At 42.5% G+C, this 55542-nt stretch overlaps 7 protein-coding genes across 7 annotated transcripts; 1 reads left to right on the plus strand and 6 right to left on the minus strand.

The window, feature by feature from the left end:
* Positions 1-308: 308 nt before the first annotated feature.
* Positions 309-5889, plus strand: LOC306936076 (E3 ubiquitin/ISG15 ligase TRIM25-like; the record flags this gene model as incomplete). Its single annotated transcript, XM_079519509.1, has 2 exons — positions 309-552; positions 2803-5889. 2 exons carry the CDS (start codon positions 309-311, stop codon positions 5247-5249), a joined length of 2691 nt encoding a protein of 896 aa, XP_079375635.1. The 3' UTR covers positions 5250-5889.
* Positions 5890-7728: 1839 nt separating this feature from the next.
* On the minus strand, positions 7729-13832 carry hagh (hydroxyacylglutathione hydrolase; the record flags this gene model as incomplete). Its single annotated transcript, XM_079520929.1, is given in 8 exon segments — positions 7729-7774; positions 7776-7807; positions 8196-8311; positions 10109-10139; positions 10141-10208; positions 12525-12544; positions 13438-13499; positions 13824-13832. Coding segments are annotated over 8 exon segments (384 nt in total).
* Positions 13833-14590: 758 nt separating this feature from the next.
* Positions 14591-22537, minus strand: LOC306936077 (E3 ubiquitin/ISG15 ligase TRIM25-like). The gene is made up of 2 exons (XM_079519510.1): positions 22163-22537; positions 14591-17498 (listed from the first exon to the last, which is right to left on the minus strand). Exons 1-2 carry the CDS (start codon positions 22410-22412, stop codon positions 15151-15153), a joined length of 2598 nt encoding a protein of 865 aa, XP_079375636.1. The 5' UTR covers positions 22413-22537; the 3' UTR covers positions 14591-15150.
* Positions 22538-24204: 1667 nt separating this feature from the next.
* On the minus strand, positions 24205-26438 carry LOC306936079 (uncharacterized protein). The gene has a single exon (XM_079519512.1). The coding sequence runs from the start codon at positions 26348-26350 to the stop codon at positions 24854-24856; it is 1497 nt and encodes a 498-aa protein (XP_079375638.1). The 5' UTR covers positions 26351-26438; the 3' UTR covers positions 24205-24853.
* An 814-nt stretch (positions 26439-27252) lies between these two features.
* On the minus strand, positions 27253-29926 carry LOC306937263 (E3 ubiquitin/ISG15 ligase TRIM25-like; the record flags this gene model as incomplete). Its single annotated transcript, XM_079520930.1, has 2 exons — positions 29657-29926; positions 27253-27935 (listed from the first exon to the last, which is right to left on the minus strand). The coding sequence occupies exons 1-2, from the start codon at positions 29904-29906 to the stop codon at positions 27253-27255; spliced, it is 933 nt and encodes a 310-aa protein (XP_079377056.1). The 5' UTR covers positions 29907-29926.
* Positions 29927-31535: 1609 nt separating this feature from the next.
* On the minus strand, positions 31536-42236 carry LOC306936257 (uncharacterized protein). The gene is given in 6 exon segments (XM_079519748.1): positions 31536-34300; positions 37054-37291; positions 39057-39064; positions 39794-40026; positions 40028-41516; positions 41848-42236. Coding segments are annotated over 6 exon segments (4602 nt in total). The 5' UTR covers positions 42098-42236; the 3' UTR covers positions 31536-31916.
* Positions 42237-45948: 3712 nt separating this feature from the next.
* Positions 45949-49032, minus strand: LOC306936087 (cerebellin-1-like). The gene is made up of 5 exons (XM_079519524.1): positions 48874-49032; positions 48628-48774; positions 48458-48532; positions 47891-48022; positions 45949-46698 (listed from the first exon to the last, which is right to left on the minus strand). Exons 1-5 carry the CDS (start codon positions 48953-48955, stop codon positions 46409-46411), a joined length of 726 nt encoding a protein of 241 aa, XP_079375650.1. The 5' UTR covers positions 48956-49032; the 3' UTR covers positions 45949-46408.
* Positions 49033-55542: the final 6510 nt, after the last annotated feature.

Genomic DNA, 55542 nt, shown 5'->3' on the forward strand with positions numbered 1-55542 from the left:
TCGATACAATGTGGGTTTGTGCAGGGGCGGAGTTTAGTGGTGTGAGCTGCCATTGGCCCGTTTAGAGTGTGTGTGTGTGTGTGTTTTCATAGACGGAACAGACAACGAAAAGTACTGACTCATGTTTCAACAGGGTGGCAACATTTCTTTTACCAGTGGATCACTGGATCCTCCCCCCCCCCCCCCCCCCCCCCCCCCCATGCGCACACACACACACAAAACCAATAATAACCTCCCATTTCCTTGTCCTGTGATATCTGAGAAAACGCAACCAAACTAAACTCTTTCAGTCAGTCAGTCGTACTGAAATGGAGGGAGTTCAACTGGATCAGGAACAGTTGTGTTGTTCTATCTGTCTGGATCTACTGAAGGATCCAGTGACTGTTCCCTGTGGACACAGCTACTGCAGGAGGTGTATCGAGAGATTCTGGAACCAGGACGATCAGAGAGGAAGGTTCACTTGTCCACAATGCAGACACAGCTTCATCCCAAGACCTGTTCTGAAGAAAAACACCATGTTGGCTGAGGTTGTGGAGAGCCTGAAGAAGACAGGTGAGACTAATTAAAGTTCTCTTGTAAAAACACCACAGTTCTCTGTCTGTCTGTCAGATATCTACACTACATTTCTACACTAAATTCTCCGAAAAATGTCTGTCTGTCATTCTGTCTGTAGCCTACACTTCCTTACAGATCACGTGGCACCAGTGAATATGCACGTAGGGAGGGACACAGATGAATGTATGGTCACAGTTTTCTGCGCAACATTCCCCTTGCCTTCCCCACCGCACCGGCACCTGGTTTGATCAAGGTGGACGCTCTTGTAAACAAGTGTAATGCTTAATTGGGTCGTCCACTCACAGTTTTTGTGTTGAGTTTGTGCTTGAAATATAGTACTGTAATTCGGCAAACTGTTAATAAATATTTCAATCAATCAATCACCTCCCCTTTTGGTTAGAGCAAACGGTGTGCTGAGCGGTTAGGGACCGTCTACAAAGTGCAACACCGAAAGTGAAAATATTCAATAACTTTCTACGCAGAATATTACCACCAAATTTACATCAAACATCAATGGTGTACTTATGATTGTACTACAGCATTTATTTGCGAAAGAAAAGTTTAATTTATATAGGCCTACTATTAGTGAATAGATTTTTCCCATTTAGTCTAGTAGCCAGAATGTGAACCCGGGCATGTTGAGTACACCAACGTTTTATGTTAGAAATGTTGAGTATGGGTCCCCAGCATGTAGAAACTGCCGGATGCTAACTTGCATATGTTAAGCAATTTTCATAATTGGCATAATATCTGACCATACCATTAATTAACAAGCATTAGTTTTGCACAACGACCATAGCCGTAATCACAAATGTGATGATGTCAGCACATTTGGGTAGTAGCTATGGCCGTGTATAGCCCAAGGAGTGTTTTTTTTGCAAAACTAATGCATGGAATGGATTCAGCATCATGAAAACCCCCTAGATTGACATCTCACATGCTACATAAAGCATGATGAAATTTTGAATATTTTGCCTTCTATAGGTTGTTAATGGTATGGTCACATATTATGCCAATTGTGAAAATTGCTCAACGTATGCAAGTTAGCATCCGGCAGTTTCTACATGCTGGGGTCCCATACTCAACATTTATAACATAAAACTTTGGTGTACTCAACATGTCCGGGTTCACAATGGGGCTCTATGGGCTGGCTACTAGACTAATTGCCTTGCATAGGACAATCTAAAAGGCTTTTGGTTTTATTTGATCGGTTCACCAGTAGCCATTAGGGTTAACGGTTGGCCACTCAGCAACATCATCTATCCGTCCGTCCGTCCATCCGTCCATCCATCCATCCATCCATCTCTATTAGCCTACTTTTGTGTCCAACCCAACTTCCCACTATCAGTAATGTGATCTATTACCCACACTGAACATAATTTGCTGTTCATATATTCAGAACGGGTAAGGACCAGTAATTCATAAACCAATAAAGAGATGGAACGTCTTATTACAAGACTATAAAAGGCTAACAAGGCGGTGTAGCAGGCTATCTTGAGGGGAAACAATATGCTAGTCTAATTCTTCACTCACACTGTCACAACAGAATGTTGTTGTATAGCTGATGCATGAGACGTGTTGACTGTTGCAAGCTCGCAATTCATTTCCAATGGGAGTCACGTGGTTTGAAGAGACAAACGTGTTGTATGAGGCCTGAGGGGGAGGGGGGCAGTCAAAACACAGCCGAAAGCCGTACAACAGCATCAAACAAAAATGGTGTGTCAAACCATGTGACTACCATTGGAAATGCATTGGGGCGGCCATGACACTTACATCTTGTTTACATTACCATGCAACATTGTTGTATGCTAGATGTATAGGTGTGAGTGAGGCCATAGGCCTGACTCACACGTGCACAACAGATTGATGTATAGCTGATGCATGAGACTTGTTTACTGATGCAAGCTCGCAATTCATTTCCAATGGGAGTCACATGGTTTGACACAACATTTTTGTTGTATAAGGGGGGCAGTCGAAACACAGTTGTTGTTGTGTCAAACCATGTGACTTCCATTGGAAATGCATTGGGGCAAGATGTCCAACAATGTTGTATGCTAGATGCGAAGGTGTGAGTGAAGCCTAACACAGATTGGTGGTAAGGCAGAAAGACGGTGACAAAAACAATAGTTACCAGGCAGCCAAGTCATGCTGGCTCAATTAGGTTACCAAATATGAGGGTACAGGCACATACAAATGAAATACAATTTTATCAAATTCATAAATACATGTCAATCAATCTTTCAACAGGACTCCAAGCTGCACCTCCTGAGCACTTCTACGCTGGACCTGGAGATGTGGCCTGTGATGTCTGCACTGGGAGGAGACTGAAAGCTGTGAAGACTTGTCTTCAGTGTCTAGTCTCTTACTGTGACACTCATCTCCAGCCTCACTATCAGTCTCCTGCCTTTAAGAAACACAAGCTGGTCAAAGCCTCTGGTGAGCTTCAGGAGAACATATGCTCTCGTCACAACAGGGTGAGTGAGCTTTTCTGTCGGACCGATCAGCAGTGTATCTGTTCTCTGTGCTCCGTGGAAGAACACAAAGGTCACGATACGACCTCAGCTGCAGCAGAACGGACTGAGAGACAGAAAGAGCTCCATACGAGTCAGCAGAACATCCAGCAGAGAATCCAGGAAAGAGAGAAAGATGAGAATGTGCTTCACCAGGAGGTGGAGTCCATCAACCACTGTGCTGACAGAGCAGTGGAGGACAGTGACACCATCTTTACTGAGCTCATCTCTTCCATGGAGAGAAGACGATCTGAGGTGAGGGAGCTGATCAGAGATCAGCAGAAATGTGAAGTGAGTCGTGCTGAAGAGCTGAGGAGGCGTGTGGAGCAGGAGGTCACTGAACTGAGGAGGAGACATGCTGAGCTGGAGCAGCTCTCACTCACAGAGGATCACATCCATTTTCTACAGCGTTACACCTCATCCCCCTCAACGATCAGTGGATCTACACACCCAGTCAGCAGCAATGTCCGTCCTCTGAGATACTTTGAAGATGTGACTGTGGCCGTGTCTAAGATGAGGGAGAAACTAGAGGACATTCTTACAGAGGAATGTACAAACGTCTCAGAGACAGTGAACAGAGTGGATGTTTTACTGTCAACAGGACAAGAACCGAAGATCATAGCTGACGAACTAGAGGACATTTATACAGAGGAAGGGACAAATGTCTCAGAGACAGTGAACAGAGAGGATGTTTTACCGTCAACACCACCAGGACCCAAGACCAGAGCTGAGTTCTTACAATATTCACGTCCGATCACACTGGATCCAAACACTGCGAATCAATGCCTGTCTTTGTCTAAAGGGAACAGAAAAGTAACGGTGATGGACAAACCACAATCACATCCCGATCACTCAGAGAGATTCACAGGAGTGTGGCAGGTTCTGAGTAGCGAGGCTCTGACTGGACGCTGTTACTGGGAGGTAGAGTTGAGTGGATACTGTGGTCGTATAGCAGTCTCACATGAAGATATCAGCAGAACAGGTGATGGTGAATGTGGATTTGGATCCAATGATAAATCGTGGTCTTTAAGATGTACCAAAAAAGGTTATAGTTTCATACACGGAGGTATTAGAACTGACATCCCAGGCCCTGTGTCCTCCAGAGTAGGAGTGTACCTGGACCACAGTGCAGGTACTCTGTCCTTCTACAGCGTGTCCGACACCATGACGCTCCTCCACACAGTCCACACCACGTTCACCCAAAACCTCCATGCTGGACTTTGGCTTTATTCATCACCTGGAGACACTGCCGAGTTGTGTGACCTGGAGCAGCTCTCACTCACAGAGGATCCCATCCATTTTCGAGAGTGTTGCAGCTCTCTTGAATCTTCACACCCAGTCAGCAGCGATGACCGGGGATACGTTGAAGATGAGACTGTGGCCGAGTTCAATATGAGAGACAAACTAGAGGACAGTCTCACAGAGGAAGGGGCAAATGTCTCAGAGACAGTGAGCAGAGTGACAAAATCAAAAAAGAAGAAGAAAAGAAAGATTCACATGGGCCAGGCACAGGCAGTACTGTCAACAGCACCAGAACCCAAGACCAGAGCTGAGTTCTTACAATATTCACGTCCAATCACACTGGATCCAAACACAGCACAGCAATACTTGTCTCTGTCGAAAGGGAACAGAAAGGTAACACATATGGGCGAACCACAATCACACCCTGATCACCCAGAGAGATTCACTAGATGTTATCAGGTTCTGAGTAGAGAGGGTCTGAGTGGACGCTGGTACTCTGAGGTAAAGTGGAGTGGACTCATTGTTGAAATAGCAGTTTCATATAAAGATATCCTCAGAAAAGAGTTTGGTTCTGCAAGTGGATTTGGATACAATGATCGGTCGTGGGCTTTAGGGTGTTCCAATGCCGACGAAGAAGAACAAGATCATAATGTTTTGCTAGAAGTCGGAGTCATGCACAGAGGCTCTAAAACAACCATCTCAGGCCGGGTCCCTGTGTCCTCCTGTGTCCTACACAGAGGTATTAGAACTGACATCCCAGGCCCTGTGTCCTCCAGAGTAGGAGTGTATGTGGACCACAGTGCAGGTACTCTGTCCTTCTACAATGTGTCTGACACCATGACGCTCCTCCACACAGTCCACACCACATTCACCCAGAACCTCCATGTTGGATTTTATCTTCATAGAGAGGGAGTCACTGCTGAGTTGTGTGACCTCAAGTAGACCACACTTTTCTTGTGTCTCGTGTCATGAGCACCTGTTCTGCTGAGTGCACCGCGAAGCATTTCAAAGGGTTGTGCGGACAGCCGAACGTGTCAGCAGATGTGCTCTCCCCCATCCAAGCCCTGTACGATGAACGCTGTGTCAATCAAAGCTCAAGGAATCTTGAAGGATTCAAGCCGTCCCAACCGACTGTTTGAGTTGCTGCATGGAAAACTGTTTCAACGTCTCAAAGCCACTGGAAATAGACTGCGAAAAGCTTCTTCTCCCTGAACAATCAAGATACATGAACGAACTGATAGGAACCACACACACACACACACACACACACACACACACACACACACACACACACACACACACACACACACACACACACACACACACACACACACACACACACACACACACACACACACACACACACACACACACACACACACACACACACACACACACACACACACACACACACACACACACACTTGCCCTCTTCTCGCACTAGTGAGGTCGAATTGCACCTTCCTAAGATAAAGTTGTTGTGCATAACTACATATGGTTGTTCACACAAAGTTCACCTAACTTTGGAAAACATGCACAGCATGTACATAATGATGTAATGTAACAAAGTACAACCTTGAATAAATGTTGTGTATATATATATATATATATTTTTTTTGTATGAGAGTACTTTGTCTTCGTATCTGTCACATTGTGTGCTTGTTATCGGCTATTTAAAAATGTCCCTCTTTAATATTATTATTTTGATTGCGATTTATTAGGTTCAAGTCCACATCACACCAATCACTTCTGCTCAGACAACCTATTTTTTGTTCATTTTGAAAAGTTGTGAAATGGGACATTCTGCTGTACGAGTACTTGTACTTTTGTACAGTTTCCTGTACAAAAGGTGTGTTTTGATACCAATATACATTTGTACTACTAGTCTAAAATTAATTTGGAATTCCGGACTTTTACTAACAGAGTATTTCTACATTGCAGTATTGATACGTTTACTTAAAGGGACATTCCACTCATTTTCAACATTTTACTATGTCATTAATGTACCTTAGAGCTGTTGTGTGGAAATAATAAAAAAGTTCCCCCATTCTGTGTTTCCTAGAACTAGAGGTCTGAAAAAAATCATTAACATGGTGAAACGATGTGTTTCACCATGTTAATGATTTTTTTCATAATTACAGTTCTAGGAAACACAAAATGGGGGGACTTTTTTTATTATTTCCACACAACAGCTCTAAGGTACATTAATGACATAGTAAAATGTTGAAAATGGGTGGTTTTCCCCTTTAAGTTAACCCATTTTGGGCGGGAACCCCTTTTTGAACCCCTTTTTATGTTATAATTTAGCTATTGAAAAATAGCAGATCTACAAGCTGTAGATCTGCTATTTTTGAAAAACCGTGAAAATGTGGCGCAAATTTGGAATATATAATTCTTTCAGAGCGAACGTTTTTAACTCAAATCTTTGCTTCTTGGGAGTCCCTGGAACAACATATTTTCCCATGGGGGTCGGTGGCCAATTACATATCATTTTTGGGGTCCTTGACATGAAATATTGAGAACCACTGATATAGAAACATTATTTCAGAAAACTGTCAGCATTTAGAAGACATTTTTTAATTTCGACGTCAGGCCTAAACGGGTTAATATAATATAACTTTGTAATGTTTGTCTGCAACGCTCTTGAAGACAATGTATTGCTTTGTGGGTTTGAGTTGACAGGTCCTTTTTTATCAATAAAGTCACCTTAATTCAAGTGGCAGATTCCAAAAATGTGTTTTTTTTATTATATTATTTTTGGGCACCCCTGCCATAGAGTGTCTTTACTTCTAAATCATGACAATTTTCTGAAAAACCTCATGTTTCTATAGCAGTGGTTCTCAAACAGTTTCATGTCAAGGACCCCCAAAAATATATGTATTTGGCCGCCGACCCCCATCGGAAAATATGTTGTTCCAGGGACCCCCCCCAGAAGCAAATATTTGAGTTAAAAACATTACATTTTCACGATTTTTCAAAAATAGCAGAACTACAAGCTCGTAGCGTGCCACCGAGTGGGTGCTATTTTTCATTAGCTAAATTATAAAATAATGTTTAAAACACCAAAAGGGGTTCCCGGTCAAAATGGGTTAAAAATAAACTACCAATTCCATGTTGCCCTTCTATTTCCCATTCTAAGTGTGTTTGTCTTATATCTTAACGCCTCAGGTAACTGTTTAAAACTATTTTCAAAAATGGGATAATATCTTTTTTGGGGGGGTGGGTAGAGTCAAAAAAGCACCCCTGCTCTATGGCAATGATAGTACTAGTATCAGCATATCAAAATTGTTTAACAATAAACCCAAAGTATGACTTGCAGCATGAAGAATAAAGGCTTGCCCATTTTCAAATCAACACAGGATCTTTACTGGTGTGTTTGGTATATTTAAAACACACTAACCATAACTGCGTATAGACATGCTTACGAGAGACGTAGAAAAGGGTTATATTCAAACTCCTCCACTAGATGGCACTGTGGGCTTGTCCTCATCATCTCTGGCCTGCAGTCACAGGGGGAGACATACAGTACACGTCATAAATACATAATGTAACAGACAGTACACGTTAATACATGCAACATATCGTCTCCAGTCAAAACAGTACAATATAAATTATTGGGGTCCCAGAGAGAAATATGATTATTAAATGGGGGTCCATGTAGCCTAATGCATGTCAAACTGGGTGTCCTTGAAATTAAAATGGTTGACTAAATCAACTGTAGATTTAGTCGACTAAAATCCTATGACATTTAGTCGAATAAAACTAGACCGACACTAAAACATTCCGGGTGACTAAAATGCGACTAAAACTAAATGAAAACTATTCAAGAGACTGACTAAAACTAAAATCAAAATTTGCCGCCCAAAAACAACACATGCTTTTCAATACCCATGTCCACAGAACACCCTCTGCAAAGAGACAGATGCTTTCATAATTGTGTGGTGGTGGCTGTTGTTGTTGCACAATCTCAAGGCACACCTCCTGGACACGACGTTTGAGAACCACTGGTTTAAAACACTAGCATGAGTGAAGAAAAAAGGACTTAGAAAATGTTCCAGATGTCAAACATGTCTGAGATGATGGAATGGTGATGGATGATGATGGTCATGGAAGGGGAACCTTCTGAAAGCTTCATGGGCTAAAGATAATCAACTTCAAAATCTAAAAAAATATGACATGCTAGTGTTTTTAACCTCTGGCATTAAAATCACTTACAGAGCAAGTGGTCCTCAAAGTGGGGACCAGGGACCCTCAAGGGTCCTTGAGGGGGGTTCCCAGAAATATTGCTTATATCATCAAAATCAGTTTTTAACCAATTCGTTTTTTACTAAAAAAATTAGAATTTGGAATAATTTTGAAAAGTCCTCTCCTGGGGGTCTGTGGCAAAACAAACACATGTACATTTAGGGGTCCTCGAGTCTACATTGTGCGTCAACTTGTGTAATTAAAGGGACACTTCACCCTTTTTGCAAAAATATATATGTTAATGACGTTTAGAAGCTTTAGAACACTTTCCTGGGGGTCTTTATGTGTGTAATATGTGGTTTTAGATATTTTAGATTGTAGCAGTGAGCCTGGTGTCTCTGATGTCATGGACAATGGGCTCACTTCCTTCCTGGACTACAATTCCCATAATTCTTTGGTGCACTGCTCCTCCTTGTGGATAGGGAGAGGGCTGTCTACTGAGACAACATGTAGTCCAGGAAGGAAGTGAGCCCAGTGTCCATGACATCAGAGACACCGGACTCACTACTACAATCTAAAATATCTAAAACTACATATTACACACATAAAGACCCCCAGGAAAGTGTTCTAAAGGTTCTAAACGTCATTAACATATATTTTTTCTCAAAAAGGGTGAAGTGTCCCTTTAAGAGAGGCTTCTCCGAAGAGAGACGATGAACGCTGGGTGTTGTGCCCAAACCCCCTCATTCAGTGCGTCTTGTGTTTGCTCAACAGCACGCTGACCCCGACTCTGTCCTCATGTCAACTCTTGATATCCGAGGTCATGGTGGCAGCCAGGCCGCTGTTAACCCTGTCAGCGCTGTCGGCTCAGTAATAACAAGTACACAGGTTTGGTTTGACGACGACAACAACACTGACCGTGTCCTGAGGCAGTGTTGTTTTCGTCGACTAAAACTATGATGAAAAATGTTCGTCGACTGATGAAAACTAAATGGAAACGAAACTAAGCTGTGATGACTAAAACTAAGACTAAATATACTGACAATTGTGTCAACAAATAAAAACCAGACTAAAATGTTAGGAAGGGACTAGTGGACAAGAGATCCAGTATAAGTCATTTTACACTTGGTTGCATGCTGAAAATAGCTGATCTGCTATTTTCAACAAGTGTAAAAACAGTCATTACGACGGCATCAAGGCCCGCCAAAATACATTTTAGTCGACTAAATCAACTGTAGATTTAGTTGACTAAAATCCTATGATATTTAGTCGACTAAAACTAGACTAACACTAAGACATTCCAGGTGACTAAAATGTGACAAACTAAATGGAACCTATTCAAGAGACTATGACAAATCAAAATTTGCTGCCAAAACCTTAGAGTTGACTATCATTGTGCACGTTCACGATGACACGTGAACGCTGAATGCCTGCAATGATAGTCAGCGGCAGCGCGTTCATGTGTTTGGGCCCAATCCATCCCAGAATGCACTCTGTTCCTACCCAGAATGCACAGTGAAATCGCCTCATGCGCTTTTGAGCAACTTAATGCAAGTGGATGGGAGGAGAACTCGGGTGCCGTCTCTATTCATATATAATCTACGGCCAAAACCAACACTGGTCCTGAGGTAGAGTGGACAGAACCATGGGTCAGGTTGTGGTACATCTGTTCCGCCGTGCCCTCCAACGAGCGCCCGCAGCCGCCCACAAACAAACCTGGCAAACCACAGAAGAAGACAAAACACTTTTTCGGGATGTCATGTGGTCCTGGCCACCACATACGCAGCAGAACACATCAACCCATTTAGACCGTAGGTAGGACGTGTGGACCGGAGCCGTCCTAGCTAATCCAACCGATGGATTGCGAGGACGTGTGCACACGTCAGCGGATTCGTCCGTTATCACTGTATTAAATGTACGAAATCAACCGTTATCAGGACGTTGGAATATGGCTAATATGGCCGTGTTACGAAGGATACGAGATGTCACTCCGACGTCACCACAGTGACGTCAGAGGCGACATCTTCAAGACTATAAAGAAGAAGAGACTCGTAGGTAAGGGTGAGATTAAGCTATTGATTCTGTTATAACACTATACTTTACGGACAACTAGAAGATAACCATTACATTCAAGCGCCTACTTCAAGGGATCGTATTCCACCCCTCACCATACAGAGGACGAACCCTCGGCTCCAGTCAGAACTGGGTCTCTGACCAGATACCCGTTTACACATGGCATACTAGACATTGTGGTGTTTGGCTGTGTTCCCCCGGACTGCACGCATGCAGGGTGGTGCAGACATAGCCTGGTCAAGGACTCCCCCTGTCATTTCCAACTCTATTGCCGGGGCATGGAAACTAGGGGCTACTAATATTTACTATTCTCTGCCTATCGGGACGTAACTCGGACGGCGCTGAGTCGGGTCTGGTGGCCGTCGCAACGCTCGGCACGGCGACTCGCTCGGCTATTGCTGATTGTGTCACTGTCTTAGAATACAATTATTCATATTGAACATGTTAAATTGCCCAGGCGGTGGCGTAACCGTCTGGGCACCCGACTGGTAATCCAGTCGCAGTGTGCCGCGGGTTCGACTCCCGAGCCCGACACGGCCTTTACTGCATGTCTTCCCCCATCTCTCTCCCGTTTCCTGTCAGCCTACTGTCTGTCCCTTCAAAAACCAATAAAAGGCGTAAGCCGCAAAATAAATATATTAAAAAAAAAATAATAATAATCTCATACGTCCTGGGACTTGATTAAGAAAAAACAAATTAACTCCAGCCATTATAATGAATACATCAAAATGTATCACATTTGAATCGCATATCAATATTTGACGTGAGAACCATTTCTTGCAATTAAAACGGATATTGGTATACGAGTGAATCAATGAATGTTTTTATTATAAATTTCCCATCCACAGGGCGAAGCAAAGCAGTCTGATTGGCTTCTTCTCCCATTGTATGATCAGTACGCCTGAAATTCGTCCAATGAGAAGTGAGGTTCTGTGGTGCAAAAACTAAGCGCGACTAAAATGCGTTTATTTTTGTAATTGCGTTATTGTTTCTATAATTAATTAAAGGACCACTTCACAACCTATCTTCATATAATAGCTCCTCACTAATAATCATGAAAAAATGCGCAATTTCGTTCTACTCGGTCTGTGTCTCATAGGAGGGCTGTGGGCAGTTCAGAAACCATCCTCCAGTGACATCATCGATGGGGAATACAAGCTAATAGAAACTGCAGGCTTTCTAGTCCGGAAAGGTTGCAATGCGAAAATGGAAGCCATCGTTCTCACGATAATGAAAATCTAAACATTTTTGTAAGAAAAAAATCTTATTTAAAAAAATAATCTGCCTAATGATGATGTCACTGGAGGACGGTTTCTAAACTGCCCACAGCCCTCCTATGAGACACAGACTGAGTAGGAAAAAAATGGTGCCATTTTATCATGATTATTAGTGACTGAAGATAGGCTGAAAAGTGGTGAAGTGGTCCTTCGGACTCGGACAAGGACCTGTGAAGACAGCACTGTACTCATCCTCCCACACAAAGTAGCACATGTGACCGGAGGTATTAGTCCAGTAATAATGTGATTTGACCTCTAACTAATTGCAAACACTCATTGGGCTAAATTTGGCCATAGCAACTTGCCAAAATGTAATGAGGTCAGCACATTTGGGCAAGTTGCTATGGCCAAATTTAGCCCAATGAGTGTTTTTATGCAAAACTAATGCTTGGAATGGATTCAGCATCATGAAAACCCCCTAGTTTGATATGTCACATGCTACTTAAAGCATAAGGACATTTAGAAAATATTACCTTATAATAGGATGTCAATGGTGGCCACACTGTACAGGCTATTTTCAACACTTTCCCCTCAGACAATTCCAGGCAACTTTTTTTCTGTTATTCAGGATATATTGAAGATGCAAAATCAGCTGAGTTCGGTTTTTTTGCAATTAGTTAGAGGTTGATCCTGTATTTTCCATAGATTTCCTGTACTATATGGCACGGGAGTGAACAGGCACCGAACATTGATGCAGTCGAACTGCAAAATTAAACAAACAAACACACCATATCACACTACCACACAGTTTGGCATTCAAAAAGACTTGAACTGACATTGTGACAGTCACAGATGAATGATTTGGCATATGTGTCAAATCATAATTATGACAAAAACTACTGTGTGGTGTCACAATACAAATTGTATACAGTCATACCAATTATAGAGGGTGTAGCTGATATTGTGTGTGCTTCACTGCTTGCGTGTTTAAGTATTAAGTCTTGAATGCAAATATTGAATTTTGAGTGTTAGATTCATAACGAACAATGTAAGTAGTCTTGAATGTAAATACGGGATATCTGTGTGTTCATTCACTATCAACTTTTGTAAATGTTATAGGTAAACCGACTTTGAGCTTCAGCCTATGCCTTTTCGATCAAACAGAAATCAATGTTGGATGTAATGGGGTTTTTTTTAAGTGTTTTTGCGGGCCTTGATGCCGTCATAATGGCTGATTTTACACTTGCTGAAAATAGCCGATCTACAAGTTCACAATTGTAAGCTTGTAGATCGGCTACTTTCAGCATGCAACCAAGTGTAAAATTACTTATACTGGATCTCTTGTCCACTAGTCCCTTAAAACATTTTAGTCTAGTTTTTATTTGTTGACTAAATTGTCAGTACATTTAGTCTTAGTTTTAGTCATCATAGCTTAGTTTTTATTTAGTTTCCATTTAGTTTTCGTCAGTGGAAAAAGGTAGTCGACGAACATTTTTCATCTTAGTTTTAGTCCACGAAATAAACACTGACCCTGATGGTGAAAGATGGAACCATTACAATAATTTGATGAACAGTATACTAATTAATTTCATTCATGTTTAGGATTGTCAGAAGTGGATTGGTGGTACTTGCAGGGGGAAAAAAGCCCTCGTTACCAGTGATGGTGAGTGGTGAGGACAGCCGTGAGAGACAGTTCTCTCTTCACGATTTCCAGCAGCTGTCAGAAAAAGTTAAAAATAAAAAATAAAATAAAAAAGCATCATCATTGATTCAAACCAGTTGTATTGGTATCTAATGAAAAACACTGCATAGTAGGCTATGGTCTCCGATAGTGGTTCTCAAACCATTTAATTTCATACTGCCAGATTGGTATGAATTCGTACTATAGGCAAGTTAAGGCAACGGACCCCCATAACATTTGGTTATGGGGGTTCCATGTGTACACTCGCTGAGGTAACTCAATTTAGTTTCCAACAATCAATCATTCAAATCATTTAGCTGGGGACCCCGCCCCTCCTTCAAGGAACAATTTGAGAATCACTGTCTTCATTATTAACGTGGATGCACTAAATGTGCACTAATGTCAGCAATATGCGATCGCAAAGAATTAACGTCAACGTTGCACACAATACATTAAAGGAAGAATAAACATTGCGCCAGCAGCGGCTGTCTAAGATTTTCTGTAATTAAACTTTTTGGTACAAGTGGTGGATAATAAAATAAACGTTACCTCAAGACAACCCAGAGACAACAGAGCTCGTTTTCCTTGCAGATCATCTCACACTGTCACTGAAATGTTTTCACAAATAAGATGATCATCGAGCATCATCGAGCAGAAAATCAGTGTTGCAAAAAGTATTCACATGTTTTAACTTAAGTAAACGTATCAATACTGTAATGTAGAAATACTCGTTAGTAAAAGTCCGGAATTCCAAATAAATGTTAGTACTAGTACAAATGTGTATTGGTATCAAAACAGGCCTTTTGTACAGGAAACTGTACAAAAATAAAAGTACTCATACAGCAGAATGTCCCATTTCACAACTTTTCAAATGTCTAAAATTAACAAAAATTAGGTTGTCTGAGCAGAAGTGATTCCGATATGTGCCGTGACTTGAACCCAATAAATTGCAATCAAAAAAATAATATTAAAGAGGGACATTTTTCAATAGCCGATAACAAGCACACAATGCCTCTGTTGTGCTCCACAGTAGTACTAGTGACAGATAAGAAGACAAAGTACTCTCATAAAAAACATATATACTCGACATTTATTCAAGGTTGTACTTTGTTACATTACATCATTATGTACATGTTTTCCAAAGTTAGGTGAACTTTGTGTGAACAACCATATGCACAACAAATGTATCTTAGGAAGGTGCAATTCGACCTCACTAGTGCGAGAAGAGGGCAAAGGTGTGTGTGTGTGTGTGTGTGTGTGTGTGTGTGCGCGTGTGTGGTGTCAGGTGTGTGTGTTTCACTCTAGTTCCTATCAGTTCGTTCATGTATCTTCATTGTTCAGGGAAAGAAGCTTTTCGCATCATTACCCTGTAGTAGCAAAGTACATTTTTTTTGTCTATTTCCAGTGGCTTTGAGACTGCAAAACAGTTTTCCATGCTGCAGCAACTCAAACAGTCAGTTGGGACGGCTTGAATCCTGCATGATTCCTCGAGCTTTGATTGACAGTGTTCATCGTACAGGGCTTGGATGGGGGGAGAGCACATCTGCTGACGCGTTCGGCTACTTTAATATACTTCATCATACTAAAATAGCTGATCTACAAGCTCACAACGCACGCTGAGAGAAAAACAAGATTATAATGAAACTATATGCTGCACTCACGACATGAGACACAAGACAAGTGTGGTCTACTTGAGGTCACACAACTCAGCAGTGACTCCATATCTATGAAGATAAAATCCAACATGGAGGTTTTGGGTGAATGTGGTGTGGACTGTGTGGAGGAGCGTCATGGTGTCAGACACATTGTAGAAGGACAGAGTACCTGCACTGTGGTCCACATACACTCCTACTTTGGAGGACACAGGGACCCGGCCTGAGATGGGAGTTTTAGAGCCTCTGTGCATGATTCCGACTTCTAGCAAAACATTATGATCTTGTTCTTCTTCGTCGGCATTGGAACACCATAAAGCCCACGACCGATCATTGTATCCAAATCCACTTGCATAACCAAACTCTTTTCTGACGATATCTTTATATGAAACTGCTATTTCAACAATGAGTCCACTCCACTTTACCTCAGAGTACCAGCGTCCACTCAGACCCTCTCTGCTCAGAACCTGATAACATCCAGTGAATCTCTCTGGGTGATCAGGGTGTGATTGTGGTTCGCCCATATGCGTTACTTTTCTGTTCCCTTTCGACAGAGACAGGTATACATGGGCTGTGTTTGGATCCAGTGTGATTGGACGTGAATATTGTAAGAACTCAGCTCTGGTCTTGGGTTCTGGTGATGTAGACAGTGAAACATCCATTCTGCTCACCGTCTCTGAGACGTTTGTCCCTTCATCTGTGAGACTGTCCTCTAGTTTGTCTCTCATATTGGACTCGGCCACAGTCTCATCTTCAACGTATCTCAGGTCATCGCTGCTGACTGGGTGTGTAGATTCAAGAGAGCTGCAACGCTCTCGAAAATGGACGGGATCCTCTGTGAGTGAGAGCTGCTCCAGGTCACACAACTCGGCAGTGTCTCCAGGTGATGAAAACAGCCAAAGTCCAGCATGGAGGTTTTGGGTGAACGTGGTGTGGACTGTGTGAAGGCGCGTCATGGTGTCGGAAACGCTGTAGAAGGACAGAGTACCTGCACTGTGGTCCAGGTACACTCCTACTCTGGAGGACACAGGGCCTGGGATGTCAGTTCTAATACCTCTGTGTATGAAACTATAACCTTGTTTGGTACATCCTAAAGACCACGATTTATCATTGGATCCAAATCCACATTCACCATCAGCTGTTCTGCTGATATCTTCATGTGAGACTGCTATACGACCACAGTATCCACTCAACTCTACCTCCCAGTAACAGCGTCCAGTCAGAGCCTCGCTACTCAGAACCTGCCACACTCCTGTGAATCTCTCCGAGTGATCGGAATGTGATTGTGGTTTGTCCATCACCGTTACTTTTCTGTTCCCTTTAGACAAAGACAGGCATTGATTCGCAGTGTTTGGATCCAGTGTGATCGGACGTGAATATTGTAAGAACTCAGCTCTGGTCTTGGGTCCTGGCGGTGTTGACGGTAAAACATCCTCTCTGTTCACCGTCTCTGAGACATTTGTCCCTTCCTCTGTATAAATGTCCTCTAGTTCGTCAGCTATGATCTTCGGTTCTTGTCCTGTTGACAGTAAAACATCCACTCTGTTCACTGTCTCTGAGACGTTTGTACATTCCTCTGTAAGAATGTCCTCTAGTTTCTCCCTCATCTTAGACATGGCCACAGTCACATCTTCAAAGTATCTCAGAGGACGGACATTGCTGCTGACTGGGTGTGTAGATCCATTGATCGTTGAGAGGGAGGAGGTGTAACGCTGTAGAAAATGTATGTGATCCTCTGTGAGTGAGAGCTGCTCCAGCTCAGCATGTCTCCTCCTCAGTTCAGTGACCTCCTGCTCCACACGTCTCCTCGGTTCTTCAGCACGACTCACTTCACGTTTCTGCTGGTCTCTGATCAGCTCCCTCACCTCAGATCGTCTTCTCTCCATGGAAGAGATGAGCTCAGTAAAGATGGTGTCACTGTCCTCCACTGCTCTGTCAGCACAGTGGTTGATGGACTCCACCTCCTGGTGAAGCACCTTCACGTCTTTCTCTCTCTCCTGGATTCTCTGCTGGATGTTCTGCTGACTCGTATCGACCTCTTTCTGTCTCTCAGTCCGTTCTGCTGCAGCTGAGGTCGTATCGTGACCTTTGTGTTCTTCCACGGAGCACAGAGAACAGATACACTGCTGATCGGTCCGACAGAAAAGCTCACTCACCCTGTTGTGACGAGAGCATATGTTCTCCTGAAGCTCACCAGAGGCTTTGACCAGCTTGTGTTTCTTAAAGGCAGGAGACTGATAGTGAGGCTGGAGATGAGTGTCACAGTAAGAGACTAGACACTGAAGACAAGTCTTCACAGCTTTCAGTCTCCTCCCAGTGCAGACATCACAGGCCACATCTCCAGGTCCAGCGTAGAAGTGCTCAGGAGGTGCAGCTTGGAGTCCTGTTGATAGATTGATACATATGTATTTATGAATCTTATAACATTTTATTTCATTTGTATGTGCCTGTACCCTCATATTTGGTAACCTAATCGAGCCAGCATGACATGACTGCCTAGTAACTATTGTTGTTGTTACCTTACCACTTATCTGTGTTAGACTAGCATATTGTTTCCTAGCTCTGGTCCATAGCTCTAATGCGTTGCATTTAGAGCTATGTTACTCTCGACTTCCGTCGCTCGCATTAATGCAGACCAGCCTCTCGTCTTTAGCGTAAATAAAAATAACGTTTTTGCTACTCACCAAAACAAAGGCGGGTTGTGTCATTAGAAAGCCTACTTTCCTTAGTGGGAGCACTCTGAGCCCCCCACCACACGTATAAACGGTACTTTATAGCCAGAAAGGGATTTCACCGGAGGAAAAATATTCTCTATGAGGCAATTCTCTGGGCAATATCGGTAGAGGGCGCAGCGGAGTAACTAAAAGTTTTTTTTTCTGTGTTAACAAAATCCCCTTTTGGCCAAAAAGTACCGTTTATACGTGTGGTGGGGGGCTCAGAGTGGTCCCGCTAAGGAAAGTAGGCTTTCTAATGACACAACCTGCCTTTATTTTGGTGAGTAGCAAAAAACGTTATTTGTATTTACGCTAAAGACGAGGGGCTAGTCTGCATTCATGCAAGCGGCGGAAGTCGAGAGTAACATAGCTCTAAATGCAACGCATTAGAGCTATGGACGAATACAAAACTGCTTGCCCCAATTCCAACTCGCCCCAAACGGCGAAGACCAGTCGCCCTGACCGCGAAGAACGGTCGCCCCAAACTGTCCGGAAAAGTCGCCCCCAAAAGTCCGGAAAAGTCACCCCCAAAAGTCCGGAAAAGTCGCCCCGTAAATCTGTTGTATTTTCGAGTACATGTACTTTTAAACAGAGAGAGAGAGAATGTGGCCTTGTTGTGCAGGGTCTGATGTGTAGGAATGTGAATACTAATTAATAGGGATGTCCCGATACACTTTTTTCGTTTCCGATCCGATTCCGATCCAACAATTTCTGTGTTAGCCGATACCGAATACCGATACCAGAGTGCTTTTTTAAAAAAGTGTAAAGTACATGTACTCATGTTGGTTGTGTTATCACATAGAATAACGTGAAGTTTAGCCCTGGTGATGTTCCACTTTGCAAGCAGACACACACACACACACACACACTTCTATAATCTTCTTTTTATTTTAACCAACCAAAACATCCCTTGCACTACATTTTACTACTGGGTCTTGAAATACAATACATACTTTTCTAACAGAGTTAATTGTGTACCGTCACTTTAAAAGCGTAATGTATACGTCCTTGTACGACAGCGTCACGCACCAAAAATAGCCATTCTCTACAAGCTCACACTGCGTCTGGTTGCACCGCGTTGTGAGCTTGTATATCTGCCTTTTCGGCAACGATAGACTGCGAAGTCGAATTATTATTATAACTTTGGCAGGGAGTTTTGAGTTTCCCAAACGGAATTGGATTATGAATGATGGCAACGGTAGCAAGGCAAGCAAACCACGCATGCCTTGGGTGGACGTGGATTGTTGTTTCGCTGCAGCAGCTGACGGCTCCCGTGTTTCGACTCGGTGCAGACATGCACAGAGTTGTATTAAACCCAAATGCGATACATTTGGGTTTAATACAATGCATTATTGACACTAGACAGATGCCTATGCATTGTCGAAATGTTCCCTTTCGTGCATGTAACCTACTTATTAAGTTAACAACTGTGCTACATTATTGCATTTAGCTCCCCTCTTGTCTTTTAAAATGTAACCAAACTTTTCCACCCGTTCCACCCACGGCACAAGTTACCATGAGCGTCAGCCCACCGTGGCCCAGTCAGTTTAGAGTTTATTTGTCCAGTCTAACTTTGAAGAGAGGGGGAGAAAGAAAAACAACAAAGGATAGCCTTGGCAGCCCTTGTGCATGCAAATGTATGTTAGTCGCAAACTACAGCAAGCCGCCTGTGTTTTAAATTGTCCCCCATTCGCACGTCGGCAAAGCCGTTCACACCTATGGCGTTTTCAATATCGGCGGCCCCGTCTCACCGTGCTGCGCGCATCACGTGATTAAATAAAATGTGGTATCGGATTGGTGCGGGGCGTACTTGCCGATTCCGATATGACCAAATAAGGGCATATCGGAGGGCATTCCGATACAAGTATCGGTATCGGGACATGCCTACTAATTAAGTGGCAGGCACCCTTCATTCTACTACTGATTATTGCATTCCAATTCAAAGTGGTAGTTAGAGTAAATCAGTACAAAATCACACACACGCGCACACACACACACACACATTTCACGTACATTGCACGCTGCGTTCATGATTTGAGTCATTTTCTAAAATCCACCTGTTGGTGACGCTGTAACAGGCCAATGTGAAAAGGGTGACTGTCCTACTGTAACAGGCCCAGGTCCCCATTTATCTTTAACTCTAACAAGTACTGTACTTTTAGACAGACATAGCAGAATTTCAGCAACAATGGAGGAATGAAGGGTGATTCATGGCTATATGGAAATGGTAAAACAACAACATGCATCAGGTGATGCATGGTAATGCATATGGTAATTGGCTATCCATGGCTTTCCAGAATGGAATTTCCAGAACAATGGAGGGGGATAAGCCATTCATTATCCATGCATCATTTGACCAAAAAACAACAACAAACTGGTTCTAAATGTTCTAATATGAGAAATAAGGTAAAATAAACATGGGCGAGATATTCATGCTTTGGGGCGAGATATCCACGCTTTGGGGCGAGATATCCACGCTTTGGAGGCGAGCTATCCACGGCTTTAGGGCGAGCCGTCTGCACTTTTCGCAGGGGCAAGTTGGAAAAGGGGCGAGCGTACCCGTTACCCTATGGAATAGTTCTGGTCCATAGCCTTACTGCTTCTGATTAGAATCAGAAGCAGTAAGGCTAAAGACCACAGCTAGCTATGGACCAGAGCTAGCTGCCTAGTAGCCCTGAAACATGACTGCCATGATAATCATGACGCAACTGCAGCCTGTTTTACGCGATCGCTATATTTACAGTCCAAACGTGTATATAAACATTCCGTTTTCAAATATAAAGTACTCACAATTTGTCCCACGGGTGTTAGAAATGTGCTGGTACAGCGATTAGCATTGCTGCATCCCGCGTTGTTTAATAAAAAGCATTTTTATCCGAGCTGTTTTTTTGCCATTGGCTTTCAACTACGCGCCCCTATCGGTCGGAGGAGTGTGGCACTGGGTGTGTTCGATATAGGCACGCTGACCGCACTGCCAATACAGACTAATAGGCGAGTGCGCTCCCGGTGTGCAACTTTGTATTTCCCAAACGAACCCCGTTTGAGAAAAGTAGCCGGGGCGCTCGGATAAAAATGCTTTTTATTAAACAACGCGGGATGCAGCAATGCTAATCGCTGTACCAGCACATTTCTAACACCCGTGGGACAAATTGTGAGTACTTTATATTTGAAACGGAATGTTTATATACACGTTTGGACTGTAAATGTAGCGATCACGTAAAACAGGCTGCAGTTGCGTCATGATGATTATCATGTCATGTTTCAGGGCTAGCTGCCTAGTAACTTAGCCGCAATTTGCAACTCTATATTTTTTTTACAATGGGATGAAGATAGAGTTGCAATACCCTCCATTGACTCCCCACTCATCATATTGCGTTTGCGATCTGCTGGTCTTAAACAACTTAAACTCACCAACATTGCAGCTGTAGTCCAAGCTTTAATTATGCTCTTTCAATCTGCCAAGCTTGTTTTTAATAAAAATCCCCCGACCCCCGTAGACATGTTATGAGCTACTTTCTGTCCAAAATATTCCACAAGTGATATTCCTGCCGTAATATTCAACCTGCCGTAAAACAAGACGTGTGGGAGAGCGCTTGTTTAATAGAATCTTACCTGCGCAGGTAAGACACCCAAAGAAGAGGCCGACGCGGGCGTCGCGCACGGCCTACTATTAAACAAGCACTCTCCCACACGTCTTGTTTTACGGCAGGTTGAATATTACGGCAGGAATATCACTTGTGGAATATTTTGGACAGAAAGTAGCTCATAACATGTCTACGGGGGATTTTTATGAAAAACAAGCTCAGCAGATTGAAAGAGGATAATTCAAGCTTGGACTACAGCTGCAATGTTGGTGAGTTTAACGTCGTTTAAGACAAGCAGATCGCAAACGCAAAATGATGAGTGGGGAGTCAATGGAGGGTATTGCAACTCTATATTCATCCCATTGTAAAAAAATATAGAGTTGCAAATTGCGGCTACCTAGTAACTATTGTTTTTGTTACCGTATCTGCCTTACCACCAATCTGTGTTAGACTAGCATGTAGTTTCCTAGCTCACATTTCATATCACACACACCATGATTCACTAGCCCCCCTAAAAGCAGCTCTTAGCATGGCCCGATATAATTCAAGCATGGCGCGGCACCATGCCAATAACATTGTGCAGGAAACCTAAGCATATTGTTTCCCCTCAAGATAGCCTGCTACACTGCCTCGTTAGCCTTTTATATTATTGTAATAAGACGTTCCATCTCTTTATTGGTTTATAAATGATATCTGACTGACAGACAGACAGTGAACGGTATTTACAAGAGAACTTAAATTGGTCTCACCTGTCTTCTTCAGGCTCTCCACAACCTCAGCCAACATGGTGTTTTTCTTCAGAACAGGTCTTGGGATGAAGCTGTGTCTGCATTGTGGACAAGTGAACCTTCCTCTCTGATCGTCCTGGTTCCAGAATCTCTCGATACACCTCCTGCAGTAGCTGTGTCCACAGGGAACAGTCACTGGATCCTTCAGTAGATCCAGACAGATAGAACAACACAACTGTTCCTGATCCATTTTAAGTCCATGCTGCGCCATTTTAGTACGTCCGTCCGTCTGACTGACTGAAAGAGTTGAGTTTGGTTGCGTTTTCTACATATCAGACGAACATGCTCTGTGCTGTCCGTGTTTCATGGCCGCCTCATTTTCCAATGGAAGTCACGTGGTTTGACCAAACAGTTGCGTGTGATGGGGGAGGGGGGGGGGGCTCTCAAACAAAGCCACAGATATCACAGGACAAGGAAATGTGAGGTTCTTCTTGGTTGTGTGTGTGTGGGGGGGGGGATTCAGTGAACCACTGGTAAAAAAAACCCAACCCTGTTGAAACATGAGTCAGTACTTTTCTTTTTCTGTTCCGTCTATGAAATAAAAGTAAAACCTAAACCTTTGTTGAACTTCTAAAGACAAAACACTGTTTTTCTCTCTCCAAATTCTATTAAAACTGAAATACAACCGAGAAAAGAGGGAAAAGGAAAAAAGGCACACTGATCTGAAAACACACACACACACACACAAACACACTAAACGGGCCAATGGCAGCTCACACCACTATTTTGATTGATTGAAATATGTATTAACAGTTTGCAGAATTACAGTACATTTCAAGCACAAACTCAATACAAAGACTGTTAACTGTGAGTGGACGACCCAATTAAGCATTACATCTGTTTACAAGAGGATCCACCATGTTCAATTCATCAAAACATTTAGAGATTTAGAGTACAGATACTATAGTGTATATAGTCAAAGAACAGAACAGGAATTCATCATAAAGGAGGTAAAAAGGGAAAAGAGACATATACAGTGAGGGGAAAAGGGGGGGCGTTGGGGGGGGATTCAGATTTTACGGGGCCAGTTTCGAATTACAGCCGTCCGTAAGTGCCCTTTGAGAGCGGTTTTGAAGGAGTCAAGGTATTCACATGTCTTAATGACTGTTGGTAGGGCGTTCTACATTTTGGTGGCATAGGAGCGAAAATAATTTAGTCCCTTGTTTGTGCCGAATCTGGGTTGTAAACTCCGCCCCTGCACAAACCCACATTGTATCGACGTCATTCATAGTCAGTTTGGAATAAAAGCTGATAGAGAGCAGAGCTCACAACAGCAAAGACAGAAAATATCAGTAGAGGGCAGGCACAGCACACACACACACACACACACATTCTCAAACCATTTAATTTCATACTGCCAGATTGGTATGAATTCGTACTAGGCATAACCAAATGCCTGTAAGGGTCCATTTGGTTCCATGTGTACACTCGCTGAGGTAACTCAATTTAGTTTCCAACAATCAATCATTCAAATCATTTAGCTGGGGACCCTGCCCCTTCAAGAAACAATTTGAGAATCACTGTCTTTGTTTGTATTTTGTTGCGTTGTACAGGAAACTGTACAAAAGTAAAAGTACTCGTGCAGCAGAATGACCCATTTCACAACTTTTCAAAATAAACAAAAATGAGGTTGTCTGAGCAGAAGTGATTCCGATATGTGCTGTGACTTGAACCTAATAAATTGCAATCACAAAATTAATATTAAAGAGGGACATTTTTAAATAGCAGACTGGATAACAAGCACACAACGCCTCTCTGTTGTGCTCCAAAGTAGTACTAGTGACAGATACGAAGACAAAGTACTCTCATAAAAAAATATATATATATACACACAACATTTATTCAAGGTTGTACTTTGTTACATTACATCATTATGTACATGCTGTACATGTTTTCCAAAGTTAGGTGAACTTTGTGTGAACAACCATATGCACAACAAATGTATCTAAAGGTGGCCTTACACTAGCCGATTTTTTTCAATCTGAAATCTGATAGCACCACACACTACAGGATAATCGGAGCGGGGCAGAGCAAATATCAAACATTCTTGATGTTGATCGGGCCGATCCCGATCGCGCTTTGAGCGGCCCCGAGCAGATCGATTGAGTCGGGCACCCCCCGAGCGTCAAAAAATGCCCGATTATCGGCTAGTGTAAGGCCACCTTTAGGAAGGTGCAATTCGACCTCACTAGTGCGAGAAGAGGGCAAAGGTGTGTGTGTGTGTGTGTGTGTGTGTGTGTGTGTGTGGTGTGCGTGTGTGTGTGTTTCACTCTAGTTTATCAGTTCGTTCATGTATCTTGATTGTTCAGAGAACGAAGCTTTTCGCATGTGTTCCCTGTAGTAGCAAAGTACTTTTTTTTTCCAGTGGCTTTGAGACTGCGAAACAGTTTTCCATGCTGCAGCAACAGTCGGTTGGGACGGCTTGAATCCTGCATGATTCCTCGAGCTTTGATTGACACAGCGTTCATCGTACAGGGCTTGGATGGGGGGAGAGCACATCTGCTGACGCGTTCGGCTACTTTAACTACTTTAATATACTTCATCATACTAAAATAGCTGATCTACAAGCTCACAGCGCACGCTGAGAGAAAAACAATATTATAATGAAACTATATGCTGCACTCATGAAATGAGACACAAGACAAGTTTGGTCTACTTGATGTCACACAACTCAGCAGTGACTCCATATCTATGAAGATACAATCCAACATGGAGGTTTTGGGTGAATGTGGTGTGGACTGTGTGGAGGAGCGTCATGGTGTCAGACACACTGTAGAAGGACAGAGTACCTGCACTGTGGTCCAGGTACACTCCTACTCTGGAGGACACAGGGACGTCTCCCAGGGAGATGGGAGTGTTAGAGCCTCCGTGCATGAATCCGACTTCTAGCAAAACATTATGATCTTGTTCTTCTTCGTCGGCATTGGAACACCATAAACCCCACGACCGATCATTGTATCCAAATCCACTTACATAACCAAATTCTTTTCTGAGGATATCTTTATATGAAACTGCTATTAGAACAATGAATCCACTCCACTTTACCTCAGAGTACCAGCGTCCACTCAGACCCTCTCTACTCAGAACCTGATAACATCCAGTGAATCTCTCTGGGTGATCAGGGTGTGATTGTGGTTCGCCCATATTTGTTACCTTTCTGTTCCCTTTCGACAGAGACAGGTATTGATGTGCTGTGTTTGGATCCAGTGTGATTGGACGTGAATATTGTAAGAACTCAGCTCTGGTCTTGGGTTCTGGTGGTGACAGTGAAACATCCATTCTGCTCACTGTCTCCGAGACGTTTGTCCTGCTGACTGGGTGTGTAGATTCAAGAGAGCTGCAACGCTCTCGAAAATGGACGGGATCCTCTGTGAGTGAGAGCTGCTCCAGGTCACACAACTCGGCAGTGTTTCCAGGTGATGAATAAAGCCAAAGTCCAGCATGGAGGTTTTGGGTGAACGTGGTGTGGACTGTGTGGAGGAGCGTCATGGTGTCGGACACGCTGTAGAAGGACAGAGTACCTGCACTGTGGTCCAGGTACACTCCTACTCTGGAGGACACAGGGCCTGGGATGTCAGTTCTAATACCTCTGTGTATGAAACTATAACCTTTTTTGGTACATCCTAAAGACCACGATTTATCATTGGATCCAAATCCACATTCACCATCAGCTGTTCTGCTGATATCTTCATGTGAGACTGCTATACGACCACAGTATCCACTCAACTCTACCTCCCAGTAACAGCGTCCAGTCAGAGCCTCGCTACTCAGAACCTGCCACACTCCAGTGAATCTCTCTGAGTGATCGGGATGTGATTGTGGTTTGTCCATCACCGTTACTTTTCTGTTCCCTTTAGACAAAGACAGGCATTGATTTGCAGTGTTTGGATCCAGTGTGATCGGACGTGAATATTGTAAGAACTCAGCTCTGGTCTTGGGTCCTGGTGGTGTTGACGGTAAAACATCCTCTCTGTTCACCGTCTCTGAGACATTTGTCCCTTCCTCTGTATAAATGTCCTCTAATTCGTCAGCTATGATCTTCGGTTCTTGTCCTGTTGACAGTAAAACATCCACTCTGTTCACTGTCTCTGAGACGTTTGTACATTCCTCTGTAAGAATGTCCTCTAGTTTCTCCCTCATCTTAGACATGGCCACAGTCACATCTTCAAAATATCTCAGAGGACGGACATTGCTGCTGACTGGGTGTGTAGATCCACTGATCGTTGAGAGGGAGGAGGTGTAACTAGGGATGTTGAAAAAAGTTGAAAATCGACTCGATTTTCGACTCATGCCTTCCGCGACTCAAAAACGTATGAGTCGAAAAATCGTTTTTATTTTATTTTTATTTTTTTTTGCGCCTGTCAGCGCCGCACCTCACATGCATGCCCTGTGAAGTTAGAGCGCCATCGTCCAAGGGTGTGGGGTGAAGGGGAAGGGTATCTTAGCAACACTGAATGCTCTGTCCCATTGGTCGTGTGCTCGTATCATGAGCCAATGGCTGCAGCTCTGAGCCCCCAGACCCCAGGTTCGCATCAAGGGCTCACGCTCAAAGACAGTGTTCCACAGGTCCGCTCTGTTCTGAGCTGTGAGCGCTCTTCTCTTCTCGTGAAGAAAGCAGGACAGCGTTGTCAAATAAGTCCCGCCGTCATTCATACTGTATTTATTCCCCGACCCGACATTAAAATACGGAACAACGTGCGTCCCGTATCAGTTCATTACGGGACTTGTGACAGGCTGCTGCAGACACTTGAGTTGGGACTAGCTGATAGCATAGCAGCCGATAGCGCCGCTGCTCCTTCAGTGTCGTTGTTTACAAAATAAAGTTTATTTTTTATTATTGGGCTTTGATCATTGATGCAAATTCTAAACATATGGATGCAGCTGCAGAAGTTGTGTTGCTTAAAGGAATGCATAGTTGCGTTCTCCTCAACTGCTGCGCAGCAACAACAAAAATAAAAAATAATGGAAAATAAATAGGAAAAAAAGTCGATCGACTCGTCGATTTGCGGCCTCGATTTATCGATTGGCCAAATATGAGTCGTTTGGCATCCCTAGGTGTAACGCTGTAGAAAATGGATGTGATCCTCTGTGAGTGAGAGCTGCTCCAGCTCAGCATGTCTCCTCCTCAGTTCAGTGACCTCCTGCTCCACACGCCTCCTCGGTTCTTCAGCACGACTCACTTCACGTTTCTGCTGATCTCTGATCAGCTCCCTCACCTCAGATCGTCTTCTCTCCATGGAAGAGATGAGCTCAGTAAAGATGGTGTCACTGTCCTCCACTGCTCTGTCAGCACAGTGGTTGATGGACTCCACCTCCTGGTGAAGCACCTTCACGTCTTTCTCTCTCTCCTGGATTCTCTGCTGGATGTTCTTCTGACTCGTATCGACCTCTTTCTGTCTCTCAGTCCGTTCTGCTGCAGCTGAGGTCGTATCGTGACCTTTGTGTTCTTCCACGGAGCACAGAGAACAGATACACTGCTGATCGGTCCGACAGAAAAGCTCACTCACCCTGTTGTGACGAGAGCATATGTTCTCCTGAAGCTCACCAGAGGCTTTGACCAGCTTGTGTTTCTTAAAGGCAGGAGACTGATAGTGAGGCTGGAGATGAGTGTCACAGTAAGAGACTAGACACTGAAGACAAGTCTTCACAGCTTTCAGTCTCCTCCCAGTGCAGACATCACAGGCCACATCTCCAGGTCCAGCGTAGAAGTGCTCAGGAGGTGCAGCTTGGAGTCCTGTTGATAGATTGATACATATGTTTATGAAACTTTTAACATTTTATTTCATTTGTATGTGCCTGTACCCTCATATTTGGTAACCTAATTGAGCCAAGCATGACATGACTGCCTAGTAACTATTGTTTTTGTTACCTTACCACCAATCTGTGTTAGACTAGCATATTGTTTCCTAGCTCTGGTCCATAGCTCTAATGCGTTGCATTTAGAGCTATGTTACTCTCGACTTCCGCCGCTCGCATTAATGCAGACCAGCCTCTCGTCTTTAGCGTAAATAAAAAGAACGTTTTTGCTACTCACCAAAACAAAGGCGAAAGCCTACTTTCCTTAGTGGGAGCACTCTGAGCCCCCCACCACACGTATAAACGGTACTTTTTAGCCAGAAAGGGATTTCACCGGAGGAAAAATATTCTCTATGAGGCAATTATCTGGGCAATATCGGTAGAGGGCGCAGCGGAGTAACTAAAAGTATTTTTTTCCCGGTGTTAACAAAATCCCCTTTTGGCCAAAAAGTACCGTTTATACGTGTGGTGGGGGGCTCAGAGTCCTCCCACTAAGGAAAGTAGGCTTTCTAATGACACAACCCGCCTTTGTTTTGGTGAGTAGCAAAAAACTTTATTTTTATTTACGCTAAAGACGAGAGGCTGGTCTGCATTCATGCAAGCGGCGGAAGTCGAGAGTAACATAGCTCTAAATGCAACGCATTAGAGCTCCAGATTCTTTTTTTTAAATTTGCGATGAAAATGCTTCAATCTGGTGCACTTTGAGATAAAAATGAAGAGGCTAGATCTATAAAGAACTACACACATCATATTAGATTATTATCATCTTTACTGTGCTATTATTGCCATTTGCCAACATCACAGTAGGCTACAAAACAACATTGGATAGGGCAGGGGTGGGCAACTTTGATGATGGAGAGGGCCACTATATTTCAAACTCACTCCAGAGGGCCACAATGCATATAGTTTTTTTTTTTGGCCCCTCAAAAATCTCAATTGACCCCTCAGTAATTTCATCCTGGCGCCGGGCCTGGGCGCCATGCCAATAACAGGAAACCTAAGCATATTGTTTCCCCTCAAGATAGCCTGCTACACTGCCTCGTTAGCCTTTTATATTCTTGTAATAAGACGTTCTATCTCTTTATTGGTTTTTATTACATGGCTTGGTTGAATGCTTGATTCTGATTGGTCAATCGCTTAATTCAGCGGTGAATTATGTGTCGATAATGACCGCTCCGCTGTATAACAGACCGCTGCCTAATCAAACCCTCTGAGCACCAGCTGGCCCCGCTTGATTTACTGCCGTTTCCAACATGACAGCCATGTAAACACACACACACACACACACACACACACACACACACACACACACACGTCATTTACAGCTAAACATTGCTCTTAAAAATGTTTTGAGCGAGAAATAGACGAAGCAGGACCGAAAAATGGATTCTATTTGATTTACTCACTTCCTTGTTTTCCGACAGTACTGCTGAAGCAGCCAGCGCGAACTTATGGAATACTTTTTTTGTTGTGTTTTGGGTCAATGTATTAATTTATGTTAGTTAGCCATGTAATTCGCCTCGGTGGTTAAACTCCGTCGGTGAATTATCTCCCGACAATGACCACCTAGCCAGATATTATCCCTTACATAAATGATATCTGACTGACTGACAGACAGACAGTGAACTGTATTTACAAGAGAACTTTAATTAGTCTCACCTGTCTTCTTCAGGCTCTCCACAACCTCAGCCAACATAGTGTTTTTCTTCAGAACAGGTCTTGGGATGAAGCTGTGTCTGCATTGTGGACAAGTGAACCTTCCTCTCTGATCGTCCTGGTTCCAGAATCTCTCGATACACCTCCTGCAGTAGCTGTGTCCACAGGGAACAGTCACTGGATCCTTCAGTAGATCCAGACAGATAGAACAACACAACTGTTCCTGATTCATTTGAAGTCCCTGCTGCGCCATTTTAGTACGTCCGTCCGTCCGTCCGTCTGACTGACTGAAAGAGTTTAGTTTGGTTGCGTTTTCAGACGAACATGCTCTGTGCTGTCCGTGTTTCATATCCGCCTCATTTTCCAAAGGAAGTCACGTGGTTTGACCAAACAGTTGTGTGATGGGGAGGGGGGGGGGGGGGAATCAAAGCCACAGATATCACAGGACAAGGAAATGGGAGGTTCTTCTTGGTTGTGTGTGTATATTCCTGCACTATATCTGCATCCAGTGATCTTGGTACAATATAGAAATTGATCTATTGAAGATTCTGACGTTCAAATGTACATATTTTTTGTTTTGATTGTATTGTGCTTTGGCAATGTAAACGTATGTTTTCTCATGCCAATAAAGCCCTTTGAATTGAATTGTGTGTGTGTGGGGGGGGGGGATTCAGTGATCCACTGGTAAAAAAAAACAACCCTGTTGAAACATGACAGTACTTTTCTTTTTCTGTTCAGTCTATGAAATAAAACCTAAATTAAAACTTTGATGAACTTCTCTCTCCAAATATGTCTATTAAAACTGAAATACAACCGAGAAAAGAGGGAAAAAAACAGCCTTTGTATTGAGTTTGTGCTTGAAATGTACTGTAATTCTGCAAACTGTTAATAACATTTTCAATCAATCAATCAAACACGTTCTCAAACCATTTAATTTCATACTGCCAGACTAGTGCTGTGCTGACTAGTTTTGTTTGTACTATTAACGCAGATGCACTAAATGTGCACTAATGTCATATGCGATCGCAAAGAATTAACGTCAACGTTGCACACAATACATTAAAGGAAGAATAAACATTGCGTCAGCAGCGGCTGTCTAAGATTTTCTGTAATTAAACGTTTTGGTACAAGTGGTGGATAATAAAATAAACTTTACCTCAAGACAACCCAGAGACAACAGAGCTCGTTTTCCTTGCAGATCATCTCACACCGTCACTGAAATGTTTTCACAAATAAGATGATGATTGATCGCTAACATCATCGAGCAGAAAACCCACAGCATTTTAGTAGAGCCAGAAACGTCCAACATATTGGTCATGGATTGATAATCAGTGTTGCAAAAAGTATTCACACGTTTTAACGTATCGATACTGCAATGTAGAAATACTCTGTTAATTAGTAAAAGTCCGGAATTCCAAATTAATTTGAGACTAGTACTTGTATTGGTATCAAAACAGGCAACTGTACAGGAAACTGTACAAAAGTAAAAGTACTCGTGCAGCAGAATGACCCATTTCACAACTTTTCAAAATAAACAAAAATGAAGTTGTCAGAAATGATTCCGATATGTGCTGTAACTTGAACCCAATAAATTGCAATCACAAAAATAATATTAAAGAGGGACATTTTTAAATAGCACACAACGCCTCTCTGTTGGGCTCCAAAGTAGTACTAGTGACAGATACGAAGACAAAGTACTCTCATAAAAAATATATATACACAACATTTATTCAAGGTTGTACTTTTTTACATTACATCATTATGTACATGCTGTGCATGTTTTCCAAAGTTAGGTGAACTTTGTGTGAACAACCATATGCACAACAAATGTATCTTAGGAAGGTGCAATTCGACCACACTAGTGCGAGAAGAGGGCAAAGGTGTGTGTGTGTGTGTGTGTGTGTGTGTGTGTGTGTTTCACTCTAGTTTATCAGTTCGTTCATGTATCTTGATTGTTCAGAGAAAGAAGCTTTTCGCATGTTTTCCCTGTAGTAGCAAAGTACTTTTTTTTTGTCTATTTCCAGTGGCTTTGAGACTGCGAAACAGTTTTCCATGCTGCAGCAACAGTCGGTTGGGACGGCTTGAATCCTGCATGATTCCTCAAGCTTTGATTGACACGCGTTCGGCTACTTTAACTACTTTAATATACTTCATCATACTAAAATAGCTGATCTACAAGCTCACAGCGCACGCTGAGAGAAAAACAATATTATAATGAAACTATATGCTGCACTCATGACATGAGACACAAGAAAAGTGTGGTCTACTTGAGGTCACACAACTCAGCAGTGACTCCATATCTATGAAGATAAAATCCAACATGGAGGTTTTGGGTGAATGTGGTGTGGACTGTGTGGAGGAGCGTCATGGTGTCAGACACATTGTAGAAGGACAGAGTACCTGCACTGTGGTCCACATACACTCCTACTTTGGAGGACACATGGCCTGGGATGGGAGTTACACGCCCTCCATGTATGATTCGGATTCCGGATCGGGAAGCATGCCTGGATCTGGCTCTGTGCATGATTCCGACTTCTGGGAAAACATTATGATCTTTTTCTTCTTCGTCGACATTGGAACACCATAAAGCCCACGACCGATCATTGTATCCAAATCCATTGTAACCAAACTCTTTTCTGATGATATCTTTATATGAAACTGCTATTTCAACAATGAGTCCACTCCACTTTACCTCAGAGTACCAGCGTCCACTCAGACCCTCTCTACTCAGAACCTGATAACAGTTGAATCTCTCTGGGTGATCAGGGTGTGATTGTGGTTCGCCCATATGTGTTACCTTTCTGTTCCCTTTCGACAGAGACAAGTATTGATGTGCTGTGTTTGGATCCAGTGTGATTGGACGTGAATATTGCAAGAACTCAGCTCTGGTCTTGGGTTCTGGTGATGTAGACAGTGAAACATCCATTTTGCTCACCGTCTCCGAGACGTTTGTCCCTTCCTCTGTGAGACTGTCCTCTAGTTTGTCTCTCATATTGGACTCGGCCACAGTCTCATCTTCAACGTATCTCAGGTCATCGCTGCTGACTGGGTGTGTAGATTCAAGAGAGCTGCAACGCTCTCGAAAATGGACGGGATCCTCTGTGAGCGAGAGCTGCTCCAGGTCACACAACTCGGCAGTGTCTCCAGGTGATGAATAAAGCCAAAGTCCAGCATGGAGGTTTTGGGTGAACGTGGTGTGGACTGTGTGGAGGAGAGTCATGGTGTCGGACACGCTGTAGAAGGACAGAGTACCTGCACTGTGGTCCAGGTACACTCCTACTCTGGAGGACACAGGGCCTGGGATGTCAGTTCTAATACCTCTGTGTATGAAACTATAACTTGTTTTGGTACATCCTAAAGACCACGATTTATCATTGGATCCAAATCCACATTCACCATCAGCTGTTCTGCTGATATCTTCATGTGAGACTGCTATACGACCACAGTATCCACTCAACTCTACCTCCCAGTAACAGCGTCCAGTCAGAGCCTCGCTACTCAGAACCTGCCACACTCCAGTGAATCTCTCTGAGTGATCGGAATGTGATTGTGGTTTGTCCATCACCGTTACTTTTCTGTTCCCTTTAGACAAAGACAGGCATTGATTCGCAGTGTTTGGATCCAGTGTGATCAGACGTGAATATTGTAAGAACTCAGCTCTGGTCTTGGGTCCTGGTGGTGTTGATGGTAAAACATACTCTCTGTTCACCGTCTCTGAGACATTTGTCCCTTCCTCTGTATAAATGTCCTCTAGTTCGTCAGCTATGATCTTCGGTTCTTGTCCTGTTGACAGTAAAACATCCACTCTGTTCACTGTCTCTGAGACGTTTGTACATTCCTCTGTAAGAATGTCCTCTAGTTTCTCCCTCATCTTAGACATGGCCACAGTCACATCTTCAAAATATCTCAGAGGACGGACATTGCTGCTGACTGGGTGTGTAGATACACTGATCGTTGAGAGGGAGGAGGTGTAACGCTGTAGAAAGTGGATGTGATCCTCTGTGAGTGAGAGCTGCTCCAGCTCAGCATGTCTCCTCCTCAGTTCAGTGACCTCCTGCTCCACACGCCTCCTCGGTTCTTCAGCACGACTCACTTCACGTTTCTGCTGGTCTCTGATCAGCTCCCTCACCTCAGATCGTCTTCTCTCCATGGAAGAGATGAGCTCAGTAAAGATGGTGTCACTGTCCTCCACTGCTCTGTCAGCACAGTGGTTGATGGACTCCACCTCCTCGTGAAGCACCTTCACGTCTTTCTCTCTCTCCTGGATTCTCTGCTGGATGTTCTGCTGACTCGTATCAACCTCTTTCTGTCTCTCAGTCCGTTCTGCTGCAGCTGAGGTCGTATCGTGACCTTTGTGTTCTTCCACGGAGCACAGAGAACAGATACACTGCTGATCGGTCCGACAGAAAAGCTCACTCACCCTGTTGTGACGAGAGCATATGTTCTCCTGAAGCTCACCAGAGGCTTTGACCAGCTTGTGTTTCTTAAAGGCAGGAGACTGATAGTGAGGCTGGAGATGAGTGTCACAGTAAGAGACTAGACACTGAAGACAAGTCTTCACAGCTTTCAGTCTCCTCCCAGTGCAGACATCACAGGCCACATCTCCAGGTCCAGCGTAGAAGTGCTCAGGAGGTGCAGCTTGGAGTCCTGTTGATAGATTGATACATATGCATTTATGAATCTTATAACATTTTATTTAATTTGTATGTGCCTGTACCCTCATATTTGGTAACCTAATTGAGCCAGCATGACATGACTGCCTAGTAACTATTGTTTTTGTTACCTTACCACCAATCTGTGTTAGACTACCATATTGTTTCCTAGCTCTGGTCCATAGCTCTAATGCGTTGCATTTAGAGCTATGTTACTCTCGACTTCCGCCGCTCGCATTAATGCAGACCAGCCTCTCGTCTTTAGCGTAAATAAAAAGAACGTTTTTGCTACTCACCAAAACAAAGGCTGGTTGTGTCATTAGAAAGCCTACTTTCCTTAGTGGGAGCACTCTGAGGCCCCCACCACACGTATAAACGGTACTTTATAGCCAGAAAGGGATTTCACCGGAGGAAAAATATTCTCCATGAGGCAATTCTCTGGGCAATATCGGTAGAGGGTGCAGCGGAGTAACTAAAAAAATGTTTTCCCGGTGTTAACAAAATCCCCTTTTGGCCAAAAAGTACCGTTTATACGTGTGGTGGGGGGCTCAGAGTGCTCCCACTAAGGAAAGTAGGCTTTCTAATGACACAACCCGCCTTTGTTTTGGTGAGTAGCAAAAACGTTCTTTTTATTTACGCTAAAGACGAGAGGCTGGTCTGCATTCATGCGAGCGGCGGAAGTCGAGAGTAACATAGCTCTAAATGCAACGCATTAGAGCTATGGACGAATACAAAACTGCTTGCCCCAATTCCAACTCGCCCCAAACCCCGGCGAAGTCGCCCCCAAAAGTCCGGAAAAGTCACCCCAAAAGTCCGGAAAAGTCGCCCCCAAAAGTCCGGAAAAGTCGCCCCGTAAATCTGTTGTATTTTCGAGGTAACAGCAGAGAGAGAGAGATTTTTACCTGTGCTTTTAAACAGAGAGAGAGAGAGATTTTTACATGTACTTTTAAACAGAGAGAGAGAGAATGTGGCCTTGTTGTGCAGGGTCTGATGTGTAGGAATGTGAATACTAATTAAGTGGCAGGCACCCTTCATTCTACTACTGATTCTTACATTCCAATTCAAAGTGGTAGAGTTACAGGAAATACAAAGCACAAGTACAAATTGCACGCTGCGTTCATGATTTGAGTCATTTTCAAAAATCCACCTGTTGGTGCTGCTGTAACAGGCCAATGTGAAAAGGGTATTCCTCAGCCTAGTAAGTCTGTGAAAGATTTCACAGACTTATTTCACAGACTGTCTTACTGTAACAGGCCCAGGTCCCCATTTATCTTTAACTCTAACAAGTACTGTACTTTTAGACAGACATAGCAGAATTTCAGCAACAATGGAGGAATGGAGGGTGATTCATGGCTATATGGAAATGATAAAACAACAACATGCATCAGGTGATGCATGGTAATGCATATGGTAATTGGCTATCCATGGCTTTCCAGAATGGAATTTCCAGAACAATGGAGGGGGATGAGCCATTCATTATCCAAACTGGTTCTAAATGTTCCAATATGAGAAATAAGGTAAAATAAACATGAAATAAACATGGGTGAGATATCCATGCTTTGGGGCGAGATATCCACGCTTTGGGGCAAGATATCCACGCTTTAGGGCGAGCCGTCTGCACTTTTCGCGGGGGCGAGTTGGAAAAGGGGCGAGCGTACCTGTTACCCTATGGAATAGTTCTGGTCCATAGCCTTACTGCTTCTGATTAGAATCAGAAGCAGTAAGGCTAAAGACCAGAGCTAGCTATGGAACAGAGCTAGCTGCCTAGTAACTATTGTTTTTGTTACCGTATCTGCCTTACCACCAATCTGTGTTAGACTAGCATGTAGTTTCCTAGCTCACATTTCATATCACACACACCATGATTCACTAGCCGCAATTTGCAACTCTAGATTTTTTTATAATGGGATGAATCTAGAGTTGCAATACCCTCCATCGACTCCCCACTCATCATTTTGCGTTTGCGATCTGCTTGTCTTAAACGACATTAAACTCACCAACATTGCAGCTGTAGTCCAAGCTTGAATTATCCTTTCATGTCCTTTTATGTTTTTCATAAAAATCCCCCGTAGACATGTTATGAGCTACTTTCTGTCAAGAAATTCTGTGCAAGTGATTCTTTTTCTAAGTGCTGGAGTTTGGAAGCACTCGTCGTAAGTCACTGAACGGCCCTGCATGCATCTGTTTCGCATTTGCACATAATGCAGGAGGCAGCAGCGCGACCCCTTAATAAAAACGAGCGCTTCCAAACTCCAACATTTCTTCTTCTTGACAGAAAGTAGATCATAACATGTCTACGGGGGATTTTTATGAAAAACAAGCTCGGCAGATTGAAAGAGGATAATTCAAGCTTGGACTACAGCTGCAATGTTGGTGAGTTTAACGTTGTTTAAGACAAGCAGATCGCAAACGCAAAATGATGGGGAGTCAATGGAGGGTATTGCAACTCTAGATTCATCCCATTATAAAAAAAACTAGAGTTGCAAATTGCGGCTACATGATTCACTAGCCCCCCTAAAAGCAGCTCTTAGCATGGCGCGATATAATTCAAGCATGGCGCGGCACCATGCCAATAACATTGTGCAGGAAACCTAAGCATATTGTTTCCCCTCAAGATAGCCTGCTACACTGCCTCGTTGGCCTTTTATATTCTTGTAATAAGACGTTCCATCTCTTTATTGGTTTATAAATGATATCTGACTGACAGACAGTGAACTGTATTTACAAGATAATTTTAATAAGTCTCACCTGTCTTCTTCAGGCTCTCCACAACCTCAGCCAACATAGTGTTTTTCTTCAGAACAGGTCTTGGGATGAAGCTGTGTCTGCATTGTGGACAAGTGAACCTTCCTCTCTGATCGTCCTGGTTCCAGAATCTCTCGATACACCTCCTGCAGTAGCTGTGTCCACAGGGAACAGTCACTGGATCCTTCAGTAGATCCAGACAGATAGAACAACACAACTGTTCCTGATCCATTTGAAGTCCCTACTGTGCCATTTTAGTACGTCTGTCCGTCTGACTGACTGAAAGAGTTTAGTTTGGTTGCGTTTTACGAACATGCTCTGTGCTCAGTGTGCTGTCCGTGTTTCATGGCAGCCTCATTTTCCAATGGAAGTCACGTGGTTTGACCAAACAGTTGTGTGTGATGGGGGACGGGGGGGGGGCTCAAACAAAGCCACAGATATCACAGGACAAGGAAATGGGAGGTTCTTCTTGGTTTTGTGTGTGTGTGGTGGTGTGTGGGGGGGGGGATTCAGTGAACCACTGGTAAAAAAAACAAAAAACAACCCTGTTGAAACATGAGTCAGTACGTTTCTTTTTCTGTTCCGTCTATGAAATAAAACCTAAATTAAAACTTTGATGAACTTCTAAAGACAAAACACTGTTTTTCTCTCTCCAAATATGATGTATATTAAAACTGAAATACAACCGAGAAAAGAGGGAAAAGGAAAAAAGGCACACTGATCTGAAAACACACACACACACACACACACACTAAACGGGCCAATGGCAGCTCACACCACTAAACTCCGCCCCTGCACAAACCCACATTGTATCGACGTCATTCATAGTCAGTTTGGAATAAAAGCTGATAGAGCAGAGCTCACAACAGCAAAGACAGAAAATATCAGTAGAGGGCAGGCACAGCACACACACAAACGTGTGGCAGCGGTGGCCGAACGGATTGCGGAGCGGTCTTGATACCGGAAGGTCGCCAGTTCGAATCAGCGGTCCGACACGTTAAAATTACCACCGCTGAAGTGCCCTTGAACAAGGCATTGAACCACTACGATGAAATGTGTTCTATGAGCAGGGCCTGGCTGGAAACAAGTTCTTGAGCTTAGCCCAGATACCCTGGGTAAATATAGTAATCATTTAATTTCATTTCACGTAGGCCTACAGGATTTTATTAGTTCTAGTTTGTGTGCTTCTTTTCTGTGGTTGTGTCTGTATTGTTTGTTCAATCTTAAATGTAACAAAACTGAGGTTATATGTCTGAGCAGAAGTGATTCCGATAATATATGATTTGCTGTGACTTTAACCTAATAAATTGCATTTAAAAAATATACAGTATATTAAAGACAGACTTTTTTAAATAGTCGATATTACAAGCACACAACGCCTCTCTGTTGTGCTCCACAGTAGTACTAGTGACGACAAAGTACTCTCATAAAACAATAATATACACATTTATTCAAGGTTCAAGGTTGTACTTTATTGTTACATCATTATGTACATGTGCATGTTTTCCCTGTAGTAGCAAAGTATTATTTTTTTTAGTCTATTTCCAGTAGCTTTGAGACTGCGAAACCGTTTTCCATGCTGCAGCAACTCAAACAGTCTGCGGTTGGGATGGCTTGAAGCCTTGAATCCTTCATGATTCCTCAAGCTTTGATTGACACAGCGTTCATCATACATGGGCCTGACTCACACCTTTACAACAGACTGATGTATAGCTGATGCATGAGACTTATTTACTGATGCAAGCTCGCAATTCATTTTCAATGGTAGTCACATGGTTTGACACAACATTTTTGTTGTATGAGGGGGTGGGGGGCAGTCGAACACACAGCCGAAAGCCGTACAACACAAATGTTGTGTCAAACCATGTGACTTCCATTGGAAATGCATTGGGGCAAGATGTAAACAAACCCTTTCATACATCTAGCATGCATCAATGTTGTATGCTAGATGCGAAGGTGTGAGTCTCCCCATGGGGCTTGGATGGGGGAGAGGGCCTGACTCTCACCTTCGCATCTAGCATACAACATTGTTGGATGCTAGATGCATGAGACTTGTTTACTGATGCAAGCTCGCAATGCATTTCCAATGGAAGTCACATGGTTTGACACAACATTTGTGTTGTACGGCTTTCGGCTGTGTTTCGACTGCCCCCCACACCCTCATACAACACAAATGTTGTGTCAAACCATGTGACTCCCATTGGAAATGCATTGTGAGCTTGCATCAGTCAATAAGTCTCATGCATCAGCTATAAATCAATCTGTTGCGAAGGTGTGAGTCAGGCCGAGCACATCTGCTGATGCGTTCGGCTGCCCGCACAACCCTCTGCAATGCTTTGCAGTTTAGGTCGGTGCAGTTGCCATACTCTACATTCTCATATTATAATTCTACTAATATCATCATGCTGGTTACTTTTTATGACATTAAAAATGAATTAAAATAAAGAATCGATATTTCACATGGAATATCAATTCCATAAAATGGTGATTACATCACAAGACAAATGGTGCCAAGAGTGTGTATGAATATACAAGAGAACAAAATGATATTGTTAAAATAGATTATTAACCACTTTAAGGCCCTATTATACATCATCATGCAGCAGCTAAAATAGCTGATCTACAAGCTCACAAAGCAGGCTGAGAGAAAAACAACATTATAATGAAACTATATGCTGAGAGACGCAACAAGAGTAATATAGAGGGTTGATAACATTTGACGCGGGTGAGTAATTCTACTCACACAACTCAGCAGTGGCTCCAGGTGCACGAAGGTAAAATCCAGCATGAAGGTTGTGTGTGAACGTGGTGTGGACTGTGTGGAGGAGAGTCATGGTGTCGTCAGACACACTGTAGAAGGACAGAGTACCTGCACTGTGGTCCAGGTACACTCCTACTCTGGAGGACACGGGGCCTGGGATGTCAGTTACACGACCTCCATGTATGATTCGGATTCCGGATCTGGAAGCATGATATGGATATTTCTTTGGTACACCGTGAAGCCCACGAGGTAGCAGTGAATCCAAATCCAGATCCATGAGAAAAATCAGCAGGATTTGTTCTGTTGATATCTTTATATGAAACTGCTATGTGAACAATGACTCCACTCCACTCTACCTCCCAGTACCAGCGTCCAGTCAAACCCTCTCTACTCAGAACCTGATAAGATCCAGTGAATCTTTCTGGGTGATCTGGATATGATTGTGGTTGGTTCATGAATGTTACCTTTCTGTTCCCTTTCGACAGAGACAGGTATGCATGTGCTGTGTTTGGATCCAGTGTGATTGGACGTGAATATTGTAAGAACTCAGCTCTGGTCTTGGGTTCTGGTGCTGTTGACAGTACTGCCTGTGCCTGACCCATGTGAATCTTTTTTTTATTCTTTATTCTTCTTCTTTTTAATTGCGTCACTCTGCTCACTGTCTCTGAGACGTTTGCCCCTTCCTCTGTAAGAATGTCCTCTAGTTTGTCAGCTCTGGTCTTGGGTTCTGGTGGTGTTGACAGTGAAACATCCACTCTGTTCACTGTCTCTGAGACTTGTGTCCACCCTTGCTCTGTAAGATAGTTAAATAGTTCATCAGAGCTGGTCTTGGGTTCTAGTGGTGTTGACAGCAAAACATTCACTCTGTTCACTGTCTCTGAGACGTTTGTACCTTCCTCTGTAAGAATGTCCTCTAGTTTCTCCCTCATCTTAGACATGGCCACAGTCACATCTTCAAAGTATCTCAGAGGACGGACAGTTCTGCTGACTGGGTGTGTAGATCCACTGATCGTTGAGAGGGAGGAGGTGTAACGCTGTAGAAAATGGATGTGATCCTCTGTGAGTGAGAGCTGCTTCAGCTCAGCATGTCTCCTCCTCAGTTCAGTGACCTCCTGCTCCACACGACTCCTCAGTTCTTCGGCACGACTCACTTCACGTTTCTGCTGATCTCTGATCAGCTCTCTCACCTCAGATCGTCTTCTCTCCATGGAAGAGATGAGCTCAGTAAAGATGGCGTCACTGTCCTCCACTGCTCTGTCAGCACAGTGGTTGATGGACTCCACCTCCTGGTGAAGCACCTTCACGTCTTTCTCTCTCTCCTGGATTCTCTGCTGGATGTTCTGCTGACTCGTATGGAGCTCTTTCTGTCTCTCAGTCCGTTCTGCTGCAGCTGAGGTCGTATCGTGACCTTTGTGTTCTTCCACGGAGCACAGAGAACAGATACACTGCTGATCGGTCCGACAGAAAAGCTCACTCACCCTGTTGTGACGAGAGCATATGTTCTCCTGAAGCTCACCAGAGGCTTTGACCAGCTTGTGTTTCTTAAAGGCAGGAGACTGATAGTGAGGCTGGAGATGAGTGTCACAGTAAGAGACCAGACACTGAAGACAAGTCTTCACAGCTTTCAGTCTCCTCCCAGTGCAGACATCACAGGCCACATCTCCAGGTCCAGCGTAGAAGTGCTCAGGAGGTGCATCTTGGAGTCCTGTTGATAGATTGATACATATGTATTTATGAATCTTATAACATTTCATTTAATTTGTGCCTGTACCCTCATATTTGGTAGCCTAATAAGAGTTACCATGTCTCCACTATCTGGTAACTAACTATTGTTTTTATTATTACCTTCTGCCTTACCACCAATCTGTTTTAGACTGTGTGTCTAATGTTTCCCCTCAAGATATCCTTCCACACAACTTTGTTAATTGTTACCCGTTTATATTCTTGTTATATGTTTTGTCTCTTTATTGGTTTATAAATGTATATCTGACAGACAGTGAGCTGTATTTACAAGATAACTTAAAGACAGGTCTCACCTGTCTTCTTCAGGCTCTCCACCACCTCAGCCAACATGGTGTTTTTCTTCAGAACAGGTCTTGGTTTGAACGTTTGCCTGCATTGTGGACAGCTGAACCTTCCTCTCTGATCGTCCTGTTTCCAGAATCTCTCGATACACCTCCTGCAGTAGCTGTGTCCACAGGGAACAGTCACTGGATCCTTCAGTAGATCCAGACAGATAGAACAACACAACTGTTCCTGATCCAGTTGAACTCCCTGCTGCGCCATTTTAGTACGTCCGTCTGACTGACTGAAAGAGTTCAGTTGCGTCTTCTCAGAAATTCCAGTGTGCAGGAATTAAAGGGATTTATTTATCTGTAAACACACAGACAAAGACACACATAAGCAACACTGCTCACGTTGTTGCAAACTCTGGTCCTAACTGATCAGTATCATATCACAAATATCACAATATCAGTAAGGTGCATTCAGTTGGTATTCATGAAATAGCAGTAATACTCTTGTACTTAAACAGTATACAGAAACCACCAAATGACTCCTCTCTTGTATCAAAATACTCACAATTATCAAATACATAAAATATCACATTACTATATCAATCACAAAACGTTTTCACCTTGTAAACAAAATATGTGTCTTCAGTAAACTCTCACAGTATTATTTAAATAACTCCCAACAACATCTCAGCTGCATTACATTACTCTGGCCACCATATAGCCCGTCTCCGGACCCCCCGGGTTGAGCTCCTTTGGACCCCTACCACGTAGGGTCCGGTATCACCGGCTTCAAGCGACATGGGATGCAATCTGATTTACCCTGACTTAGCCCTGTGCTGCGCTGTGGGTGTCACGCTGACGTATTCCAAACGAAGCATATGAACGCTATAGGAACGAACCATCTGACCCCCCCCGCGAATGGCTCAGAAGCCGTTAAGTATTTTTAATGTTTGTACGACCGTTTTGGCAGCTACCTGCGACAGAGGCAGAAACGCGCAGATAGCCAGTTCCGGCGCTCTGTCGCAGGTGATGGAGGCGGTACAATAGGATGTCAATAAGGAAGTCAAGGAAGGAAGAAAGAGAGCTGCCAAAACGGTCGTACAAACATTAAAAATACTTAACGGCTTCTGAGCCGTTCGCGGGGGGGGGTCAGATGGTTCGTTGTCTCCTATAGCGTTCATATGCTTCGTTTGGAATATGTCAGCGTGACACCCACAGCGCAGCACAGGGCTAAGTCAGGGTAAATCAGATTGCATCCCATGTCGCTTGAAGCCGGTGATACCGGACCCTACGTGGTAGGGGTCCAAAGGAGCTCAACCCGGGGGGTCCGGAGACGGGCTAGCCACCATAATGAAATCATCTTACACAACACACATCCACATCACATTCATTCCAGGCTACAGATGAGCTTCTTAACCCAACCCAAAACGTCATGTTCAGTATATTAAGATAAGCATTTCTAATGACAACTCATGTGCATTCCACACACACATTTGCTTCACAGATACTCTTCTCTGTTTATACATTCATTTAACATGTTCACTATCACATTTCTACACTTTATCTCATCGTTTCTCACCTGTAAACACACAGACAAAGGCACACATAAGCAACACTGCTCACGTTGTTGTAAACTCCGGTCCTAACCAAGGGGCCAGTGAGGCTATTCAACGTTGAACGTTATACTCTATGGTCCTAACTGATCAGGACCCCTGCTGTCCAAGTAGTGCATAGAAGTAGTCCCTTGCACATGCTTGCACAGAGAGTGTTTAGCTGTCCAAATATTGCCTGTCCAAAAATGAGCATCACTCATTCATTGTAGTGCAAACCAAGAATGATAAAACTGTTTCACAGCTTCAGTAAATGTATAATCATGCAAAATGCCTCAACCACAGTTCACAGTATAATGTAACCAACTAATTAAATTAAATGAAACATAATCATGTATTGGAACAATCAAATGAAATAATATGATGGGGGTATCCCCGTTGGCTGTATTAATCATGTACTTCAGAATCCCAATATAATCATGTATCTCACATTGAAACATGCGTCAGTACTTTTCTTTTTCTGTTCCGTCTATGAAATAAAACCTAAATTAAAACTATGATGAACTTCTAAATTCAAAACACACTGTTTTTTTCTCTCTCCAAATGTGTCTATTAAAACTGAAATACAACCGAGAAAAGAGGGAAAAGGAAAAAGGCACACTGATCTGAACACACACACACACACACACACACACACACACACACACACAACTAAACGGGCCAATGGCAGCTCACACCACTAAACTCCGCCCCTGCACAAACCCACACTGTATCGTCCTTCATAGTCAGTTTGGACTAAAAGCTGATAGAGAGCAGAGCTCACAACAGCAGCAAAGACAGAGACAGAAAATATAGAGTAGAGGAGAGTAGAGTTACAGCTAGCAGCACAGCTGTACAGTCTAGAAATGCTCAGCAACACACACTATTCTGTACAGTCTAGGAATGCTCAGCAACACACGCTGGTTCTGTACAGTCTAGAAATGCTCAGCAACACACACTATTCTGTACAGTCTAGGAATGCTCAGCAACACACACTATTCTGTACAGTCTAGGAATGCTCAGCAACACACACTATTTTTAAATGTATTGATATCTAACTACTTCCACATACTTTGTGCTAGGAATGTAGTCCAAACTTCAACATGTTCAGCTTAATGCAGTTATTTATGCTCAGGATTTTATTTTTACAATTTCTTTGCATGTTTTTTGCATGAGAGAAATGTCAGATCTTTCTAGGTTCACATAGGGTGTAAGCGCTCTGACAGAGATGCTATCTGTGGTTGCTATAGCAACACATTCAAACCTCTGCCGCTTCCTGTATCTGTGGTTGCTATAGCAACGCATTCAAACCTCTGCCGCTTCCTGTATCTGTGGTTGCTACAGCAACGCATTCAAACCTCTGCCGCTTCCTGTATCTATGGTCGCTACAGCAACGCATTCAAACCTCTGCCGCTTCCTGTATCTGTGGTTGCTATAGCGTATATCTATTCTACGTCCGAGCATAGACATGGTAACGCCCCGCCTGCCTCTGATTGGCCTACCGACACTGCCCGTCTTGCCTGTCCTCCGAGATGCAAGGCTACTCTGTGGTGGGAAATAATACAAGTACAAGAGAATGGCAACACGCGACAGTAACTTGTAACTGTAATTTTTGTACCGTTTGCTTTGATTGAATAATTTGATTGAACACGTAGGCCTATGTACTATTTGGCTGTGTTCTAAATTAAAGTGTTAGTGTTGATTATCGTGTATTAATCTGATTATAGTAAACTAATACTATTATACTAATAAAGATAAAGGGAAAAGAGACCTTTTTACAGTACAATAATGTTTCAAGTTTACACATGTATACAAATAAACAGGCCAACGGCATAAACAATATTAGTTAATTTTTTATACAAAAATAAAAGTTACTGTCGCGCATGCCAAGCTGTCATTCTCTTGTATTATATATCGTACTTGTGTTATTTATTTATTTCCCACCACGGAGTAACCTCGCGCAGCAGACTATCCAGCATGTATCTTCCACCTCGGAGACACCAGCTGTGTCGGTAGGCCAATCAGAGGCAGGCGGGGCGTTACCATGTCTATTCTCGGACGTAGAAACGATATACGCGTTGCTATAGCAACACATTCAAACCTCTGCCACTTCCTATAGGGCAGCAGTGATGACATCACCATCCATCATCACGGCCCCGGGCCAATGGTCCCTTTTGTTGTAATTTTTTTAAACCATTTCTTCATCTTTAATACATTTTCTACTGCACTACATACACATTGTGGGGTTTCAGCAGTTTCTGTAGGAACTGTTATTCTAGTTATTAAAGTTATTAAACGTCATAACGAACAGAGTTAAAATAAAGGCCTTGTTGTTCAACCTCTGCCATGGGAAACAGCAGCCCTACAGTAGCCTGTAGATTTTGCACACAGAAACATGTTGGGTTATCAATATCATTTATTCATCAACCAATAGAATTATTTATTTGAGTGAGAAGACAATAATATAGAACATCTGATCAATACTTTATATGTTAATGTTAATATATAAATGTAGTTCTAAATTGCAGTATTTATGCCTTTACTTAACCAAAACATTTGCGTACTTTTCCCACCTCTGCATATGTTAAAGATGGAGTGCCACAATGTTTGTATTTTTCCAGTTGTTCATGTGTCTATGAGATGACAATACTTCATTAGACACCCTGGAGTCGTTTTTATGTGCAATGGTGTATTAACTTTGTATTTAGGGTTTCTTCCTGGAGGCTGAACCCTTGACAGGGCCAATGAAATAAACAGTAATATAGTGACGTCACACTATCAGCCCCTCCCCCTTTATCATACAACTACAGCTGTGGGTACGGTTTCAGTTCAGGTGGATCACCACCCATCACCGTGTCCACATAAAAGCACGATTTTAACAAATACTGTACACTTTTTGGGAAAAGTCCTTCCTCCTTATATTATAATAATACCCGATGATCACGTTTTAGGGTTGAAAAAAATCATGGCACTCCATCTTTAACAATGATTCCTCACATTGTAAACAGCAGGTGACCACTGAATGTATTGAAGTTAGCTCCATAATTGTCAAATATCCTTTTCTTATCCCAGAGTTTCACGTAGACTACATCCCCAGCCTCCAGCAGCAGTGAGGCTCCATTAGATGCGGCAGCGGTGTCGGTGGGTTGCTGTGCCCAGGCAGAAACTATAGGCTGTCCGTTTTGAAACAGTTTAGCTGCACTGGCATGACTTGCTGGTCCCCCATGACCATGGATGAAGATGTTGAACTGGTAGACACCTTTCACGGGCGCAACGAAGAATCCTGTGTTAAGAAATCATTTTTAGTTTGGCCTTCACCTTGTGCATTGTATACATATCTATTATTATTATTATTATTATTATTATTATTATTATTATTATTATTATTATTATTATTATTAATATTATTATTATTATTATTATTATTATCACCATATCATATATCATACCACAATTATCATCATCATCATCATACTATAATTCAGTCAATGTCTGTCTGAATGTGTGTCAGAAACACTGCCGTAGCTCCTCACTGCCTGCACCAATCGCTCCCACTTTTCACACAGGCATTGACCGTAATAATATGGAGGTCTTAACGAAGCCCTTTTTCCAATTTAACAAATTATAAATGAATAATGAATTTATTAGTGAATAAAAAAATGTGAAAACGCACCCAGGGCACAGTACCCCCCGCGGCGAGAGGGGGGGGGGGGGGGGGGGGATATCTCACAACGGGTAAGGGCTAGTTATTACAATTTATAGAATTCACTAAAAGTGTCTGCTGTCTGCCTTCGTTCAACGAACGATAAATAGATGTATGCTTTGTGTTTCTGTGTCTCACTCGGACACACAATATTCACGGAGAAACAACAACAACACACACTGTGTGGCACGCAGGATTCTATTGGCTAGCCCTTCATTGACTATTCCAATAGGTGCAGCCAGGCTAACCCCTCCTCCAATATATAACATAATCGAAAATTGGAAAGGAAAGGAAAAAAAAAAAAAAAAAAAAGGAACTGAGTGTTTTTTCTTTATTTTATTTTTTCTCATTTAAAAAGAAAAATGTCTGTAATTCAGTTGATTTACAACGTGTTGGGAAAGTTTGAGAGCAAGAGTGTCTGTCCTGTGGTCTTTGTTTTGTTTGTCTGTTCACATTTGTCCTGTTTAATTGTTTTGTTTTTTCTTGTTTATCACATTTATATACCTTTTTTATTATGTATTGTATTTGGAACATTTACACTACCTGTCACTATTATTTTTTTCATTTTATATCACTTAATTACTCTGAAGTTATGTCATATACAAAATGCCTAATAAAAACAGTATTAAAAAAGAAAAGAAAAAAGATTCTATTAGCTATTAGCTTGAACTATAGCTTCTACTGTTCAAATGCTTCCATGATACAGTCTGGAGCAACGGAAGCTCTGAAAAATTATCAGATGATAAAGACATCATGAAATTGATCATCATACCTGTGTCTGGATTATATCCATTACCAACATTAGTGATGACACGTCTGTAGGTCAGGATAGTGTCAACATTGTAAGGTCCTGTGTATCCACTTCCAGAGGCCAAAAGACAGGCTGAGAAAGACACTCGTCTGACTGTAAATAAAACACACACAACATGTAACAGGATGATGAATTGCGCTTTTTATAGCGCTTTTCCTCAGTGCTCAAAGCGCTTTACAGCGGTCCATTCATTCATACATTGGGAAGTGAAGCTTTACAACGGTCCATTCAGACATACATTGGGAGGTGAAGCGGCGAACAGTCGACGTCCTCACTTCCCACATTCACACACCGACGGTGGCGAGCTCACACCAACCGACTCACTAGAGGTTCAGTGTCTCGCCCACAAGGACACTTCGACATGAGGACAGGAGGAGCCGGGATTCGAACCGCCGACCCACGGATCATCGGACGACCCGCTCTACCTCCTGAGCCACAGCCGCCCAAAAGGATAAATAATCATTCATGCAGATTATTATCAGCTCTACAGTATACATGAACGCAGAAGTACATTTGTGTTCCTCATACCTTCATTGTGCTTCTGTAGAAAGTTCACCTCATGCTGTGTGGCATTTGATCTGGCTTCAATGGTTTCAACAGAAGCTGAGAATGAAATGCAACGATAAAGCATGTCATGTTTGAAAACACTTTTACACGTTTAAGTCACACACACAATGTGATATGATCAGTAGAAATACCTTTAATCAGACGCTCGCTGTCCGTAAGTCTCTCCATCGCAGCTTGAACCTCTTGCTGGGTTCGTTGCAGCTCCTGCTGTGTTTGGCGTAGCTCCTGCTGGGTTGAACGTTGCTCCTTCTGTGTCTGTTGCAGGTCAACTTGCAGCACTGTCATCAGGACAGTGATGTTAGAAAACACATACAGTATGTAAAAAAATATATACAAAATATTTAATGTAATTGATATGAACATGGATATATCGATACCTTTGGTCAGACTCTCGCTGTCCTTGAGTCTGTCCATGGTGGCTTGCAGCTGGATTCTCTGCTCTGTCATGGTGGCGGTCATCTCTCTCAGCACAGCATGGATGTCAGGCTGGCAGGTTCCTTGGCTGATCCTTTCTGCTCTGTTAACAAGCTGCTCAGTCAAGCTAAGCTCATCCACGGCTGCCTCTGCACACGACAGACAGCCTAGTAACATCAAGGCCACACATGACAGCATTGTGGCTCCGTGTGTGGATGCAGTCGTTCTGAAGCTCTTCACTCTGCTGTTTAGAGCTGCTGTCTCTGTTGGCCTGTTTAAATAAACATCACTATTATGATCTCATCTGAACTTGCGTTCAGTGACCTGTTGCTGCGGTTTTTCTGTTCTTATTTCCTCCATAAAACAAAGATCACTGGGACAAAGACACATCTTCAAGTCAGTCACAAAAACTATGCATTTGTGAAGTTGTGTCACTTCAAAGAAGTCGAGTATGAATGTGACATTAATGTTGAAAAGTGAAAAAGCTTTTGAACGTTAAGCTTGACATTATAGCCTTGTCCCCAACATAAAAGTCATGATGACCGGTAACCGGAAGGCTCGATCGTCCCAAAACACACTCACCCCCATTTCAGCGGGTCGCTCTGCCCCAGTGGTTCTTGTATTCTTTTAACAGAGGTTAACCCATTTTGACCTGAGATCAGATTCTAAAAATGTCTGTTTGAAAATGACAGTTTTCTGAAAAAGCTATGTTTCTATGTCAGTCGTTCTTCGATTTAAAAAAAATAGCAGACCTACAAGCTCATAGCGCGCCACTCGGTGGCGCGCTATGAGCTTGTAGATCTGCTATTTTTCAATAGCTAAAGCATAACATGATGCTAACACCAAAAGGGGTTCCCGCCCAAAATGTGTTTTAACAGAGGTTAAGGTTAGGGATAAGGTTAGGTTTAGACATAGTTTTACTATAGGTTACGATTAAGGCTATAGTTTTAGGCAAAGTTTTACTTTAAATACAACCAAACTATATGATCATTAATACACATTAACCCAGTATTATCTGACCTGTTTAAATACACCCCTGACACGTGTTTATTATTAATGCACTTCAACCTGTATTCTCACAACATATTAATCTTATCTAAACTGGCGTTCAGTGACCTGTCGCTGCTGCTATTTTTCTGTTCTTATTTCCTCCATAAAACAAAGATCACTGGGGACAAAGACACTCTTCAAGTCAGTCACAAAAACAACACAGCATGGCCAACGTTTCCACTTCGTTGCCAGCTCTCTTTTTGCACCCCTGCCCTCAGGTAAGAGACTTCGGAAGGGCAGTATTATGCGTGTCTTAAGTACCAGGTCTTATGACTTAACTTAAGACCTGGAGGCGTGGTCAATGCTCTTTGGCCACTCAGAATAGCCAAATGGCATTGATCACGCCTCCAAGTCTTAAGTTAAGTAATAAGACCTGGTAGGCCTACTTAAGATACGCACAATACTGCCCTTCGGTCTCTAAAGTGCAATACCTCCTGCTTTAGGAATAGCACTTATTATCCCGAGGCTGTTCGCCTCCTGAATGCTGACCCTCTTTTCACTCGCACTTTACAGCGTGAAGCTGCTTTGTAAAAAAAAAATGAATTATTTATTTATGTATCAATTAATTGTGAAGTTTTTCATTATTTTCATGTATTAGTCCCTCTCATAGTTTTGTATCTTTTTCTACCCTCTATGTCTGAATATATGATGTCTATTTGCATGTCTAGCTAGTTGTATCATTTGTTAAAGATGATTTTTGTACTTTTTTTCTGTTTTGTATGTGTCTATGGAGTTAACATTACTCTAATACAGGGGTTCTCAACCCGTGGGTCGCGATCGCCAAATTATTTTGGGGGGGTCCCCAAATTATGTATTAAAAAAAAAGAAATTGCAACTGAATGGCTGGAAATGGACATGAAGAGTTTACATAGTACACATAGTACATGCATAAACTTTCATTAATGATTATATCTGGTTTCAGAATTCATTTATGATATATTTTCTCTAATATTGAGTCACTATATCATCCTCTCCCCTAACCCCTCCCCCTTTATCATACAACAACAGCTGGCTTCAATTCAGGTGGATTGATTGATTGATTGATTGATTGAAATATTTATTAACAGTTTGCAGAATTACAGTACATTTCAAGCACAAACTCAATACAAAGACTGTTAACTGTGAGTGGACGACCCAATTAAGCATTACACTTGTTTACAAGAGGGTCCACCATGTCCAATTCAGCATCAATCGATCACCACCCATAACCACCCACCAGGCAAACCAGGCATACTGAACTGGTGGGTGTGGCCATATAAAAAACATAATTCTAACACTTTCTGTACACTTTTTTGAAAAAAAAGTGTACCCCTGGGGGTCCCCGGACCCCACTTTGAGAAACCACTGCACTAAAAGTCTTCAACTTATCGCCCATCTTTCTGTTTCAACAAGCAGCGAGTCAGTGTCTTCATTCTGAAGTCATGAGAGTACTTTGGTGTACAGAGATGATAGAAGTACACACACTCCTAAGAACAAGAGTCTAAGGGCCCTTTGTGTCAGTGCTAAACCCCTTATCCCTAAACTTCTTTGACGTTTCTACTATTTTGAAAAGCATTTGCGAATAGTTCAAATTAGCCAATCTACAATTAAGCTCACAACGTGTTGAAATTTGAAAATGGTGAACTCTATTGTAAACAAGTGTAATGCTTTATAAGTTTATGGCGTCGTCCACAGTTAACAGTTTTTGTATTGTGCTTGAAATGTACTGTAATTCTGCAAACTGTCAATACATACTTCAATCAATCAATCAATCAATCAATCAATCAATCAATCAATCAATCAATCAATCAAGTGTTGATGTTGATTGGCTAGTTGAACAATTTTAATATGTTTTTCAAAATAGTACAACAAAAAAGCAAAGTATTTTAGGGTATAAGGGGTTTAGCACTGATGAAAATAGGACCCTACAGTTTCAGCTAGCAGACCTTATAGAGCAGTGGTTCCCAAACCTTTTCATGTCAAGGACCCCCGAATTGACACTCATTAGCCCACGGACCCCCATTTGAAAATATATGCCAAGGAAGCCCCATAAGAGAAGATTTGTACGGCTCTAGCAGTGATTTTCAACGATTTTCATTTCAAGGACCCCCCAGGTTTGACCTGAATTAGTACACTAGTACTAATTCGTACACATTTGTACACTCTCTGAGTTACAGACCCATAAGAGTCCATTTGGTTCCTAATCATCATTTAGCTGGGGACCCCCTGGAACTCTCTCAAGGACCCCTTTAGGGGTTCCCATACCCCACTTTGGGAACCACTGCCTTAGGCGCGATTCATACTCCTATTTTAGAGCCAAATAAAAGTCGGTTCGGCTCTGTAGAGCCTACAATGTGACGTCATTTGAGGTTCGGGGGGGCGGGTACCGTCCTAAAGTCGGCTCTTCGGTGCTACTGAAAATTTCCGACGAGCCGAAATCATTTCAGCACTACAGCGCCGAAACAGCGGTAAAATAGGAGTATGAATCGGCCCTTAGAGGTCTTACAGTTTTACACGTAATGATACTCTTTCTGACCAAACTGTTTGTTGAATGGCATGGCTAATGGTTGAAAGAAATTAGCAGTGAGTCTTCTAATGCTACTGCGGAACATTATTTCCACTGGTAAGCCGTATAGCTTGGCTCACCAGTTAAAAATGACTTCTGAACATGGTTACAACACCAGAGGAGCGACAGAGTACAGCATCTTGCAATGGGTCTGGTCCACAAGATTCGATACTCCACCAAGATACCCATGTACCTGTGTAGATACTTCCTTAATGTTAACGAAGTCCACACCCACAACACCAGAGGGAGTGCAACGAATCATGTTCAACCCAGATTCGGCACAAACAAGGGACTAAATTCTTTTCGCTCCTATGCCACCAAAATGTGGAACGCCCTACCAACAGTCATTAAGACATGCGAATCCCTTGACTCCTTCAAAACCGCTCTCAAAGGGCACCTACGGATGGCTGCAATTCGAAACTGGCCCCCGTAAAAATCTGAATCCCCCCCCCCCCCCCGCCCCCCCCTTTTTCCACTCACTGTATATGTTTCTTTTCCCTTTTTACCTCCATTATGATGAATTCCTGTTCTGTTCTTTGTCTATATAGAAGTGTCTATTTGTACGTCTCTAAATGTTTTGATGAATTGAACATGGTGGACCCTGTTGTAAACAAGTGTAATGCTTAATTGGGTCGTCCACTCACAGTTAACAGCCTTTGTATTGAGTTTGTGCTTGAAATGAACTGTAATTCTGCAAACTGTTAATAAAATTTTCAATCAATCAATCAATTCTGGCAACATAAGAATAAAAACAACACCACAATCTGTCTTAAACACACTGGTGTATATATAGGTCAATAACTGCTCTGCCCAAAAACATCTTATCTACAATACATAACAAAATTACTTTCAAAAAGAATATCAAAAGATACCTTGCCAATTTGCCAATTGGTATATAACTGTGAACTGTGATTTGTGAATTTGTTCTTTGTATTTATTTTTTATTTTGTTCTGTTTTTTATTTTAAATTGTATTTTTAGTTGTACATTTGTATTGCATTTGATTTATGCAGGACCCCAGGAAGACTAGAGTGTCAGTGATGTGTCTCTAATGGGGGTCCTTCAATAAACATAAACATAAACATGGACAACTTTCATGATGATCCACGCATCGTATTCTACAGTATATCATATTAGACACATTATATTCTTATAAAAGTTGAAACCTTTTTCCCCCCCACGTATAAAAGTACAATCCATGTATTTTAATTTTTAAGACATTGTTGTCCATTGTATGATCCAGGTCCAATACACAGTGAAGTGGTAGCACAGTAGATATTACAGTTACTGTACAGTTGTAGAGATTACAACACAAGCTCTCATTCAATACATGATGATCAATATTCATTACCAACCAGGAGGTTCATTCATTTGAGTTTCAATGCTGCAGTCACAAAGAAAGTTCCAGGATACATCAAATGATTTAGGCTATACATCAGTTTGTGAGTAAATAAACACCGGAAACAATATTAAAGGGCAAGAGAAATTTGAAAGGAACGGAATCATTTACAAATTGAATGAACACATTGAATTAAGTATTTTGTAGGTTAAATCATCCCACTAGGTGACAGCATGACAGTGTGTTTTAATAGGCCTATCTCACAGCCCGTTTTCCACGCCCACTTCCGGTAGATAGTGGTGTCATTTAACATTAGGCATTTACACTTTTTTTCTCTGGAGAATCAAAGTACATTTCCTAATGTTAAAATGTCAAAGACCGATAATAATATGAAGAAAACACAATGTTATAACAACTCAAATAAGTAGAATAAACCTTACCTTTACAAAACGGTAGTTTGTGGCTTGTGAAAATACCTCTTTTAACATGGAAGCCTATGGACCGAAAAAAAAATAACACAACTAGCTCTAAAAGGGGGCGTAAAAAGGGGGCGGGAAATGCTGTGCGATAGGCCTATTAGTCACATTTATGTTCTGGGTTGTATGTTTTATACTGTAGGTCAGTGGTTATAGTGACGCCCCAGTTCAAATATGATTCTTTTGGGGGTCTCCAGTTCAAATATGATTCATGTGGGGGGTTGCGGCCTGCAGGCAACCTTAGGCACATGTGCCAACATTGGCACAGCAGAGGGTGATCACTGGCACACTGTGTGCAGAGAGAGAGGATCTTTCTGTTAAAATTTAAAATTAAAAAAATGTTTAGTCAGTTCAATTTAGTCCACTCACATCTGTATGCAAATTACATCCTGCACATGATTCTAGATTCATTCAAACTCATTCATTCAACTCTGACTGGAGAGACATATTTGGGTTATTATTGCTCTGATTCTAATGATCATACATCATGATGTGAATTAAAGCACATATTTTTAACCCATTTAGACCTGAGAACGATTCTACAAAAGCCTTCTAAATCCTGTTTCTATATCAGTCGTTCTCAAACATTTTCATGTCAAGGACCCCAAACATCATCTGCATTTGGCCGCCGACCCCCCAATCTGAAAATGTGTTGGTCAAGGCGCTCCCCAGAAGAAAAGATTTGAGGTAAAAACGCTCTGAGAGAATATATATTCAAAGATTTGCGCTAAAAACTCGTAGCGCGGCACTACAAGCTTGTAGATCTGCTATTTTTCAATAGCTAAAGTAAAACATAATGCTTAAAACACCAAAAGGGGTTCCCGCCCAGAATGAGTTTAAAGAACAACAAAATAAAGGTTATTGCTACCGGTATGTTTATGAACAATCAACAATCAACAATCAGATGGAAATGTTTAATTTCAATGTGGTGTCATAGCACGCACACTATCAAGAAAATACAAACTTGGCACGTAATACGATATGAACTTTAATTGGTATTACTGTAAATTGTAAATGGTGTATTTACTGTATACAGGGCTTTTATCCAAAGAGATTTACATAGATTGTGCATTACAATTAATTTAGGCAAAAACATGCACATCATCAAGAGCAAAATGAGGGGTTCAGAGTCCTGCTCAAGGACACTTCAACACTGACTCTGCAGGGCAGTGGCGTGCACAGACATTTAGAGGGGCAGGTGCTCAAGTGAAAAAAGGGCACCT

The sequence above is a fragment of the Electrona antarctica genome (genome assembly GCF_951216825.1).
Source record: "Electrona antarctica genome assembly, chromosome: 14".
Lineage (NCBI taxonomy): Eukaryota > Metazoa > Chordata > Actinopteri > Myctophiformes > Myctophidae > Electrona > Electrona antarctica.

Coding starts and splice junctions, on each gene's coding strand:
- LOC306936077 (XM_079519510.1), bottom strand. CDS start 22,412: ATGGCGCAGCATGGACTTAAAATGGATCAGGAACAGTTGTGTTGTTCT. Junction 17,499..22,162: donor GGAGAGCCTGAAGAAGACAG/GTGAGACCAATT, acceptor ATCTATCAACAG/GACTCCAAGCTGCACCTCCT.
- LOC306936079 (XM_079519512.1), bottom strand. CDS start 26,350: ATGTCTAAGATGAGGGAGAAACTAGAGGACATTCTTACAGAGGAATGT.
- LOC306936087 (XM_079519524.1), bottom strand. CDS start 48,955: ATGACCGCCACCATGACAGAGCAGAGAATCCAGCTGCAAGCCACCATG. Junction 48,775..48,873: donor CAGCGAGAGTCTGACCAAAG/GTATCGATATAT, acceptor TCCTGATGACAG/TGCTGCAAGTTGACCTGCAA. Junction 48,023..48,457: donor TCTACAGAAGCACAATGAAG/GTATGAGGAACA, acceptor TTTTATTTACAG/TCAGACGAGTGTCTTTCTCA.